General features: G+C 41.3%; 1 protein-coding gene across 1 annotated transcript; it reads right to left on the bottom strand.

Moving 5' to 3' along the window:
- Positions 1-16,505: 16,505 nt before the first annotated feature.
- Positions 16,506-43,481, bottom strand: LOC109034287 (uncharacterized). Its single transcript, XM_019047340.2, has 5 exons — positions 43,209-43,481; positions 41,641-41,943; positions 39,755-39,935; positions 32,526-32,766; positions 16,506-16,813 (listed from the first exon to the last, which is right to left on the bottom strand). The coding sequence occupies exons 1-5, from the start codon at positions 43,368-43,370 to the stop codon at positions 16,690-16,692; spliced, it is 1,011 nt and encodes a 336-aa protein (XP_018902885.1). The 5' UTR covers positions 43,371-43,481; the 3' UTR covers positions 16,506-16,689.
- Between the last annotated feature and the right edge of the window lie 28,608 nt (positions 43,482-72,089).

Raw genomic sequence — 72,089 nt, 5'->3', positions numbered from 1 at the left:
TAAAACCATCGACAAGAAAAAATACTCTTGATTCAATCAGATTTAAGCTTAAATCAAGAACCAAGCCTCTTAATTTAAACGGATTTCCTTTTGATTTAAGCTTAAATCTGATTGAATCAAGAGTCCTTTTTCTTGTCAATGTTTTCAAGAGTCTGGACTCTAGATCCAATGTGTTTTTTTTTTTTCAGTGTACGGAACCACTATTTCTGACCCATTTTAGAAACAACATACGTGTCACTGGTTTTCCTACGCAGATATGTGCTTTTATGGGAGTGCCAGAGATAGTGGCTCCCTATTGCAAAATGTAATCCATTTATCCAGGCGGGTGCGTTTCCTTGCATCGATTAATCATAAAGAAACATTTGATTTGCGATGAATGATAATTCTCCAAAGTTGACAACCCTGCGGGGTTTTTTCATGTGAATTTAATACAAATCGATATTTTTCCAGGCGAGTGCCTCTCCTTGCATCGGTTGATCATAATGAGACACTTGATTTGCCATCGATTGATTCACCTCGTCAATTTATTAATGCTGATGTTCGGTTGATATTTGGACTGACCAGGATCTAAAATGGAAAAATCAAGGAATTTCGGTGTAACATTTCAAAAACAGAGTAGTTTGATTCACTAAGAATTAGGGGTAAGAAAATGGCGTCCATCTTGTCAAGAGTTTAGGTTTGGCTTTAAGTGAAATATCGATTTTTTATGTATCGTTGCACCGAAAAAAAGGGAAGTTGATTCAACATTCTGGTTGTAAAATAAGTGTTCGGGAACTTGTAAAATGCGAATTACCTGCCACATCAGTTAGTTTTACATCTTGGCATTGCTAAACTAACTGCTGCAGCGGATAATTTAGCATTTTACAAGTTCTCGAACACTTTTTTACATCCAGAATGTTAAATCGACTTCACTTTTTTCTCTGTGTGGGAAGAGGCGAGGAGGAGAGAAAAACCGAGAGAAGCATAAGGCTCACCCCCTGAGTCGACCTGACACACTGTGCGCCGCTCGTGTTTCAAATAGGGTGGGAGCGAGGAAAATAGGAAAGGTGTAGCGTGGATGAAATATTTAAACGGTCCCCGTATAAACCCACAAAATGATTATGTTTACAAAGGTATTCCCCGAAATTAGATTTGTATTCATGGAAAGAAGTGGCTTTGAGTTTGATGCTTTCTTTTTATAATTTGCGCTCAACAGCGTGACGGAGGGGAACCGGCCGGGGGCCGGAGCGGCGGCGGGGGTGAATCCGAACACTAATGGTAACATGTACTTAGCTTTAATGCTTAAGTGAGTCAGGCAATTTATAACATCCCTTTTTCCGCCGGCAAATGTTATTGGTTTCCTCACCACGGTTACGCCCAGTCGAGAGGCCCCCATCAGCTTTAATCAAATTTGACGTCTAGCTGCTCTCCGGGATTCTGACGTCGCGAATATTCTCAACTTTTGAGATCCTCTGATAGGAATTTAGTAGATAAATATGTAGCCTTCTCCTTTTCCTTCAGCAATAAATGAGGTTATTTCGATACCCCAATATTTTCCGTAAGAGAAGTAAGGGAGCTGTAAACATGATTTGCAACCTTTGCAAATACTTATAAAACGATCCTGCAAACAACGCCTGTAAGTGTTTGAGTAGGCAACCAGCATGTCTAAAGAGTACGAATAGGTGCTCGTTTTTGTGGGTTTTTAATTTCTATACCGCTCAGGATCATAGAGTTTCTCAAATTCATTTTTCAAAGCGAGGCTACAAAGTGCTTCGGCTGAGACATGAATTTATTGGAAAATTTGCGAATATTTTACTTCCAATTTTTCATGGTTTATTCACAACTTAATCCAGTATTTTTAGAATTCTTCAGGAAAAGTATTCATTAATACGTGCATGAGTTTTATTTGAATTAAATCGTTCACATTACTTTTAGAACTTTTTTCATAGAAACTTCATTCATAAAATTAGCATTAAAATTAAACTAAAGAGGAAAGAAAATTATCGGTGATGTTAGGAGCTGCGTCACAAATAATCACAGTCAGTTTTTGAGCTGATTCGTGAAAAAACAGCCATGACGTCAAAAAATTATAACGTCTTATCCGCATCAATTTGTGACGTCCGAACTTACGTCAAAGTGCATAGACAACACAGTGAAGTTAGATTACTTCATCATTCCTTTCCAGTGGCTTTCACTCCGAATTCTCCTTATTCTGAAGTTATGCCAGTTTCGATGAACTGCTATAGAAAACTCTCATCTGCCATATTTAGAACAAGAAATCTCCTGATTATATAAAGCAACTTTCCGCCCCCTATTGACGAAAATGTTCTAGACCGCTAAACATGCATTCTTTAGAGACGATTCTCCGTCAAATTTCAGCATCCGGTTCTTTTTATTCAACTCGACAAAATTTGTCTCTTGGAATTGTTTTCTTCGTCGACTATGGGCAATTTTTCTGTAGACGGTCCTAAGTGCAGAGGAAAATTCGACTGCGCGTAAACGAGGTATACGTGTTCTTATAATTTACCGCACCAAGAGGGGTGAAGTCCTAATAGTATGCGAGAAAAAGAACGGGTTTTGGAAAAGTGTATGCGTCCATATAATACTTTGAAAATAAACCAACACTTTCCTCCGAATCCAAACGACACCTCATTTGCAGCATCAGTGGAACATTGCATGTTCACGCCTCGCGCTATCGCGCCTTCAATTATGCAGATGCCACACGGACATCCATTAAGCACGAATAGTTGTATCTCTGCGCCGTCATCAGCGCGCCTCCTTTCTATTCCTCTATATTCAAGTTGTGTTCGACTGTTTTGTCTTATTTGCAGTGGTGCTTCGAGGGCTACGTGCGCAACAGAGCCGAAGATAGAAGAGACGACAAAAGCCAAATGTTACCAATGAGGTGAAAATTTCAACAACAAAAAAAAGTTTAAAAAACACAGAAATAACATAGACATTTGTTAAAAACTATCAAAATCAACACATTTAAATATGGGTCAATTGGACCCGACTTGAGATTTTGCATATGAAAAAAGTCCTGGGCATCTAAGGGTTAAAAATGACAAACTTTTTAGTTTTTTCGCATTGCAGTTGTAACTCAGGGGAAAATCATGTCAAATGGGAGAAAAAGCAACTCGAAGTCACTCTTACCAGAAGTGATAACATTTTTTTCAAGTAAGGAAAAATGGAGGATTTTAAACACAAAAGTGAAAAGCTTGATGTTACCCGGCAGAGAAAGAGGACATTAAATACGAGGAGACATTTAGAAACACATAAACGAGATACACATGTTTCCATGAATCTCCATCTCTATCCGCCCGACGCGACGTCTGAGCGAGCAAGAGCCGTGGATTTCTGTTTACCTCCGGCAGCTCTGGCGCGATTAGAGGCAAGGACTGTTTTCTTTATGCATAAAAACATCATTCTTTCTTAATGACACGAGAATACTGCGTCCTTAATAGACGTGCCGAATGACGCGCGCAAGATGGAGCAACCCTTCAAAGTTGAACAACCCTGCGACGAGCTGGGCGCCGCATCTCCGCCACCCCTCGAAAGACAACCGTAAGTGCATCTCTCCGTGAGCCCCCGAATCCATAAAGATATCAGCCAACCGTGGCCAACGCTGTATTGTATTTACTGCTGTCTCCAGTAGCACATTGTCATAGGTAGAGCAGAGTGCTCCTTCCGCATACAGCTCGTTTCCATTGACGTCGCGTCGTCTGGCCATTGTTGCATTGCGCTTTGCAGCAAATCACGGCGCAACAAAAAGAATCAAATAAACGAACGCAAACTCAACGCTACCGTCTCGGGCGAGAGCTGTAATAAAGGACTTAATATAACTTGAAAGGAACCTATAATTTACAAGCGCGGCAGACAATTCCCACTTCCAATTGTTTCGGGGGAAAAAAGGAGGGGCCGCCGGCGGTACCGATAAGTCGACGTAAACACTATATATAAAAGGGTGACGTCGGGGGCTGCCTGAGTGCGTAGATATGAATGTTCATTACGAACCATCTGAGAGCTTCTAATGGCGCTCGCTGCATTTCGCCCACGCTCTAAGCTTTGAATTATTTTTATTTACGATTATGGTATTGTTATGATTTCGCCCTCTTGACGGTGTTCATGGGACGGAAGTAAAGTATTTCGCGGATCCGCCATAAAATGAGCGGGTCGCCGCCTTGGTTCGTCAGTCGCCGAAATGAAAAAATGAGTAAACTTGCGGGTTTCTTTATTCGTTACGATGAAAGGACTCGAAAGAAAGCGGGGGATAACGCGCAGACAGAGCTCCGAACGTGAGTCAATAAATAATTTGAGATTCTTACGAAGTGGGTGGGAACTAGTTGCTCCTCTCGCTGCATTATCGGAATGTCCAAGGAATTGGATTACACTTAACTTAAATTTCCATCGGAGGGTGTAAAATGGCAAACGAGAGCAGTGCTGACAGTTTGTGAGCGATTTTTTTCGATTTTCCGAGCTTTTCTTCATCCAAACCAGAGAACCACGTTTATTAGTTCTTATTTCACTAAATTATAACTGAATGAATGTATGCACCAAATAGGAGTGGTGCTCTACTACGTTCGCTACGTAAGCCTGCATATTTTATGAGCGTGCCAGAAAAAAATGCAAAGGCTACGATGGTACTTACAAATTAAAAATTGTCACTAATTAGTTTCAACATTGAGTTAAAACAAGGGCCAGTTATTGAAGGTCTTCACAAGTATTAACATGTATATAGCGTTACGATATGTCATTAAACCTGACCTAAAGCGACCGGATAGGTCCGACCTTAACTCATTTTTAGGTCTTTGCGTGGTGATGCTAGCCGTGGCCTAAATAAATGGATGCCAGAACAACCACATTGGATGGAAATGAACCAATCCACATCAAGCCCCCCCCCCCCCCCCAAAAAAAAAAAAGGTTTGCAGATTATTTGCAGTTTTTCATCCTCTAGACGCAACTCTACAGATACATGCTGACACCTTTTTCGACAATCAAAATATTTTCTCTGAGCTCTGAATTTTCATAGGAGAAAATAGGTCGCCAAATCGTCACCTTCCGGCCAAAGTACCACTAGCGCCATGCAACGTTTCAAAATCTCTGCCATTTCATTTTTTACAGAGAAATCGTTGGTTAAATCTGATTGAAAACACCGAATTTTATTGACAGCGCAAAGAAAATTCAATGAAATTTTCGGACAGCTTCCTCGGACAATTTCTCTGCAAAAAAATAAAATGGCGGCGGAAATTTCGGAACGTCGCGTGGCGCTTGTGATACTTTCGCTGGAAGGTGACGAAATGAAATGTAAAACTACCCCTACTAAATGTCTTTCAAACTATGACGAGGTTTCACTTTATTTAACTCAGTTCAAGGAATGATCCTGCAATCAAGTTTAAATCTGACACTCAGTCTCAACTCTGAATTTCGATAGGAAAAAATTTGTCGCCAAATGAAATAAAAACCTACCCCTACCTCAATGTCATTCAAAATATGACGAGGCTCCACACTATTTAACTCAGTTCAAGGAATGATTCTTCAATTAAGTTGAAACCTGTCATTGAATTTCAACTCTGAATTTTGACAGGAGGAAATTTCTCGCCGAATGAGTTAAAAAACTACACATCCCTACTTCAATGTCTTTCAAAATATGAAGAGGTTTCACTCTATGTGGACTACATTTTGCAATTAGGAACTATAAATTCCGGTCCGGTTTAAAAACAACGTATGTGCCATTAATTTCCCTTTGCACATAAGTGTTTTTTTCAGATGAGCCAGAATTTCTAGGTCCAAATTGCAAAATACAGTCCATTTAACTAGGTTCAAGGAATGATCCTCAATTAAGTTGAAACCTGTCACTCAATCGAGGAGCTAGCGTGCTCAACAGACGGGTTATAGGTTTTTAGTGGCCGCCAGCTCCAACAAGTTAAGATGGAGCTGCGAACGATCGGCCAGATTTTATTAAGCGGGCGAAGGACGATTTAACTAAAATGTACGGATACGATCGGTGTTAAACACTGGGAATCGATGGGTTTATCCATTTCGGTCACGTCCGACGCGACCCTCCGCGCCGCGGCAATAAAATCCCCTATATTTTCGCACGCTATTTAAATAATGTCGCGGGCGACTGAATTTTTGCGCCATAAGAGCGCGCCGCACGTAAGGCAATAATTTATCGAGATAAATTCTATCAGGGCCGGCGACGTTTCTCCTCGAACGTAAAAACCTAACTCCATCCCCGAGTGGACCATGAAAAGAATGGGTTTATACGAGTGATAGGACTCGTTTCGAAGTGCAGTTGCGGGGTTTCGGTCGGAGGAGCGGCGATTTTTCCAGCGGCGAGTGGAATTCAGCCGTGCTAAGGAAGAACGCCGTACGAGCCTTCAGGCGTTGCCAAGTTTCCTCGGATAAAAACCGAATTTACTAGGAAAATTATAAGTATTATTTTCCAAAATTTTCAGACGATTTTGTACGCAATTTCTTCTAAAATATCTGAGAATTTCAAGGAAAAATAATCATGGATGATGTCAAAAATAGATGTGCTATAAAGGGCGATTTGGCAACTCTGGAATGTTTATACGGCGTTCTTCCTGAGGACGGCAGAATTCGCCCTCGGGTCTCGCCTCGGCCCCGGCGCTTTTGTTCCGAAACCGCGAGTTCTCTAAATGAACGGAAGGAATGCTGATGCGCTGAAACCGGAGTCCAATAGCGGAGTCGACTTACTCCGCCACAAAGGACTCCGGCTGCCGCAGCGGCACTGCCACTCCGTCCCGGCTCGTGCACCGCCCTCGCCCCCGACAAAGCGTATTCAAACCGCCGAATCGATTCGGGATCAATGCCGCCACTCGCCCCGGTCCGCAGAAACCGCAAACCTCGCTTCCGTTCCATTCTCACCCGGGGAAAAATGGAGCAGGTGCCAACGATACACCACACTAGAGTCCCTTTGTACTGAGAGTCAAGACAACACCCCCCATGGAGTCACAAACGGGAATAAAGATTACACAAATTGAGCGTTTTTCGTAATCTTTGATCGGCCCATTCTCAAATTCCTTTCTCCGTTCCTTCTCTCATTCCGTTTGTTCCTTGCCGAACCCGTAATGCCCTGGTCCATTCTAGAGTCCCTTTATACTGAGAGTCAAGACAACACCCCTCATGGAGTCACAAACGGGAATAAAGATTACACAAATTGAGCGTTTTTCGACATCTTTGATCGGCCCATTCTCAAATTCCTCTCTCCGTTCCTTCTCTCATTCCGTTTGTTCCTTGCCGAACCCATAATTCCCTGGTCCATTCCAGATTATAATCTTTGCAATCGGCAAAAATGTAATCTTTATTCCCGTTTGTGACACTGTGAAGGCCTAAAATACGGGAACCAATCAGAAATGGATTCACATTGTCTTGACTCTCAGTATACAGGGAACTCTACACCACACCTTAAAACGTCCAATATTGAGTGGGAGTAATGCGCCCCTTCCCTCCGCGCGAAAATGTCGAGGAGACCTACTTGTTTTTTTGCTACCGCTTATCAGGGAAATCTTACACACAACGTCAAATTCCGGTCAAAGTATCACAAACGCCATGCGACGTTTCAAAATTTCCGCCGCTATTTTATTTTTGTACAGAGGAATTGTTCAACGAAGCTGTCTAAAAATGTGACTGAATTTTCGTTGTTCTGCCGATAATCAGTGACATTTTTAAAAAGATTCTACCAGCAATTTCTCTGTACCAAAAAAAGAAGCGGCGGGAATTTTGAAACGTCGCAAGGCGCTTGCGATACTTTGGCCGGAAGGTGACGACATATGAACAGTGTTCTACTTTTATTACTAGAGAAATAGTATTCGTGTGGGTGCAATGTTTTGTTGAGCGCGCTCGTTAACCCGTAGGTAGGTCGCGGTCGGACCAATATAAAACGCCTTCAAATGCGTATGATACTGTGCAACACACCAGAGTTGATATAGTTGTATTCTCAGGTTGGAGCCTGACTCAGGTGAATTGCTCTACCAAATCAAACATTTAACTGCCGAATTTCAAGTTATCGCGCATATTTTATGCTAATTATTGCCCGTGACAAAAATTTAAACCTCATTTGATTTAAAAAGAAATGATTATCATCAATAATATGGCCAACGAAAGAGGGAAAACCTGAGGAAACACCTAATCTTGAAACTTTCATAGGTTTTAAGCGCGTCCGTCATGCACCGGGCCTTTGGGGGGACAGTGCTGAGGTGCGGGGGAGGGGGGCTATTTTTGAGCAGGAAACTCTAATTTTCAGTCAAATTTTCTAAGTGTGAAAATCGAAGATGGCGGATGTAGGCCGATATACTATCTCGGCTGCTGTTCGATCGATTTTTGTTAAACTCGATATCAGGGGGTATTTTTTGAAGGAAAACTCGAATTTCTGCTGCATCTCTATTCTCTGCTTCAGATCACAAAGCAAAAGAACAATTTTTAAAATAATTGTTTTCGTTCCTACAGTTTTTGATGCGGTGATCAGTTTCTGAGAGAACACACATTGCACTTGAACGTTTGTCTTGATTTCGACCAGGTCTCTGCTCGTATCTTTTGGATTTGTGCTTAATGGTGTCCTTATCATATCAATTGGCCAATGCCGAGAGGAGAGGATTCCACCGATATCATTATAATGTGTAGTTGTACATCTGTGGGTGGAAACATAATCTACAAAGCTCTCTTGGCATTTTATTGCAAAAAAGTTGAAAGAGGAGAAGAAGAAGCAAAAGAAGAAGAAGAAAAGGAAGAAGAAGGGAAAAAGGAGGAAGAGGATGACGAAGAGGAAGAAAAAGAGGAAGAAATATCTAAATAATCACAAAGAAAGAAATGCTGAAAATCTAAATTCCTTCAAAAAAAAAAAAAACAAGTTAGATCAAATTTCATCCAACATTATTTCTACAGTTCTGTAGTCAGTTCAATCATGTTGTAAATCTAGATTTTTTTACGAGAAAAATTGTTGAAAATCAAATTCTATCCAACATTGTCTTACAGTTTCACTCTCGATTCGGCGAAACATAAATTTAAAAGCACCATTTTTCTGGAGCGGTTGGCCTCCGATATATTGTGCTCATTCGTCAAACCCTGAACAGAGAACAGTAACTGAACAACAAGCAGATGTAAAATTTTGAGGCAAACGGCCGAGCCGGTAACTATTTTAACTCTCCGGAGATGGTTTTGCCTATACGCCGAAATGAAGGCGATTTTTCTGCGGCACGTCAAGCAGAGTGGACCATTGAACCATGGAGACTGCCACCGCACCAGGATATTGCGTCCATCATTCACGAGCGAAGAGTTGGATCCTCGCGTTAGGATCCAACATATTGCCTCATCTCCACCCACTCATCCCGGAAATGTTCAACTGTCTCGGGTGCTTTTAAGGGAGTTTGTGGAAACTAATGAAGCAAAAGGAAATGAATCCTGACGGAATCTTCCCTAAACTCCGAACGTGCAGAAATGAATACGTTAAGTGGAATATCTCGCGTTTGTCATCACTCACATATCGTCGCTCCACTAAAGCACGGGCGTAAGTACTTTTCGAGATGAGACCTGCCGTGCATATGACTCGATGTATTCCAAGGCTCACGTGTAAATAAATTTACTTAGTTACGACAGCGCAGCGACGATATTGTGCTCGAAAGTCGACGTCGTAAGAAAGGAATTCCGAGCGAGGGAACTCTTGCGCCGAGGACAGGCACCTATTCAAAATAATACGTGGTGGAAATTGAGTGATTGGCGGTCTCTCTGCCCCGCGTGAGCGAGACAGAATTCCCCGTTGGAGCTGGTATTAGTATCATCAATTGGAAATTTTGAGCGGAGTTTTCGGCAACAGATATTATCTTCAATTGCCGATTCATTTATTCTTGTCTGCAAGTGTCACGAACACTCCCTCTTTGTTTCCTTCGCTGTCTGAGTCGGTGTTGCCGTTCGCGACGTGGTTTCGAGAAAATTCTCTCCGCTGTCTCGGCATCGCGGGATAGTGGAACCATCAGATTTCTTGTGGATTTATGACAAGAGTTGGCGGACATCGAGATATCGAACGAATTTTGCCGAAAAGTTTCACTTAAAGTTTTTAGCGATAAACGGATCCGTTACGCCTGGCAACGTTTTTCACAGCTTTATTTTTTAAAAATGGGGGAAAAATGTAAATGTGAATTAGAGCTAAAGGTAACCGTGACTGAGTTTTTTAAGATTTAGTGATCGAGACGTACGTCTGCACGAAATGGATCCAGGTATTTTTTTTTCCCTTAAGAGTAAAATTTAAAAACCAATATTTAAACAATTTGGAGGAATTTGACAGTCAATCGATCGCTTGACAAACTCTGAACTCCGAAATGAATGGATTTCCCGAATCCATCCTCGTTTATATTGCATTTATCAAAAAAAGAAGATGTTCCTATACACTTATAAATAGTGTAAAAATAACAAAAATAGTCTCTGTCGTGGGAAATTCCACAAGTAGAATTTTAGGAAATTTAAAAGCCCCTCATTTCAACTATGGATCGCCACCCTGCATAGAAAAACTTTCGAAAATTTGCCAAATCCGGCAACGCGGCAGAAGAAGACTCATCAAGCAGATACTCGGTTTGTCTGCGGTTTCACTAATATTTTATTCCCCTCCACTTCATCCGTAGTCAAGTTGCGCGGCATAACTAACCGAAGCTTTTCCGTGCTTTATTTGTTGACAAATTCGAGTTCATAAAGCCCCGTCGAGTAATTTTTAAGATGGGGACAAAGAGCGGATCGCTCCGCGTAACGAGTAACTTTCGAGACAGTTATTTATTTCCATTGACTGTCGTCTTTGCGGTTTCCGTGCTGACAGAGCAAGTTCGGCGCCTAATCTGATCCGCTCGGAGGCCCGGTGGAAAGGGTCAAGTTTTCGGCCTAGAAGCCCTAAGTAAGTCGGGTAGTCTAGGGGTGGAGTGCTGCAACCAAGAGTTTTACATCTCTCAAAAATTACTTGAAAAAAAAAAATGGATCATTCTAGCGAAGAACATTACCATTTTTGAATTGACGACAAAAGAAAATGTGTCACGTATTCTAAGCAGTGCAGAAAAGCAAGAAGAGTGGATCAGCTCTTAATAAACGTGCTTCGAAAAATCAATATGAAGGGTTGGTAAGAACTAATGTAAATGGTTGCGCGTACACCTCTCTGTAGCACAATAAAAGCACAAAATGTAAAAGAAAAAATTAAAGTGCTTTGGAAATCATTAAATTTGACACGGAACCACCAATATTTAAAAAACACGCATTATATTATTATTCTCCTTTGATAAATTGGTACATATTTTTTCCCATCAATTTAAATGAGAATAATCAATGCAGAGTGTGCGAACATTTCAAAATCATAAGTTAAAAAACGCTGACTATGCGAGTATAAATATTAAAGCCTAACAGAGCGGAGCGGCGTGCTGCCAGCGCGAGAGGCTCACTGGCGCCTACAAACCTAAGTGCATACTTCACGCATTGCACAATGCTTGAAGTATCCACTTAGGTTTGTAGGCGCCAATGCGCGCTACGCGCTGGCCGCTCTCCGCCGTGCGGCGGCGCCTGAAGCAGCAATTTCACAACAGAGGTGTTGCACAGTATTATACGAAATTGAGCGTATGAAGAATGACAGGCATCCTTTAAAAGTAATGATCTTTCCTCGCAAAATAAATCAAGATACTTATCGTACACAGGAAAAATCTAAGAGCCTAAGTTAGCTGAGGGAAATGTAGAGGTTTATCCGGTTCAAGTATAACAAGGTGGGGATCTCTTGAAAGATAATTAAGTCCTGTTACACCAAAGAGGTGTAGAGAGTTTTAGTGAATTGAGTCATGGAATTGACGCTCCCCCCATTTTTACCAAAACTCTCAACTATATATTATTCTCCGTTGGACCAAACAGACAAAACAAAAAAATTGATACCGTAATTTCATACTTCCTCGTGATGATATCAATCTGACGTCATACAGGAGAGTCAAAATGCAAGATAAGGTGATCAGGTCAGAAACTTTTCCTTTTCTATGCGATCTTCTGCCACCCTCCCCCACAACCAGCATCAAAGGAGGTTTTCAATTATGCTCATTAAGCGAATTATACTTCAAGTTCCGAACCTCTTTGGGAAGTTCTGTCCCGGTTTGTCTCATCAATCACCAACCATAGTGGACACCGTTGCCATCGGATTCGACCAATCAGGTCAGTTGGTTTTTGATGGATCGAACCTTTATTAGAACCACCTCGCGAGGTGGTACCAAAATCACTCACTAACGTTGCGATTCGTTAGTCACCGAATCGGAAGTTCCGAACTCAAATAGAGTGGCAGCTCGGAGATTCGGGCACAAAAGTAGTACCGAACCTTTAAATAAAATTCGCTTCATGGTTACTATTTGACTTCTCTCGATTCGAGTTTTTGGACGGGAAGACTCGTGCGAATCTTAGCGATTGGCGTGTGGAGCGAGATTACATTGCTTTGTGAGTGACCTACATCGGAGTCTAATTAGCTCATCGGATTCGTGCCTACTCAAAAATTGATAAGCGTCGCTCCGTCGCTCTCCGGGTTTCAGGTCCTCGTAATCGGGTCTCGATTACTCGTGTCACTCTTTGCTCCGTCTCGAGCAACTTAAACACGAGAGTCCCTGAATAAGTAAAGCGACTTGTTCCCAGAGAGTTCGCTTTTTCCTTATATTTCCCCAATTCCGCGCCATGTTGTCAGAGAGAACATGTTTTATTGTTGATTTTCATCCTGGCACTGACCTCGGTGTATATCGACGATTGCACTGCCATGCTAAGGAAAAACGCCCCACGAACATTCGAGAGTTACCAAATTTCCCTCACTGGAAAAAAAAAAACACATTGGATCTAGAGTCCAGACTCTTGAAAACATCGACAAGAAAAAATACTCTCGATTCAATCAGATTTAAGCTCAAATCAAGAACCAAGCCTCTTAATTTGAGCGGATTTCCTTTTGATTTAAGCTTAAATCTGATTGAATCAAAAGTCCTTTTTCTTGTCAATGTTTTCAAGAGTCTGGACTCTAGATCAAATGTGTTTTTTTTTCCAGTGCTCGATAAAATTTTTATTTTTAAGGAATGTCATGAATATTTTTCCTTGAAATTTTCAGGGACTTTAGCCGAAATTGCGAACAAAATTTTCTGAAATAGTAGAAGAAAAATATTCAAAAGTTAACCACAAAATTCCTGTTTTATCAAAGGAAATTTGGTAACACCTGACGGTTTATACGGCGTTCTTCCTTAGCATAACAGTACAGTGCAAAACCATGCATCTTCCTTGAAGGTCTTCGATAAGTTAAAAATGTTGCATAAGGTATTGAGGAACGCACGCAAGAGCGGTACTAACTGCGTAGACACGACTTATCGCGCCTTTACTTCTCCATGATACTCCACGCATTACTGCAAGGTTAGTTTAATTGCTTAACCCAACCGAATCCAATTGAATAGCGTTATAGAAACCGATCGTGTATACATTGGTGCTTTTTTAAAGAGCCTATCTGTTAGGCCAACTTCACGGGACGTTTCATAGGATTTGTCCCAAGTTAGAATTGTAGGAATTAAACTTCTGGGCTCTTTCCCAGTTAAAGAAAACAGCAAAAATTCTTCTTTCTCTTTCATCTTTTAGTCTTTTTTAGGATTTTACAATGGCTCTACCTGGTTACGTGGTTGGTATTGACTAACTCAATATTTTTCCCAACCTGCAAGTGAGATTTTTCCCTCGAACAAATCCCATGAAAAAACCCATGGAGAAAAGGCCTTAAGCGGAAGAGTATGGGTTGAATTAATTCGTATAGGGGCTAGCTCTAGGGTAATCTTAACCAAGAATCTATGGCCGATAGAAGATTGAAATTGAAAGATGCAACAGCGTTTTGAACAGATAATTGTAGAGCACTGTTTCTTTGTTTTGCAGCTGTGAGTGTGACGGTGTGATCAGATTGCAAAACTGAATTCGAGAGGGATCACATTTGGAAATGAGTCACATCTACAGGAAGATCTGCAGACATATGATACTTTTGGTGCCTGGAGTATTGGGTGGTTTTTGCGCGTGCTTTTTGCTTCCACGTGCGCACCAGGGATCCATTCCATTCTAATTTTGTATGCGCCCCTGTGCACCATACAGCCATGATAGCGAAGAGAGCAGTAAGTGCAGTTCTGTTTCAGCCATGATTAGCACATGCTTTTATATGTCTCGAGGTTCATCTCAGCATGCACTTACTGCTATCTTCGCTATCACGGCAGCAGTGGCGTGGCGTGCTTTGCGATGTATCGATTGATCTATCATTTAAACCTATGGAAAAGGATCGATAAACAGGGTGTTCGCAGCGAACACCTTAATAATCGATTCTTTACCATAGGTTTTTATGGCATAACTATCGATGTATCGCAAACGCACGCCAGTATCCCTCCTTCAAAACTGTCGGCGCACGTGTGATTGGTTCGCTTTTTAGACGCTTTCCAATTTTGTCTACAAAAAAATTAAATTAGATTATGAAGCAATCCAATCGAGCAGTGGCGTGACGTGGTTTGCGATGTATCGAGTGATTTGCCGTTTAAACCTACGGAAAAGGATCGATCATCAGGGTGTCCACGACGAACACCTTAATAATCGATTTTTTACCATAGCTTTAATCAGGAAGTATTGATAATCGATCATTCACGCTTCGCCACTGCAATCGAGACTCGTAGTTTCTTAATTTTAGGAATCAGGAATGCAACAAGAACAGGGAAAAAACATTTGGAACAACGTCACATTAATCTGAAGTGCATGCAACAAATCAACAGTTGGCCCATTGGTTCGCACATGAATTCCTGTTGAATCGTGCTCTTCTCCTATGTATCGTTTTTTCCAATCTTTCTTTCTCAGTTCGTTGTGTTCCCAGACCAGTGCTCCCATTTCCCGGAACTTGTACCGAATTTCGGAACTTTTGAGATTTTCCTGGATTTTTCCGGAACTTTTAAAATTCCCGGAATGTTCGGAACTTTTAAAATTCTCGAAATGTTCCGGAACTCTTAAAATTCCCGAATGTTCCGGATCTTTTATTTCAAAATTCCCGGAATGTTCCGGATCTTTTAAAATTCCCGGAATGTTCCGGATCTTTTGCACGTTCCGGAACTTTCTCGGAACTTTTGAAAAAATCTAACAAAAATCTCTAAACTTTTGACGGTCATGGAGTGGGGAGAAATTGTAACAAAAAAGTGAACTTAAGCATTGTCCCAGACTAAATCGAGGTGCTAGTGACAAGCGAATCCAAGAACTGAGGTTGCACCCTCGGGGGAGGGATAATAGGTTAATAACCTAATTGGCAACCCTGCGCTCGAGCATTTAAATATGAGACGGTGTAACGGAGATTGTGACCTTTTTGCAGTTGGCAGCTCGAGCGAAGTGTGATTACCTCATGCGGCATTCAAAAGGCTGTTGGCGGCTATGCTTTTTGCCCCTCCGCGCTGTCCTTTTTTCCTTCCTCGCATCTTATCAGCCTTTATTGTTGTCTTGTTTACCCGGATTAAGTGATCTACCAACGTGCCTCCTCGTCCCAAGGGTGTAACTTCATTCCGAGATGAACCCTGTTTTCCATAGAGCTTCATGCGTTCCAGGGGTCTTGTGACCATCGAGTTAAGTTCATTCGCCAAAGGAGCGAGGTCCTGTCCTGTGGCTCTGCTTTATCCTTCGTTACTCCGCGCCCTCTTTTGTTCAGCCTTACTTTAATGAAAAACAATACTTTCGCTACCCATAGGGAGCGGGTAAGTAAAAAATAAGAGGGCGAAAAAAAGCGGCTTTGCTTCGACTGCAACTCAGCTGCCTTATTTTGACATGTTACTAAAAGTTCAAAAATTTAGGAGATTTTCACTCACGTTCCTTTTCCTACTAACGTCATCAATGGCCTCGTCAATGCCTCCAATGTTAATATTGATAAAAATTGTTAAATTGTTAAATTTGATTTCAGCCGAAAAGGGAAGAAAGATTGTTAACTTATTATTTTTAGTTTTCTTACCACTAAAATTTTTGTGTGCGGATTATATATTAATTATAATTTTAACTATACATACTAACTTTTATTTCTCTCATCTCTTAAAAATCTCTGCTTAGGTAATGCTCTGAAGATGGGACGAGGCTCCCGAAATGCGTTAGCATCTATTTAAAAAATAAAACTGAAAAATATTCATCTTTGGATCACTGTTTTATCATTTATCACCATACATAGATGCAATATGCGGCTGAATAACTTTTCACACATAAAGTTTTTCCCAAAAGTGCCCCCAGTTGGAGCTACGGCCCCCCCCCCCAAAAAAAAAATTCGGAGAGTAAAACGTTTTTCCTGAATTTTGGGAACGGTTGTAAACCAAATCTCATAAAAATTTGTACTCTCCTGTACTTTTATGCCCTGAATTTGCAAATAATCTAAAAAAAAAAAATCAAAATCTCGATTTAAAGAGGGGGTTTAGAGGTGTTTCAGCTCCTTCAGTCTGACCGTTTAACCCTGGATCATCCTGTATAAAGGAAAAAGTAACCGTCCAAAAACCAAAATCATTTTTATAGAATTATTTATTGAACAAATAGATTTTTGTTTGTTCACAAAACAGAAACATTTTATAGTTAAACTAGGAATTATCACGAGGAACTTTGTGTTATTTTGGAAGAAACGCATAGAAACTGAGTAAAGTTATGGTGCAAATGGCAACCTTTGAATCTTCTGCATTTGATCCGTAGGAATTAGAATCGCGGCACAATTGTTTTCGTCGCTGGAGGAGGAATCTTGGCAAAGCCAGCTGCGTCGAAGACAGGGAGAGCATCTCGAATTCTTTGTCCGTTCGAAGCAACCAGATCCGATAAACGGCTGAAAACAGAATAGATAAACAAAAATATTAATCATAATTCACTTATTTCTGTTTTTAATTTGATTAAATCCTCAAACCACCCTGCCCTCGTCCAACGATGACGTATGATACGTATGAATGCAACGAGTGACACATTATGTGACAACAAACGGAACAAGTTGAAGGCGCGCCGGCTTTTTCAATGGTTAGGCGTGGATACAACTATTCGTGTTCTCCGGATGTCCGGGTTGCATACACAAAAATTGAAGGCGCTCTGGTCTTCTGCGGCACAGTGTATGGCCACGGTCGTTGTTCTCGAGGGTTTTTACGTTACATTTACAATCGTATTTATCATAAAATCCTCGGAGTTCAAATGAGCCGTGTTGCACCACAGAAGCGTTGTCAAATGGTGCAAATTTTTCACTAATAACATTTCCAGAAAGGCTTCACGGATGTCAATCCTAGAATACCAATGTACGAGAGAGTATTGCCATCTCAATCCTTCTGCTTTTGTGTGCCGCTCTCTGTTTGGTCGGCTAGTTTTAGGCTCCCATAATAGCCCCTTCGATCTCTCATGTAAATTTAATCTATTTGAAATGGGAAAACTTGGAGAAATGGAGCCTACTTTCATCGGAATTTTAGAGAAGAAAATATTTAGGATCATAAAAGAGAAAAAAGATCATAATTAACGAAGCCGCAATCTTCATTAAAAGTATTTTTGTCGAAATGGATCGGAAATCGGACGCTGAGATTTGGAAAGAACTCTTTCCACTATCCTTAGGATTAAAATTGACAGCAATTGTTGCATTATTATGGCATTAGGAGACGCAGATTTTCTTTTGAATTCGGCAATAATTGTATGCAAATTCTCTGCAAATGACAAATTAGAATTTTAACTATATATCTTTTTTTCGGTACTATGTTGTCGGAATTTTATACTTTAAACCACCATTGCTCCAGTCTGATGTGAAATTTAGGGGTATTTTTTGCAACATACTGCTTGCATTTTAGTATCAATAACTCAATTTTGCGTATTAGTGGTGTGGTGTGTGATATTCCTCATTCCAATGGACGGTCACGTCTGCTCAATATTTAGGAATGGTTTGTCTACGAGAAAACTGCAAAAATGCTTAACTCAATTTGCGACTCTCCAGACTTCCAGTCACAATTTATCTTCTAAATAGAGAAAAACTCGAGGTCATTCATGAACACTTCCCTGATTTTTACTCTCGCTATAGAGACAATTCTGCAAAAACTTCAAGCAATGAAGTTAGTACTCAATTAGGAATGAAGGAGAACTCTCCTTTGATGAAATAAAGCGAGAGCTGAGATTTGAAACAAATTTTCAAAAACGGGATACACATTTTTGTAGTATCATCGTCGATATTTTGGATATTTTGATTTTTCAAAACCGGGATACACATTTTTGCAGTATCATCGTCGATATTTTGGATATTTTGATTTTTCAAAAACGGGATACACCTTTTTGTGGTTTCATCGTCGATATTTTGGATACTTTGGAGGATAATAGGGGCCAACTAAGACCGGAGAGGAGGGAAAATCTTAATGATTCGTAAATTTTCATATTCCGGAATATACTCATTACTCAGTGGAAGTTGTTGTTGATCTGAATAATAAAAAAAAATTCTACGTGTATTTATAAAATTTCAAAACTTTAAAAGCTTTTCTAAGGTCGAGGGTCAGTATTAGACAAAATCAGTGGCACCGACGCATACCTTGTAAAACCTCATAGAGAAAAAAAAGGAAGTGTTTGCATTTTGGGCATCTTGGAATTTTTTTGATGACGTAGGTCGGTACAGCGACTTTTATCATTGATTTTCTTGGGAATGGTGTAATTTATGGAAAAAAGTCATTCCATAAAAAGTGCTTGAAATTTATCATGAGTTGATTTAAGCAAAAAAATGGGACATTATGGTCCGTTTTTCATACTTCGAATTCCGGATTTCGCTGGCCAGGTTGTACCGACCTACGTCACAGGGTAAACAAACCTTAAGATGCAAACACCTCCTTTTTTTCTCTACGGTAAAATCCTCCATAGGTTTAGTCGGTCGGATCTAAAATCTCCAAGTCCAAAATTTCACTCTAACCATCACCGATCATAGACTCTATACGCCAGAGCAAGTCTTAAACTATTCGTGATTGGAATCATCGAGAAGCTGAGTCTCAGCGCTATGATGACGTCACACTGAACGAGTCTGCGGCAACATCGGTGTGAGACGCCAAGTAATTAGCTCGGGTAATTGCGAGATAGCTCTCTCAAGCGGCGCCATTATAATCCGCTGTTCGGCTTCGCTCATCCCTGAAAATAAATACCCCTCAGCTCCGTACCCCATCCAACCCCCCTGCTTCCGTCCTAAGGAACAACCCCCTATGAACATCCAAACGTTGTTAAATTTTCCCCGGTAAAAAATGCATTTTCTCAATATTTTGTAAACATTTTTCTTCGAATTCTTCAAGGGATTTTATTGGCAATCCTGTCCGGTGTATTTGACAATTTCAAGGAAAAATATCCCGAGCTTCCGTTTGAATTTATGATCGTGTCAGAAGACATCTGGCAACGTTCGCATTTCCGTAGGACGTTTCAACCTAGCACGACAGCGTGTAACCTGCTTCATTTCGATCAAACTGCTCGCGATGTCTTCCCGAGGCAGATGTGGGTACGGAAAGAGCATTCCCAGAAGCAGCCCTCGAGGCTTCACTTCCCCACCCCTAGCCCTTGTCTCGCATCCCTTTGGGCGATAATTAATTTCGTTGACAGGGACTGAGATCCAATGAGAACCTTCGACATTTTTTGTTTACGAAGCGTTTGCAAAGTAATAGAACGCAGGCGAATCAAAACTTTTTGAAGAGAAAAGTTGCTGGGCCTGATTTCGGGGGCGACGGAGGAGGGTGTTTTTCACGCTCATGTTCCTTGAAAATTTCACTTCAGTTGTGATTTTTAGCCGTTTTTGGTCGTTTTCGATGGGGTGAATTCAGTTCTATTTCAACGGCCTGACCGGAAGGCCGACCATCCTACGGAGAGATTGAGATTGCACTCATTTCAGCATGACCCCATTCCCTATGAGTTTGGGCGCCTTGTGCTAAAAATTTAATGGAGGTGAAAAGTTCTTTGAGTTATTAGGCTATAAATGCTTGAGCCTCAAACACTCTTCCTCGTGGTACCTTGAGCTGGCTCTCGAACAGGAGGAGCTTGGACCCCCCCCCTTCCCTACCTCCCCAGAATTGGCTAAGTTGTGAGACAGTTGCGACGCGGGGTTCGTGTTCAAGGATCTCTTTGGCTTTAAGAAAATGACAAATCGACTTTTATAAATGAAAAGAACTTTGGATAAATATGTCACGAATGGATACTCTTATGAATGCCATTTTGCTCAAAATTGGGCGAATTCGGGAATACCGATTGGGAGAACGTAAAAGTTCAATGGCATGACGTGTTTTACGATGTATAGATTGATCTGTCATTTATACTTATGGGAGAGGATCTATAAACAGGTTGTTCGCAACGAACACCTTAACAATCGATTTTTTACCACCACTTCAAATGGGGAAATATCGATTATCGATCGTTCTCGCCTCTCCACCATAAAAATTGATCTAGAAAAGTTATCGAGATTTCTAAACTTATCTCTAGCAATGCTTCATAAATGGCAAGCTTTTCGTAAAATGGGCAATAATTTGATGAAATAGGCTTTGTCAGTCAAACTGCTCAAGTTTTGGTTCAGGAATATATATTTAAACCTTAGATGCAAGATAAGACAAACGGAACCAACACAGCATGGAAATAGAGCATGGGAAAGGACGCACGTTGACGAAGGCGCAGAGATACAACTATTCGTGCTTGATGGATGTCCGTGTTGCATATCTGCAAAATTGAAGGCGCGATGGTGAGAGGTGTGAACGAGCAATGCTCCGCTCAAGGCTGCTTCCGAATCCAACGGTTATTTGAAGAAGGACTCAGCCAATAAAGCAGAGATCGGGTTTTCGGCAAAATACTGTTCTTCGAGGTGTTATTTAAACGGTGCATGAATTGTCAAGAGAAATTTTGGAAATATTGAAATACCTGTTGATTATTCAAAGTACAACCAGTTGAAAATGTGTCAAGTGGAATGTCAAAGTCAAAATAATCTGTCTTCTGCTTCAGAACACCATCCCTAACTTTGATTATCAACTGTTCAGCTTTTAAGTTCAGAGGGGGTTGAGCCTTGTTTTACCTCTGTATTTTCACCACAGCATGCTTTCACCAAGTCAAGTTTTGAGCAACTCTCATTCAAACATTTTGAAGAGGAGAAAAAGGAAGAAAAATTCTTCTTCTACAAACTAAAGTAATCAGGCGTTTCAAGAAAAGTAAAAATCAAATTTTTTAAAACTTTTTATAACCTTATCAATTACTTTTAATTTAGCAACTTATCTGTGCAGAAACAAGCGTTTATGAAAGAGAGATTTTTTCTGCGTGTTTCAGTAAGCAAAATAGTCTCATAGAGAACAAAATAATAGAGGAGTAACTTTGCCGTTCGAGAAGAGGATACTTTAAAAATGTTTCCTTCCTAAAAATATGACCCATAATCCTCAAACCCCATGACAAAAATTTCACCGAGCATTCTCATATCCCGGACCCGTGACTTTTCCAGATAAAATCAAATATAATTTCAGTCGCACAATACGTCCTCTGACTCAACCTTTCGACTAATAATTCCTCCTCTCATACATTCACAACTCCTATGGACCATGAGTAATCGGTAATAATCCATTCAGGGGGAACTCATGGTCCTTAAAAAGGCGCAATGTTATCTCCAGATAAGCCTCAAAACTAAAGGAAGCTCGTGCTGTTCAGGGCTCATCCGAAAAGCCCTTTATACGACCATGAGTTAAAAATTTGAAGAGAGGCATTTACTACGGTCGAGCAAGGAAAAGGTGCTCGAGGTGTTAATGAGCTCATTTCATCGAACCCAGGGATCCGAAAGGTGACGCAGCGCACACTGGAACGATCCACTAGGAGAAACTGGACTTGGAATTCTCAACCAAAACTGCATATATTGACGTTTACTTTGTTATACCTACGTTTAATTCTGAGGGGTTCTTCTTGTATAAAATCTTATAAAAAAAACAATCAATAGCATCCATTTTTCAACTTCTATGGTTCGTACCTATTAAACAATATTTACGCTTTTAAACAGGGTGGCATGAAACGTGAGAAAAAAAATGAAAGATTGGAAATTTCAGTAAAATATTTAATATTTTTCAGAGCTAGAGTATGCAAGTTGTTAGACACACCCAAAATAGAAGAAAGTCACAATTTTTACATTTTGCGAAACATGAAAGGGAACCGATATTTTTAATATCTTTCACACGGAGAAAAAAACTTCATGCGTGGGACCCGAAGTTGAGGTCAAATGGATCTCTGAAGTTTTCTGATTACGCATCCGAAAACTCGAGGTCGAGCTGCCGAAGTTCGGGTCAGACATCGAGGCACTTCGGTATGTACCGGAGTACTTTAGATGTGTGACCCGGACCCTTCGTTATATATCGAAGTACTTCAGATGTCTGACCCGAACTTCGGCAGCTGGACCTCAAGTTTTTAGTTACGTGATCCGACAACTTCAGAGATCCATACGACCTCAACTTCGGGTCCCACGCACGAAGTTTTTTTCTCCGTGTGGCATGAAATGTAAGGAAGAAATGAAAGATTGGAAATTTCAGTGAAATATTTAATATTTTTCGGGGGCTAGAGTATGCAGTCTGCACTCAGACTCACCCATAATAGAAGAAAGTCACAATTTTTACATTTTGCGAAACAAGAAAGGGAATCGATATTTTTCATATATTTCACCAATTATTTCATGAAATTTTGCCATCCCCACTGGACAATTAATTCGCTTGGATCTAGAGTTCAGACTCTTGAAAACATTGACAAGAAAAAATACTCTTGATTCAATCGGACTTTTGCTTATATCGAGAGCCAAGCCTCTCAATTTCCGAAATTCAAGCAAAAATCCGATTGAATCAAGAGAATTGTTTCTTGTCAATGTTTTCAAGAGTTTGGAATTTAGATCCAAGCGACTTTTTTTACCAGTGCTGCTTTGCAGTTTCCAAATTTGTCTCGACTTTGACTATTGTGCGTGGCTCGGGTAAGATACAATGAAACTCTGCGAGTAATCAAGAGGACCTCGCCCCGTAGCCGTGTTCCCGTCGGAGCCGCCAGGAGAGCCGGGGCCGGGGCTCGTGGTGGAGGAGAAATTCCCGGGCTCAATTTTTAATTGCGATAAATATAAAAGTGCACAGTGTCCTGTTCATTAGAGCGCCGGGCAACTGGAGGGGGTTGAGGGGGGGGGGGGGGGGGCAAGGCGACAGACATGGACAACGCGAGGCGTCAACAATCAAATTCACCCTTCCGCGCGTTGCCGCTTTTCGCTCCGAATATCCGAAATCGAATATCTCCATTCGTACTTATTTTTCCCGAAAAAGAAACGAAGCACTGCACAGGATTGCAGAATCTTCCAAGCTTCCTTATTTTCACGCGCCCGCCCGCCGGCATACCACATTTTTCTCGTCGGTTTTTCACAAAATTTCCCACTAATTTAAGAGAATATTACCTTTTTTCTGTTTTTCGTCAATTTTCGACTACTGACCCTTTAAAATTTGAGAGAAAAAACACTAAGAAGTGGCCCAAACTGTATGTAACAAGGTGGAGAAATGGTTCTGAGTCCACACCGTTTCGCGGGGAAAACAAAGCCAAGAAGCTCCAAAAATTATAATTAGAGTCAAAAATTTGCCCTCCTTCCACATTTTGGGGGCCTTCCCACATTTTTACGCACCTGCCCGAGTGCGAATTTCTGTTGTTAAGGAGAAAAATCGATTTACACAATTAATCAATCTCAATAAAATTGATCCAATAGATCGTCTTCGGTACATTAAACACGTGAGATTGGTTCAACAGTAAGCGTAGCCTCAAAAGTCAATTTAGAAATCCGAGGAAACGGGTCTTTTGTGGTAGATTTTTCATTCTTTTGTGTACCAAACGTCAATGAAAAGTGAAATAGTCAGAATTTTCCCGTTCTCAGCTTTTCCAACTTGAATCCCAAAATTTTTGTTTGAAGTTGTGTTCTATTGCTTTGAACCAAACGATACATCGAACCACTATCAAACACGATCCATCTAATCAATTTTTTCGGTTAATAAATCGATTTTTATAAATTTCCAACACTACCTGAGATTCGCACTCAAAGGCTGAAAGAGACCGGATTGAGCTAGCAGCAAGGAGCGCGGGCGGCGCACAGTGGATCGAGTCAATCTAGGAGAGGTCGGAAACACTCCTTTTTTATCCTGATGTCCTGGTTGTGATTTTTTAGTTTTGTTACACCAAGGCCATTTCACAAAAAATGAATAACCTTAGAGCTTATGACTCCGTTTATACAAAACTTTGAGGTTCTCAAAGTGGTTCCATTGGTCAGGGTGTCTACAAGTCCGGAAATAGTACTGATTTTTTAAGGGCAATCCGGAAGTACTGAAAAAGTGCGGACATTTCGCAAAAGGTCCGATATAGTTTTCATTTTTGGGTCATTTTTGTCTCAATTTGAAAGAGAAATTCAAATTTTTGAAATTTTTCGAATTTCCGTCTGAAAAAGTACTGAATTCTACTATTGAGGAGGTACTGAATTTTTTGGGCATGTACTGAAAAAGATACTGTAAATGCACTGATTTTTGGCCCAACTGTTTTAATAGACACCCTGATTGGTTCTCTCGTGAAATTTTCTTCCATTTTCACCCCTTGCAATTTAAAATGCGACGAAGCAAACAACAAAATTTGCAGTTTTAGTCAAAAATTCCATGTCCGCCCTCTCTTATTGACTCGATCCACTGTGCGGAGGAGTGATTTGAATGAGTGACGAAGGAGCGGGACGCGGAATCATCTTCGTCGCCGGCCCCAGCCCCGTCGATCCGGGTCGAATGATCGATTTTCGATATTTCCTCATTTGAAACTATGCTAAAGAATCGAACATCAAGGTATTCGTCGCGAACACCCTGTCTATCGATCCTTTTCCATAGGATTAAATGGGAGATCAATCGATATATCGCAAAGGACGCGGAGCCACTGCGCTTCGCGCCGTGCTCGGGCTTGATTAAAAATTAATACGGATAAAAAGCGTCATTTTTTAAAAGCGTTGCGTCTCTAATTCTCGCCGGGCGCGGATTTGGACCCTGTTTTCCTTTTTGATTACACGAATTATCTCTCCATTGTCCCGGGCACTCGTCCCCGTCGCCATGATCGCGCTCGCACCGGCACCGGCGACGGCTCCGATGTAATAAGTAATATTTTTCCTCCCCCTCGGTTCTTGATTCGCTTAATCACCTTCGCTCCGTCTCCACCTGCCCGCGCCGCGCTCGCTCTCCACGGCTACGTTTTCGGATTTTTAATTGAGGACTTCGGGGTGTCTACTGTGCGGAAAAAGTACGGATTACTGAAAAAGCACGGAGGGTAGGTACGGAAGTACGGAAAAAGGGAAGGTTGACGTTCCCGCACAAAATGTCCGATTTTGTGTTGATTTTCGTTCCAAAGTGTTGATTTTGCAATATTTTTTAACATTTTTTTCTGACGTGGAAGTGCTTTGAAAATAAATTTCAAAAGTCCGGAAAATGCACCGCCTAGTGACGTTTTCTAGCGGCATTTCCCGGAGTACTGAAAAACGCAGGAAATTTCAGGAGAAACGGTTCTTTTGTACATCTCTTCAAGATTTGCTCAATTTATGAATCAAGTTTATCTTCGTATTCAGTTCACTCAGTAGATTTTACTTAAACACGGAATTCATCAAATTTCAGACCCCTGCAAAATCTCCATTGGCCTGATCCATCGTTTTCTCGATACAACAAACTGTTTTCCTCAGTACAAAGAAAAAAGCACCAAGAAATTTCTTGGTTGAAATGAATCCGATTTTACTCTCAACGCACACAGAGACATAATATTTCCGAGACCTCTAACGAGCTGTGAAGTTCATCTATGCCATCGGCGTAAAAAAGCGAGAAGAAAATTAAGTTGCCTCGGCGCATTACGGTCTTTGTTTGATGGCTGAGTCACAACCACTTCGAGATTAATTTTTCCACATCCCGGAGCTTCTCGGAACATGACGTATCATGAGGGAAGCTTTATTCGGTCGTGCGAAGGAAAAACGGCGTATGAACCTCCATGCGTTGCCAAATTTCCTTTCGATGAAGCACGAATTTCCTGCTAAACTTATGAGTACATCTCTCCTAATTTCTCAGATAATATTTCTCGCAATTTCAACTTAAGTTCCTGAAAATTTCAAGGAAAAATCTTCATAACTTTTTTCACAAATGAACATCATATTCGAGGAAATTTGGCAACTCTGGAATGTTCATACGGCGTTCTTCCTTAGCGCGGCCGTATTCAGCTCGCAAGTCTTGGAACCGCCCTCAATCTTGAATTTTCACAGCTTGGTCTGGTGCGCGCGCGACGGAACGAGGCTAAAAACGGGGGTAGATAAAATAAAATCAGGAACCGCTGAATAATAAGTAGGGGCGAAGGAGGCGAAGGGATGATAAAAATGACTGGAGAAACCGCGATGATGAAAACGCGTTGACGCTATAAATGAATAGCAGGAGCGGGGAGGGGAGGAGTAATGCCGTTGCATGGAGCTAACGAAAAAAACTCAACGGCCAAGTTTTCCGGGTTGCAGAAACGTTTTGGAAGGGGCGAGAAAGGGTGCGCGCGTCCTGGGATACGAATAATTTAATGGAAACCGGGATACGAATAGTTTTGTCTTATTTCCTAGTGTAGTGGGCAGCTTGAATATGATCAACCGGAAGAGGGCATCAATTCTCCCGTGCTCGAAAAGAACGTCCTATGGTAATTCTGATGTTGCCAAATTCCTCTCGATAAAGTATGAATTTACTCGATTTTCTTGTAATATTTTGTGAATTTTTCAGAAAATTTTACTCTCAACGAAACATTATTCACTGGAAAAAACCACATTGGATCTAGAGTCCAGACTCTTGAAAACATTGACAAGAAAAAATACTCTTGATTCAATCGGACTTTTGCTTGAATCAAAACGAAATCCGCTTAAATTAACAGGCGTGGTTCTTAATTTAAGCTAGATTCTGATTGAATCAAGAGTACTTTTTCTTTTCGATGTTTTTAAGAGTCTGGACTCTAGATCCAATGTGTTTTTTTCCCCGGTATTTCAGAAAATCTTTCCGGCTAAGTAGCCGTGGATTTCTTCAAAAATAATCATTTTATTCGGCGGAAATTTGGCAACATCCGCGTTCTCGTATGGCGTTCTTCCGCAGTACGGTAGAGTCTCCTTCGCAATCTTGCCCCGGGGCGGAGTTTTAACACCATGAATCTCCGCGGACCCTTTCTCCCTTTTTTTCTGTTTCAACGTATTTAATCTGACAACAATTTGCTTAACCCTCTTATCTTCCCCTCCCTCCGTCGCCCCCCGACCGTCCCTGCCTCCAAGTTGGCACTCTTTATTGAATTCGGCTTGATATATTTCGGAGACTCCCGCGTGTGGGTGTGTGCGTGAGTGTGCCCGTATCCATTCTGATCGAACTGTCAGCCAACAGGCAGACCTTAATAGAAGTTTGAAGCTTTCCGCATGAATTTGGGACCTAGCCGAAGATGACTTCGCAATAAAAATAGAGGGAAACCCCAATGAGCCCTCTCCTCTCTCGGCATAAAATATTGGGTTTTTTTCTCGCTCCCTTCGGCCCAGTTCTCGACCCGCGCATTTTCATCTTTCAAAAGTCCAGGAAATGTAACATCTGACTTGATGGGAAGAGTTGGATGGAAATGTTTGAAGACATTACGAGGGATTGTTTCAATACTGAGTTCAGGGGATTTGGCCCAACGCTAAAAAGTCGGAAAAAATAAGGGCATTTTGCAACGGAAACTTTTTCCTCCAGCCAAAACATTGCATCTTTTTATTTTTAAGATACTTTGCTCCCAGAACTGTTTGTGATTAGAATTTTTTCAAAAAACCTTGTGAGAGTAACACTGAAAAGCTCGGCTGAAAAGCTCGATATCTTTAGTGAGTCACTTAACTTTGATACCACAAATAAGGGCATTATGATGGTTTTACTTGACGTTAATATTTTGGTCAAGATGGTTAAATATTTCAATGAGGCTTTTCTATTGATTTAATGTGGGAATTTTTATGTTCACAATATTTGAAAACACCTAAAATATTACCGAAATGCCCGTGCTCTCCCTATATAGATACTCCAGGCCAAACATATACCAAAAGGGCTGCAATGAGAGCCTAAAACCTGCCGATCAAACAGAAAGCGACACATTTTTTCCGTAGTAAAAGGATTGAGATGGCAACACTCTCTTGTACACCTACGCATGTACTTTAGGATTGACATCCACGAGGCCTTTGTGGAAATATGTTTTCGGTGGAAAATGTGCATTATTTGGCAAAGCTGCCGTGATGCAACATGGCTCATTCATACTATAAAGGATTTTATAGGAAGCACGATTGTAAATGCAACGTGAAAAACCCTCGAGAACTAACGACCGTGGCCATACGCTGTGCCGCAGAAAACCGAAGCGCCTCCAATTTTGTGTGTATGCAACCCGAACATCCGGAGAACACGAATAGTTGCATCCACGCCTTGCTGTTGAAAAAGCCGATGCGCCTTAAACTTGTTCCGCTTCGTGTCACAAAATGTGTCACTCATTGCATTCATACGTATGATATGTCGTCGTTGGGCGAAGATAGGGCGGTTTGAGGATTTAATAAAATTGAAAAGAAGAAATAAGAAAATTAATGATAAAGATATTAACAAAAATCACGCAGGGCTACCCGCCTAACTTTATCGGCAATCGCTCACTTAAACTTCCTGTGAATCCTCTCAAATAATTTACCTGGAAATTTGTAAAAATTATTTTCTATAGAAATTAATCTTTTGTATGTGTCAGTGTTGGCAAAGAATGTAATTAGCGGGACAGCAATAGGCAACAACACACGGAATGCACAATCGTAAGCATCTCTGTTTGAAGGATGACAAGTTTGCTTTGATTAAAAAATTCCCTGACTTCTCAGATATATCTAACACAAAAGTTCCTGATTTTCTCCAAGCTCTCCAGTTTATTTTGGCATAGTTTCTGATGGAAATTCCAATAAAAAAAAATTCTAAAGAAATCATCCTTGAGCGCTCAAATCTGTTGCAAAAACTCCCCTTGCAGTTAACTCATTATCCTCCGGACGAGAAATTAACAGCAGGATCAGTTGGACCGTGTTAAGCAAAAAGGAACCAAACCACATTAGCTATTGCCAAATTTATATGAGAACTTTAATTTCTTACATGAAAACGGCTGTGCGGATTTTTGGGCAAATTCAGTAAATTTTCTGCATAGTGCGAAGCAAATTCCTTAATAATTTCATAGGAATCCGCACAAACGTTCTCTTAAAAAATTAAAGTTGCTCAGTTTTTGACAATAGCTGATGTGGCTTGGTTCCTTTCTGCTGAACGCGGTCCAGTTGAGAGTAAGGCAAACGTTTTGAGGTCGTCACACAATTTTTGGCCATTATCAGGATATTAATTCAACATCTGATTTTTTCCGTGTCGAATTTCCACCCTTAGTTCATTAATAGCAAGGAAATTCAGCAGCAAGGCAAACCTTTTGAGGTCATCTTACATACATGTCGACCATAATCAGGATGTTGATTCCACATCTAGATTCTTTTCTGTGTCAAATTTCCACCTTTAGTTCATCAATGGCAAGGCAATTCGGCATCAATGTCGAGGGGCGGAAGGAGGCTTAAGGCGGCGAAAATACTCGGCGGGGCCCGGAGGGGGAGGGCGCCTCGCCGCAGCTCGCTCTCATCTCTCGGTTGTAAGTAATTACGGGGTTCCCGAGCCCTTTTCAAAAATCACATCGACAATAAGACTTTATTGATTGATTAACAGTAGTTTTATGACGTCTTGGCGTTGCGTCGACGTCGACGTCGCCGGCTCCGACGCGGCTCGGTCGCGCTTAATTGACTCGGCTCCTCTTCATCCCAAAGATTATTCCATTTATGTTGAATAATCTCTGACGGGGCGTCCGAGAGCCCCGTTTAATTACGCCTCGGTTCTCCTTTCCGCGCTCCAGACCCTCCACCCCTCCTCGCTCCTCCTTCGACGTCGACCAACTTCGACAGCGGACGTTGCCGTCTTCGCGGACGTCAGATCAAAGATCCGGAATGAAACTTCTTGATGTTTCTGCTGAGAGAGTTTCATGCTTTTTCATCGATGTTTCAGAGCCTCGGAGTGGGATCCGCGTCAAATATTTGTAATCGAGAATAAGTCAGGGAACTCGGCACTGTTAAAAATCTCAGAGTGAAATTCATTTTTTTTTATTTAGCAAAAGTTCATTTCTTTCTGGAACCTACCCTGATAGAACTATTTGGACGTATTTGTGCCAAACGGAACTATAGACGAGTGGGAAAGATGGGATGTGCTCTAGAAAGCTGAATATGAAACAATGTAAAAGTGTTAAAAATCTCAGACTAAAATCTGGAGTTCATTTTTTCTGAAACCTACTCGAAAATTTAAAAAAATTGCGCAAAATCACCTGGTTCTGTGGTTATTTTATCACTTTGCCTTGATTAAAATGACAACTTTATGAAAAAGAATTTAATCTCCTTTAATTTTCATTCTATGTATTCACTCAATGAAATTGTCGTTGACTTTGAAAACGACCCTCTTCCGCAACTGCTATAAACGGTTCATTTTTCGTTTCTTGGTGAGTTTCCTACTTCAAATAACAGTAAATCAGTAAATCGTACGATAGGCAATGGGTGCTTTCGACTTCAAACGGATTTGTTCTTACCTTAACGCTTTCAGCTGTCACAATATTTTAATTGCCTTTTCTTGTAAATTCTAATTGTTCAGAGTGTGGTCGCTTCCCAATTCAAATGATGTATTGTTGCCTTCAAAATATAATCATTTCAAATTTTAAACCCGTCAACCGCTTGAGCTTACGGAATAATCCAAGCACAAAGGGTGGAGAGGGGCTACCGCTACCTTATCATAGCAGAACAATCACCTCGATAAGGCACTTCTGCGCAAGCTATAATTTTCGGGGAAAGTTCACCCGATGAGTATCTGAATATTCGGAGGCGTCAAGAGGTTTATTTATCGACAAAGGGGAGAACTGTCACTCTCATCTCCCCAAATTGTCGGCGCAAGGCACTTCGCATTCATTTTTTCATCTGTTTCGATAAAGCTCCTTGCGATAATGACTCTTGCTTCCCCTTCACCCTTCCCTCTGCTCTCGTCGGAGACATCCATTACTAGCTGGCTCATTACACCCTCTGACTTTATTAGTGTTGCCAGTTGGTCGCATTCTCTCATTCTCTCTCTCTATCCCTCTCTCCCTCTCTCCCCTCTCTCCCCCTTCCTCTCTCCCCCTCCCTCTCTCTCTCTGGGTGCTTTGATGGATCTCTTAGTGAGTTTCGGCTCAGGCGACGGATTGCAGCGTGTCGTGCTACGGTACAACTGAGAATTTAACTGCTGCCAAATTTTCCTCGATACAATTCTTTTGTTTTAATGATATTAAAAACAGATCTTGAGCATTGAGTTGCAGAATATGCAGCAGATCAAAGACTGCGGGTACTTTAAGCACTTGGGGGTGCGGTTGACCCAGGATGGAAAGACGGATCAAGCTATCAAGGAAAGGGACACCATAGGGAGGAAGACTATCTCTAGGAATGCGCGGTTTTGCAAAGACAAGAAGAGGAGAATTTACAACGTTGTGGTCAAAAGTATTCTCACGTGTGGATGTGAAGATTTCCAGCTAGGGAAACGGACACAGGGTATGCCAAGAGTAACAGAGATGGTTCTCTGGAAAGGGTCGACTGGAATCTCTAGAAGAGATCGGGTCTGCGATGAAAGAATGCGTCAGATTACGGGGGTCGAAGATGACATCGTATTCGACGTCCTGACCAGACAGCTTGTCTGGTATGGTCATGCTAACCGTATGACGGGAGAAAGGCTACCGAAGAAGATGTTTGATAGGGTTCCTCCTGGGAGGAGATGAAGGGGACGCTCAGTGAAAGGGTGGCGTCAGGGGGTTTTAGAGAAAATGAGGGAGTACCAAGTCCTTGAAGGACTGCCAACTCCTTGAAGGACTTTAGGAGGATAGGGGACTTTGGCGGCTGGGTGTCGCAGAGCGCCAAAGAGCGCTATGAAAGCGACTTTTATGTATGTGTAAAGCAGATTTGTGTCGGGTTGAGGTCGCAGTCGAAGCGAGTTCGAAGGTCTCTTCATTCAGGGCCAGAGATTTGCGCGAATTGACGTCTCGCGATGAGGTAGTCAAGAGAGACGTTTCGATAACTTTTCTTTATTTTTCATTTTTGTTTTGAGTGCGTGAGGGAGAACTTGCACAAACTAGAGTCCATTTATACTGAGAGTCAAGACAACACCCCCTCATGAAGTCACAAACGGGAATAAAGATTACACAAATTGAACGTTTTTCGTAATCTTTGATCGGCCCATTCTCAAATTCCTTTCTCCGTTCCTTCTCTCATTCCGTTTGTTCCTTGCCGAACCCGTAATTCCCTGGTCCACTACAGAATATTATCTTTGCAGTCGGTGAAAATGTAATCTTTATTCCCGTTTGTGACACTGTGAAGGCCTAAAAAACGGGAACCAATCAGAAATGGATTCAAATTGTCTTGACTCTCAGTGTAAAGGGACTCTAGCACAAACCTGTTGTTGACGGTGAGTTTTTTAGCGCCGGTGCGGACGAGACTTGTGGGGATGGCCGGTTCGGTGGGGAAGAAGGTGGCGCCGAAGAAGTCGAAGCCGTTCTGAAGGAGGACGTTGCACTCGTCCAGGGAGGCAAGCGTGACCCGCACGATCGGAGGGGGCGCCGAGGATCCCGCGCTAGGGTCGGGGCCCGAGGGGGCGCCCATCGCCCCGCCCGCCGACCCCTTGTCCGCGCTCCGAACTGAAATGAAAAATTATGTGAATTAAACACAGGTGCGAAGAATGGGACGTAGCCTGCGCGGATCCACCGAGAGTTCGGACCAACGATTTAAGGATTATAGAGTGGCTGTTAGCATCCTCGGCCAACGATCACCTTTACATCCGAGACGATGTATTTCAGAGATAACAGTCTATGCAATATTATTGGCTAAGAACTTTGAGGATCAACGTTGTTTTTCGTCGGATGTTGATTGGCGGAGCCCCGCTGCTCTCCAGAACGAACCTTGTTTCGATCATCGGCGCACAGTGGATCAATAAGTCAATGGGAGAGGTCGGACAAAATTTGGAAACGCTAAACGCGTATAACTCCATTCATACAAATTTTGAGGTTTCAAAAGTGGTCTCATTGGTTTTTCCGTAAAATTTGCTCCAACAGGCACCCTTAAAATTTAAAATGTGACAAAATAAACATCAAAATTTGCAGTTTTAGTCAAAAAATTCATGTCCGACCTCTCTAAATGACTCGATCCACTGTGCGGCGTTACAATTTCTTTAAAGATACCATAAATAAATTGACATTTTAGAGATACCTAGTTATACGTCCACTTTGATGAATTATGATTTGAATTGAATTGAATTTGATTTTGATTTGCGGCTATGAGCCCCATTTCTCGCTCGAGAGAGAAATATTTGCACATATATAAAACTGAGGTTTCTTTCAAGTGAGCTTACTATGATGATTTCAAAGTGAAATCCTTGATTCCAAAAACTATCTCAAGGATTCTCAGGCTTGTAAGGTAAGACAGAGAATGGTTCTATACCCACCTTCTCCCTATCTATGCTGTGTACAAACCACTACCAAAATCTGAAGCTTTGCTATCATTGGTTCGGAACTGAAATAGGAGCCGCATTTTACAAAATACCAACTGACAAATTTGGACGGCAGAAGCCGGCAGAAAGCGACCTCTCTCCTAAAAGAACTGCAGTTATGCAATGCACTCTCGTGAAGTGATATATAATGGATCGAATTCGGTACATCCAACAGGCGTCCATCGCTAAAATTGTATCGATATCGATTGGTTCAACATGTAAACGTAGCCTCAAAAGTCAATCGAGCATTGAATGGGAACGGATTTTTGTGATTGATTTTTGATTTTTATGAGCACCACATGGCAAACATAAGAGAAATTGTTGAGGATTCCCTCTTTTTTAACTTAAGCTTTTCTAACTTAAATCTTGAAATTTTTGTTCAAGGCTATGTTCTAATGTTTTGAACCAAACGATACACCGAACCACTATCGAACACGATCCATTTTAGACACCCTGCTGTCCCGTCGAAAATTAATGACGTCACCTTTTGCGGACTATCCGCTCCTCCACGACTGTGTACTATACTGCCGTGCTAAGGAAGAACGCCGTATGAACCTCCAGGCGTTGCCAAATTTCAGTTGGTAAATCAGGAATTTTCGGGAAAATTTGTGAGTATTTTTCTTCCAATTTTTCAGACAATTTTGTACGCAATTTACTCTAAGATATCTGAAAATTTCAAAGAAAAATGTGCATAAATTTCGTCAAAAACACATGTTTTATCGAAGGAAATTTGGCAACTCTCTAATGCTCATACGGCGTTCTTCCTTAGCACGGCAGTATAAGTCGAAGTCGTCACAACAACTTCTCCCTTCGACCAAGCGAGCTGATGCCTATCCCGGTAAAAACACAAAAACGTAACTCCATTTTCACACAGGTCATAAAAAGCATAAAATTACGTGAGCGACATGGCTTTTCTCGGAGTGCAGTTCCGCTGTTTCGTCGAGCGAGCCGACGAAAAGTTTCACGCCGGCGAAGTTCCAGCGCGACGGTGAGGAATCTCTCCTCCCGTCTTCAAAAATAATAAACTCAAACCGCGCGGCAAACAATGCGCTCAGCGGCGGAATCCCTTTTTCAGCGAAGTAAGATTGAGAACTGCGGCGGTACCTTTTTCTCCCTGTCCCGCTCCAGATTGGAAATCATTTAAAACTGGAAGTGAACGAGAAGGAATGAGATATTGAAATGGATTCATTTCCTAACTATTCACATCCATTTCCAGTTTGCTGAATGCCATTCAATTACTCTGGATAATTTGCTGATTCGTATAACGTCCCCTCCGCTTGCCACGTTTCGTCGAGAGCGGAACGCCGCGCGCGTGAAAAAGCGCGCAATTGAAGCTCGGAAAAAGCTTCGTTGCGCATGTAACTTCATGCTGATTGGAGTCCGTCCGCGAATGGAGATAGATGCTTTTGCGGTGGGGCGACACGGGGTCGAGGGGTGGATGTGTCCGGCCTGGCAATGCGCAGGGGAAGTGGTGAGCAGATGAGCGGTTTGGTGGCGCAGGGTTGTCATATTTTGACTCTAAATTATTTTATTTCGAGGTGAATCGGACATCATTCTGCAATAAGGAACTACAGTTTCTGTCTCATCCATAGAGGCACCTGTCTACCTACGGAAACCTATGTCACAAATGTTGTTCCTAAAATGAGCCAGAAATAATAGTTCTTTTCGAAAAATGTAGTCTATTTTAGAGTATCCATATACAGGGAGAGTAAGGTCGGCTCTTATGGGCCAAAAAAGCCAGCAAAAATATGTAATTTTGATTGTGAAGCAAGTATTTGATTTAATTTCTCTGTAAATTTACTATTTTTTGCGGAAGAACGCTCATTTTTGGAGGATACAACAACTCAGCTCACAATAGCTCAAACAACAATAGCTCTTGCAAATGGAGTCCACAAAATCATTCGCGATGAAAAATTTGTAAAATGTCAATGCTCAATGAGATGAAAATAGAAATTGAGGGGTCTAACAAATGTGAGTCAGGTGTAGTTGTTCTAATTTTTACAGAACTATTTTCATGGTTGAAAATTTAAATGCAAGTTTATGATAATATTATAACACTTGAAAACGCACCATGTTCCAGGAGCTCCAATGTTTGCTTCTTCACATAGCACACTCACTATAGTGATTATCATGAGAGATAATTTTAAACCTAATTATTATCAAAAGTATTACTTTACTGTGTAATGCCACTCATGTATCTACAAAAATAGAATGGAATGTAATACTAAAAAGCGTACCAAGCGTAAAAGCGTAAAAGCTTCCTTCAATTCGGTACTTTTTTTTCGCAGGCAGTCATTGCTTTTTTTTTAATTTTTCAAATGTTCTGGGCAAAAGCTTAGTGCCACGTTCAAAATGGAAACAAAGAACGGATTGACATAATTCGAATCAGTACATTATTTCAAGTCCTACAGAACGTAATCGGTTCTATCGATACTTATCCATCCTATTTGAGTGCCCATTTTGAACAGGGAAAGAAGATTCATATCATTCTCTGTTCTCTCGGGCTATATCGTATGTTGTATTATCATTATTTTTTTCCTTCCTTTTATATTTTTACAATAGCGCAGATTTTAAGTGAATCGATGCGCAACATTGAACCCTAGTTTGACTACAACCGAGCCCCAAGACAAATAATCTTGAATTGATTTATGCGAAGCGAGTATAGGAGCGACAACTCGGCAGCTCTGGAAAGGAGCAGGGGTTCTGTCTCAGGAAATAACTGTCGCTCCGACAGCGATGAGTTCTGTTGCGTCTCTTCTGATAACTCATTCCGTCTCCCCTCTCTTTCACTATAGTTTTTAAACACAATTTAATTTGAACGGTTTTTGATTCACTGCCGGCCGCTGGAGTACAATTGTTGGTATAAATTCTGTTTTGCTCCCGATTCTGAGCGCCGGGGATTTATCTGAAGTTTGGAGAGACTCAAAAACATTGAGATGAGGCTATTCCACGCTTTTTTCAGGAGCTTTAGAATCGCAAGGTCACGAGGATGAACAGAGCTGGTCGCATTGAAATTAAGGTCTGCATTGTCTGCGCACACATACCTCAAAAACCAACAGACTGGTAAACTTTCCGTGTACTCTGATACTCCTACAAATAAGGATTCTCGAAACGCCTTCAAATGGAATGATACTTCCCGTGACTACAGTCACGCGCGAATAGTTGCATGCTGGAGCTTGTTATAAACGCACGATACAACTAATCCACAAAGTAATGTATCAGATGCGTAACTCTGCCGTGCTAAGGAAGAACGTCGCATGAGCGCATGAGCCTTCAGACGTTGCCACATTTCCTGTCATAAAACATGAATTGTCAGGAAATTCTGTGGACATTCTTATTTGTAATTTTGAGAGAATTTTATTCGCGAACAAATCTTAATCATCTGAACATTTCAAAAGAAAATATTCACAACTCTCCTCAAAAATAAACATTTCATTGGAGGAAATTCGAATGTTCATACGGCGTTTTTCCTTGGCACGGCAGAACTCTTGTCTTGAATAGTTCGTATTTATTGTGTAAGGGTCGGTGAAAAGAAATTGTGTACTAAGAATGTACAATTTATAAGTAAACCGTTAATTGCGTTGAATCAAAATTCAGATTGGGATTACAAACATTCACGTGGAATAATTAGTAACGAATCCCTGCGAACTAGGTACGTAATGGATTTTACTTAGTTCGTGTTTCCTATCAGGGAATTTGATTTTTCCATCGTTTTGACCTGTTACCAGGAATGAGAAGACTTGCGAGTTTCCGTAGAAAAACTGTCTACGAGAAAACTGTCCTGCACTGGAAAAAAACCACATTGGATCTAGAGTCCAGACTCTTAAAAATATTGACAAGAAAAAGGACTCTTGATTCAATCAGATTTAAGCTTTACTCAAAAGGAAATCCGCTCAAATTAAGAGGCTTGTTTTTTGATTTATTAAATCTGATTGAATCAAGATTATTTATTCTTGTCGATGTTTTTAAGAGTCTGGACTCTAGATCCAATGTGTATTTTTCCCCAGTGTGTAGCCTTATCGCTCAACTTATTTCACGGATATTTCACAATTTTTGAAGTCAAGCGTCTCATGCTTAAAGCTAAAGAGCATATATTAAATGCGATATTAAATGCATATATTTACAATTACATTTTTTTATACAAGCATATGTTAAATGCGAATATCTTGATTTGTCTCGAAATGTTAGTTAAAATTATTCGGCTTGTAAATATAAAACTGTTCTTTGCAGAAATTGCAAATGCGCATGACAGTTTGTACAAAACCGAACGAAAGGCGAGTTATCGTCATGATTTCAACATTTTCTAAACAGCATAAACTTTCATTTTTGCCGAAAAATGATCGATGAGACTAGGGATCTACATAATCGTGAAAGTTTTTTCAAACTAGGTAATCGCTCAACATGCCAATCATAAGTTGGGCAAATATAGTTGTTTATCGAAAAAAGAAATTCTTACACGGAATGAAATCGTTCCTGCTCGGTTTCCGGGGTGTTTCGTCCCTTGATGAAGGACGGGAATCCTGGGACTATTTCGACTATAGATCAAATCTAAATGCTACTATTTTTAACGCATCCTGTCACGTAACTAACAATAATAAAATAATGACACATACTTTTTCTTGTAAATTGAACCAGAAACACTAGTTCTATATTACAAAACGAAGCAATGTTTCGAGACTCGACTCCAAGGTTTCTGATGATGCAGAAATTTCATTCGCTTCTACTCCTTAATGATGATTTATGAGTGATAGGTCGAATGAGCTCTCTATGCGGCGTTAAGCGTTGTTGCTGTTGACAAAACAACGTTTTTTACCGATTGTTTCTTCCTAAAATTATTCTCAAGATATTGAATGTCTAAAGTTTTTTTGTGAGGAGGGCCTCACGTAATGCCAACATGAGGCCAGATTGAACTGGCTGAGTACGGCCTGTTCACACTATCAGTATTTTCGTCAATATCTTAGGATCACGCAGTTATTATAAACCAGAAATGACGTAACAGCCCGTCTATTAACATTTAGCAGGTCGCTAAATATTGGCGGAAGCGGACTAATATGACGTCATTTCCATTTTTTGTATCATGTCGTCTCCCTAACGCAAGAACGTGACTACATTTCAATGCTGCAAAACTTTCTTTGCGGAAAAGTTGCGCTTTTTGAACGGCATATTTCTCAGTTTCTAACTTACTTTTCCGCGTTTCTAATGTAGGCATCGTGTTTTACGCCTCAATTAACTTCAGAAAAATATATTTGCAAGTCTAAATCCGTCAATGGTTTAGTGGCCCATTCCACAACCTTGGAATCTACTCACGTTCCATCGTCTAGGAGACGACAAAGTGCGGGACCTTAATAAATTGACACGAATACTGATAGTGCAACGAGAGTTCCTTCAGGGCTCTCATCCCATGTCCGTCAAAAGTTCCTGATTCGGAACTTTCTTGTTCCAATTTCTCCCACTCCATGACCGTCGAAAGTTCCGGAATTCTTTTTAGATTTTTTCGAAAGTTCCGAAAAATGCAAAAGATTCGGAACATTTATGGAATTTCAAAAGTACCGGTAAAAATTCCGGAAAATCTCGAAAGTTCCAAAATTCGGTTCTAGTTCCGGGAAATGGGAGCACTATGCGAGGATTTGTGAGTGGTGCGCTTAAGCTGAAAAACATATCGACGGTGAAACTACCAAACCACGTATCTCGGTTTGCGACGTCGCAGACTTCCTGTCATACTTTATTTTTTAAATGAAAAAGTACTTAACGTCCAGTCTTGAAAATTTCTGTGATTTTTCCTCTTCGTGCGGAAAAAATTCTGTGAAAATTTCAAGGAATGATATTGATTTGGTCTACTTCAAAAAAATAAAATGCGAGCGTAGATTTTTAAACACCGCAAACGAGATACGTGGTTTGGTAGTTTCTCCGTCGATATGGAGGAGCGTACCTGGAGCGGGAATATTGGATTTCGGAGATTTTTTTCGAAAGTTCCGGAAAATGCAAAAGATCCGGAACATTTATGAAATTTGAAAATTTCCGGGGAAAATTCCGGAAAACTCGAAAGTTCCATAATTTGGTTCTAGTTCCGGGAAATGGGAGCACTATGCGAACGTTTCTGAGTGGTGCGCTTAAGCTGGAAAACGTATGGCGGAGCGTACCTGGAGCGGGAATATTGGAGGTGGAAGCGGAGGAGCCGCCCTGGGTCGGCGAGAGACGGCTGACTTCGACAACGCTGTGGAACTTGTACAAGGAATGGCGGATATCTTCCTCGGGAATTTCCTCCGGTACCTCCAACACGAATACCACGAATGTTTTCTGAGGTCGGCACGGTATCGGTATCTGAAATGAGCAGTTCCATTTATTAATCCCTCCGCGCTCGAGACGGAGTCAACGCTACCCGAGTCCCTTGAGCTCTCGACAGCTCAACCCCCCCCCCCCCCCCACCAATCCCTCAGCCCCCCCCCCCCCCCGTCCACCGTGCTCTTACCTCACCCGGCGCCGTGTGCCAAATGCGCTTAAAAATAATCTAAACCCATGCTTTTTCCATGCTGATCATCCACTTCCCATTTTTTCAACATTCAAATGTACCGAAATTTTAGCAGAAAGGAACCGAGCCACATTAGCTGTTGCCAAATTTAACTGGGCATTTAAATTTTTTGCTAGAGAACGTTTGCGCGGATTCCTTTGAAAGTTTCGGAGAATTTGCTTCGTACTGTGCAGAAAATTTCCTGAAATTTGCACGAAAATCCGCACAACCGTTTTCATGTAAAAAATTAACTGCGCGATTAAATTTGGGTATACCTGATGTGGCTTGGTTCCTTTCTGCTTGACGCGGTCCAAACTAAGCACACTGAGAAAGGTCTGAACTTCACTCCTCGATGCATAATTCGGCGTTTCCCAGACAAAGCAGCAAAACTGAATTTTACGCAAGAGTTACACCGACAAAGCTCTTGTAATAGTCACTATATTTTTCTATCGTATGGACCACATTTTGCAATAAGGAACCACAATTTATGGCTCATTTTAGGAACAACACATATGCCATTGGTTTCCCTATGCAGAAAGGCGCTTTAATAGAAGAGCCAGAGATAGTGGTTCCTTGTTTCAAAATGTAAGTCATATATGTATAACGAACTAAGATCGTAACCAGTAAAAATTGTGGCCAAAGGTTGAATTTCAATATACATTGTTGCCTCAGATTTGTAAAAAAGAGATAAAATTTCGCGTACTCACTTGCGCCACCAAACAATTAATTGTTGTTTTAAGAATATATTGTTTGTAACAAACAAACTAATTGTTAAATAGTGCAAGTGAGTACGCGAATTTTTTTTTTTTATATTTTTTTATTTTTTTTTTTTTTTACTATATTGTCGCGTGGCTGTACCCTATAAAAGTTTCTATGCCTCCAATTTCTTTGTAAGACAGATATCTATGAAAATGTATCGTTACGTTGACAGATCCCTTCCCCGCGAACGTTGTTTAACCTCAGATATCAACTTACATCAACAACTAACGAGATCGGCAAGGAAGACACGAACCTGATGGTGAACATTTAAATTTATCAAGTTGAAATACTGCATTTGAGTCCATGTGATTTATTTCGTATAATCTGCAGTGAATTTTATTCATATTCAAAGCCTCGGAAAAGTAAACAAGGAGGGGGTCGAGTGCGGTCTCACGCCCCTCCCCCTCTCCCGCGCCCTCAATACAGAGACATTTTTAAAGGTCTATAAACGTTTTCTCCCGACGGTCCGCGGCAAACGTTTTCATGAACTGCAACCTTCGTGAATGTTTCAAAATCATAATTCCTTCCTCTCATTTTTCCCCGAGTTTTTATAAAAGTGGTGACGCGAATGTTCACCAGTGCAAACAGAGGCAAACAATGGGAACGATGGCGGAAAAAATGAAAGAGAGGCGCCGCGGTTTGTGGGGTGTAAGAGGGCGCCGTGTGGGGCGAGGGTGGGGAGGGGGGAAGGGGGGAGGGTAGTGGGCGACGAGGATGTGACAAAGGCGTTATTGACACTCGCTCATGCAACGAACTCACCTTTTTGTAGAATCGGGCTCCGGTGACTTTGTGGAAGCCTTTTTTGAAGGTAACTTGGTAGTCTTCTGGTTCGGCGAATTTGAATAAAATACCTGTAGCTGTTTTGGTTAGGGAGTAGGGGCCTTTGAAGTTCATTTTTTCGCAGATGGAGCTGGCCTTCTCCATGGTCAGGTCGTTGCTCGGCGTCAGGAGGAAGGCGCCTTTGGCCAAAAAATTCTCCGAGTCCGACAGCTCCGAGTCCGAGTCGTCATTTTCGTTCTCGCTCCGGGCCGAGGTCCCCCGCAATTCTGTTGATCCGCTTTTCTGCCGAAATAAATGTCATACCTTCAGTTGCTTAGAATACTTGAAAAACCCTATATACGCACCCAATAAAAGGCGCAATAAAAATCTTCATATTCAACATGAAGTCTACTAAACATGAAGTATAAATTGAGGGGCTTGGAAAGGGGCTTTGGGGCTTGGGCGTATAAGTGCAATTTTTGAAAAAATTAAGATATTAACTATTTCAAGTGAAACTAGTCTTAATGCATATTCTGTGAAAAAGTTACTCAAAAATTTTAAATTTTAAGCATCAAAAAGTCAGTCGCCACGCCACAGCTCGAAAAATTGAAGACCTCAAATTCACAAAATATTACGTCAGTATAAAATAAAAAATGAACAAATATAAGACCATTTGATGACCAGGTTTTGATCGGAATTTAATCGTCTATCGAAGGCTTAAAATGTCTGTTGAATGGCGCTAGTTTCTTGTTACATTTCTCTCCAAACTTTTTTCTTTCCAATTCTAGTACAGGGAAAAATGAGAAAACCGAGAAACTCCAGAATTAACCGAGGGCCTGGATTACTTTTTGTTCTATTTCCCAATTTCGCCGAACTCCGAAGCTGTTTTCCTTTCACAGAGCATGGAAGAACTTGGGTGTTCAATGTGATTTTAGGCGAATTTTCGCGACTGTTGCACCACCGTTTGAATTTGGACAGATCAGAATCGAGCATCTAATTTTCAATCAAACCCTGAAGAAAACGAACCAAATCCCAGATTAGATTGAAAAAAGCGCGCCAATTGGTCAATGCAACACGACTTAATCTACGATATAAAATATCATACAAATATTGTTGTATAGATATACAAAATGCACTTTTTACATGTTACTTTATTACCGCCACCTTACCGCGGTTTTTGTCGCTCAGATGTTGTTTTTGTCGCACAGAACACCGCCATTTTGGAAAAATTGATTGCTTTTCGCGGTTTCTGGTGAAACCGTTCACCTCTATCCTACTTTTCGACCTACCTTTGAAGGTGCAATAAGAAATTTTGGATTTGGCACAGACTTAGGTTGCTGATGAGCTCAACAGACTAGTGGATTGGGATGAAAAAAAAAAAAAATTCTTCATTAGGTTTTGGTCGGAAAAGTCGAACAAAAGCACTCGCGAGAATCTGCCTTATTTTGTTACGGAAAAGAAGAGATCGCTCTCAGTGGCGGTTGGGTGTCGCAGAGCGCACAGAAGCGCTATTGGAGCGACTTATTATTTGTGGTAGAAAAGAGGAGGGGAGGATGGATATTGCGTACCTGATCGGCCCACTGTCCCGCGTCGGGCTGACTTAACCTAGACATGGAGGAACTGCGACTGGGACTCTCTCTCGGCTGAGGGACTTGGAGCGCACTCGCACTGTCGGACGACTCGGGATCCTGGTTGGCGGCACCGTCACTATCACTCTTTTCCGTTGACATTAAACTTGATGACTGACTCGGCCGACCACTGGCCCGGAGGACCCACCACCGCCAAGCGCCGACACCAGGCCAACATTACCCGTCAATCAAGCTCAGCCGCGATCCCGCCGACGATTTATCCCGTCGTCTTATGAACATCCGGAGCCCGCTTAAACGGAGGGCGTTTTTTTCAAAACCGCCTCTTGGTTCTTTTGTTTTCGCGACGCGACGGGGCCGAGGGTCGGCCGTGTTGATGTCCTTTGCCTCCGGTGAACTTGGCGCTACGCTCGGCTGCGTTGTCGGTCAGGACCGCAACGGGCGATCAAGTGTGTCATGCTCTGGGGACACTCCAGATGGTAACGCAGTCGATGAGAGCTCCATATGGACGCATTTAGCGTGACTTCACATCCCGATATAGTTTTAATATCTCGAATCTGAGGTACTCTAGTGTCTCAGAGAAAAAAAGGACGCGACGCGGAATCTGCCACAGAGTATATAGAGTCGTAACATAATGAAGTGAGCTTGGGTCATGGTCTGGTCGACGAGTTTCGAGCCCGGTGTGCGCCGGGATTTGATCACCATTTCGATACATTTTTCCATCCAAAATGGCGATGTATAACACGTAATAAGTTAAGACCTCCTTGTTTACATCGGCGACCTATCGCCAGCCGAGCACCCGTGTATCGGAAACAATCGATTTATCTATCGAAATGGTGACACGGCACCGCTCAGTAGTTACGTATGAGATTTGGTGACTGGAAAATGCTTAAAAGTGGCGCCAGCTCCTCCATTCTTACGTATTGCGACTCCATGGCTACCGTGCTAAGGAAAAACGCCGTATGAACATTCGAGAGTTGCCGAATTTTCTGCAATTAAGTGTTTATTTTTGAGAATGTTATCAATATTTTTCCTTGAAATTTTCACAATATTTGGATCAAATTACGGACGAAATTCTCTGGAACATCGGAATACATTTTTTTTTAAAAATATTCCCGCAAATTTGTGATTTATCAAAGGAAATTTGGCAACGCCTAAAGGCTTGTACGGCGTTTTTCCTTAGCACGGCAGAATGTATTCTATGGGATTTGCCTTCGGCGTCCCGCGATCAAAAGCAGGGACCGCGGTATAGATCACTTTCCGCGGACGAAGTTGGGCCGACTTTACGGGTGCGTGATTCGATTAGCCCGGTGTTTTTACGACGGCCGGGGGGGGGGGGTTAAGGGAGGCGGGGGAGGGCCGGAGCCGCGACGCAAGTTCGGGGCCACAGAGTGCCGCCTCCGTCAGCTAACTGAATTATGATTTTCCAACTTGAGCGCGACCAACTCTCGGCCAATCAAGACAATCGCCTAACTCGATTAATGGTTTAATCGACAGTAGTCAAATCGCTCTAATGCCATTACCGGCCGGCGAGTGGCTACTCTCTTAGTCCGCCAATTGAACGTATTTCTGCCCAACGGAACTATGTGCATCAAGACATGAGCCCTGAGACCCATAAGAATATACGCATAACAGGGCTCACGTCGTAATGCACATAGTTCCGTTTGGCAGAAATACGGTCAATTTATTACTCGCCGCCTCGGCTTTGGGTTCCTTCACCCGCGTGTCACTCTCGAGCTTCTCTTCGTTCAAAATCGGGTCAAGTTCAGCTGTAGGCGTTTATGCTGAAAGCGCTAATAAAATATTCCCAGACTGCCCAGCTCAATTCCGGTCAGAGGAACATGCTGTATCTTTTAATTATTTCCTCACAGGGACTATTTTTACTTGTTTTCCTTTTAATGTAACCGGAATAACGGTTGTAACCAGGGCGGTAATCCAGGATTGCGCGAAAGGTCTAATCTGAGAAAATATATGAGGAATGCGAACAGAACCTTACATCTGCTACAAGAATGCGCGAATTTAAAATAAAGTTAATTTAAGGTAGAAGTTTGGCAAAACAACAAACAGTTGGAAAATAAACGCATTTTTATGTTAATGCTAGTTTAGCTTAGTTTTTTGACAAGTCATCGATTCCTTACCTTCTGATGATAAATGAAGTGAAAAGATTAATAATGGTCGTGGGTATAAAGAACTTTCCTAACTTTTCTCGGAAAAAATATTTAATCGGGAGAAACGAGGCAACGTTGGAATGATCATACGGCGTCGAAACACAACATAGGCCCTTTAAGCTCTAATATTCGATGCCGCGATTGATTTCGATTCGAAACGCTCCAACGTGCGGCGGCGTTGAGCGTATACTAGCGCCTGCAAGACTTGAGGAATACTTCACGCATTGCGCCAAACGGTGCGGCCGGCGTCGAGCCCATATTAGCGCCTACAAGACTGCATGAATACTTCTCGCATTGCGCCAAACGCAGTGCAGTCGGTCAGTTGGCGTGAAACGCATATTACCGCCTACAAGACTGTAGGAATGCTGTAGGACTGCCTGTCATCATTCTTGACTTTCTGCTCCAGTTTTTACCATAATTAAAGGGAAAATATGTATCCTCATTGTAACGATTCAGAAACTCGGATGATATTTAATTTTTTTTTTGGTTACATTAAAAGAAAATAGACGAACGAAAATATCGCGTCGAAATTTCAATACTTTTATTTCAGATCATTTCGGTAAATTCATTAGGTTGGCATTCTCTGACTAAAACAGGGGTTTTTACTGCACGGCACGACACGCGACGTCAGTGGCGTGGCGTGCTTTGCGATATATCGATTGATCTACCATTTAAACATATGGAAAAGGATGGATCGATTAAACAGGGTGTTCGCAACGAACACCTAATAATCGATTCTTTACCATAGCTTCAAATGGGGAGATATCGTTAATCGATCATTCACGCCACGCCACTGCGCGACGACCGTAAGATATTTTGAACAATTTTATTTTGGGCACTTTAGCCGAGGTTGTTCTTTTTTTCGTAAAAATCTTCCACTGCTCTCTCACGAGACTATACTAGACATCTCGTAATGGACAATATATCTCCTATAATAGGGATTTAAATGTGGCCAGGGACCAGTAACTACCCCTATCACCTACTCAATATATCCGCGTGGAAAACGGAGAGTGAGCTCAGTGACTCGAACATGGAACTTTAAGCCTGTAAAGAGGCAGTTAATCTCGTGGTACGTGAAAAAATATCGCTAGACCCGCTTTTGTCTAAGAAGAGGCATTGAAGTGTTTTATTCGGCCCAGTGTGGGGGGAGGGGGGTGGGCGCATGGAAACCAGTTGACAAAGAGGAGCAAGAAAATTACCGCCCATCTTAAATCGGGGGTGGAAAAAATCTCGGGCGGGAGGAAAAATTGAAAGGAACCACTTAAGAGTCTCGCCAAAGTGAGAGGAAAAGTGCATAAAGGAGCCAAAAGAGAGGTGTGAAGCGAAGCATGGATGGGAAAGAGTGATGATATGAATAAATTATGCAGCCATAAATCTCGAACGAAGCCTTTGGAGGAGCCTCGTGTTGTCAGATCTCAACACGAAAGGCAACAATCTAAAAATCCAAAAATTTTGGGCGAGAGTATTTCATGCAATATGTATCCGAACCTTAACAGGAATTGAATCAGTGAGAACGAAAACACACCAACTCGGTAACTCGAAAATGCTCAACTTCCATTAAAGACAGTTAATTTACATAGGTCGTTGAAGTTAGCGCAACTGTTCCAACTTGGACCTTTAAAGTGTCCATAAGTACTTGTCTTTCGGCAGCAAAAATCTTATCTTAAAGTACCTTTTCACCTACTGTGCAGTTTTATGTGTGTCTTGATTATTTTCATTTTTCCGTGTTGGTGTGCTTTCGTTCTCACTGATTCGATTTCTGTCGGTAGGTAGACGCATTTGCATGCCAATATTTAATATTTCGTGTTCGTATATACACCAAGAATGACAATGAATAACCTTATTAGGCGTGTATTGACAGCACGCCGCCTATTAGGCGGAGTCTCGATCCTCCACTGATACATGTAAATCAGTTGTTTTCAAAAGGGAACAAGTCGGTTTTTGCACGAGCCTTGGTTTGTATAAAAAGACATGCAACTAAGACTCATCAAGGAAAGGACCTGTTCTCTTTTGAAAACAACTGATTCGTGTATGAAGTCCGTAAAGCGATTTAAGGTATAACCGCCATAGCGCGGGGTTGCTACGAATTTTGTTGAGCTTGTCAAAAAGTTCCTAATGTTTCTATCGTTTAGGCTGATACATTTTTGCAAATCATTATAGTTTTTGCTTTGAAATAATACCAATGAACAGACTGCGTTATTTATGCGTTATTTGGCTTGATGGCTTAATTATAATTGAAATGGCTTAATATGTGCCACAAACCATGAACGACTGAAAAGCTTGATAGAGCCTCCAATTTCAAAATTTTCTCCAAATTATTTTCAGAGTCCAACCCCGGGTCAAATTTTATAATAATTTAACCATCATTGAATGATAATCGCTATGAATGAGCCTGATAACTCCAAAGTTTCGAATTATTATCGATGTAAAGTTTTTCGAAAATAGCTCTCAGAGGGCGCGAAGCACTCGTCAGGAGCTGGGCCGCGTGGCAGCCAGTGAGCGGATCGGGCACTGAAAAAAAATTCTCGGCGTTTTTACCAAGGTCCGTTGGCACCTTTACCATCTCACTTTTTTTTACCAATTATCGGTAATTTTACCAAGACAGACTGGTAAGCTTACCTAAAAACCGGTATTTTTACTGTTTTTTTTCAGGTAAGATTATTGGCAATCAATTCCCGGTAACTTTGCCATTTTATCTCTGTAATTCTACCACAGTCGATAAAAAATATTGGTGTTTTTACCAAGGTCCAGTAAAATTACCGAGAAAGTTCAATAATTTTACCGAGATTCTTGGTAAAATTACCAATTCCATAAATGGTAATTTTACCAAGAAATAACTGGGATCAAATAGAACCCTGCATTCTGGGTAATTTTACGCTTTCCTTAGTAAATACACCGAGATTTTTTTTTCAGTGGGGGACTAGCTGGCTGATTAGTAAATTCACAGTTTGGAGGATTCATTCTAAGAATTGCATTCATACAATGAACGAAACGAACTCATGAGCCGTGCACATTTCCCCCTCGAATCAGAAGTTCAGCGATTCCAGGTCAGGTTAAAGAACATAAAGGCAGAGAAAGTTCGAGCAGATCGCAGGATGCGCCATTAAACGAACGAGCGTAATCAACCCCCACCCCCTCCCCTTTCTCCAACAATCCTCCTCTTTCTCTAACAATGGGCGCAGCGAGAAAAGTGAGACGGACGGAGGGGAGGGGGTGGGAGCATGTCATAAAAAGGTGAAATGAAATAGATTCACCTCAGGAACGCGTGGTGGGATCAGTGGCGTGGCGTGCTTTGCGATATATCGATTGTCATGCCATTTAAACCTATGGAAAAGGATCGATAAACAGGGTGTTCACAGCGAACACCTTAATAATCGATTCTTTACCATAGGTTTAAATGGCATAACAATCGATACATCGCAATTCACGCCGCGCCACTGCGTGGTGGGATAGGCCCGACACGGAGTAATTAGGTGCGAAGGGCCTTTAAGGGCGTTAAAACGGCCATCACGGACTCGGATTTCAAACATTTGTTCGAGAGCGCGCAGTTTCGAAAGTGCACTTCGCTTAATTCCGGTCCTCGCGTCGGGCGGCAATTTTAATGCGCAGAATTTACAAATTAAGATGAAATTAAACCGTGCAGTTTTATCTCGCGCGCCCGTGATTGCGCTATTCTCCGCCGCCGCCGCGGAAGAACGGCGTATGAACAACCGCACGGTGCCAAATTTCTTCCGATTTCTTCGTGCGAATTTCTTGGGAAAGTTAGGAGGTTTTTTCATTCTTATACATTTATTCGTAATTGAATCTAATCGAATTCTCCCAAAAATGAGTTCAAAATATATTTCAAGTAAATCAATGTTTACGATAGTTCCTCAAACCTAAAATTCGAGGCGTTATGAAGGTTTTTAGCGTCATGGTGTTGTAGTGGATAAAATCAAGGATTCTGCCGTGGGGCTAGTGAGGGTTAAAGAAAAAATTGAGGACTTGAAAAATTTCTTAAAAATAGAAATTTCCTCCTTCTGTTTCCTTATATTTTTGTGTCTATACATACAGAGACAAATGGATTCCATTTCACCACTGGAAACCACATTGCAATGTTTTTAAGATCGTGCAATTTTCCGTTTACGATATAAATAAACTGAGAGCGGATCACTAAATGGAATCCATGGTGTATTCCTCTAATTTTAGAACATTTTTCCGGTGCGCCAATAGAAATTGTTCAAACTTTTAGTTGTGTGTTGCGATAAGATAAGACAAGTTGCACACTCATAGCAGCATCGCAATGCGTTTAGTTCATTACTCCAAAACACAGTCCAAACGCAATAGAATTTTTGCAACAAGAATCCACCGTTTTTGGTTATACCTTTAGAGGAAGGAAAATATTTACGTCATAATTCCCCGAAGCTGATAGGTTAATTCTTTCTGAGGGTGAATCAGAAAAAAAGGTGCTCTATGGAAAATGAAGTCCTAATCCAGAACGGCCTCTAGGCGAGGCCGTTCAAAGTTTTCATCACTGATCTAATCACATTATATGAAATGATCTAAAAATTGATCATCCCGAACCTTTGTACCTGAGATGAGAACACCAAGTAATATGAACATAACAAACTCTGAAATACGTACGTACGTTTTTCTTGAATGCATGAATGTGCAAAGATTAGTTTTTTGTTTCGTTTAGGACTCCAGTAAACTCAGAAACTTTTTAAAGAGCCCTGAACCCCGAAACAAAATCGTTACCTACGAAAAATTTGGCAACAATGGAAGGTTTGTGAAGCGCCTCGCCTGCAGGACAGTGTTTCGTTCCCTCGCGCCTCGTTTCCCTAGTTTTTCGTTACGGCTGATTCGGTTCCATTGCGCTGCGTGCTGCCTAATTTCAAGGCACCGCTTCATCAGTAGGCGCCGCGGTTACGCTGATAGGAGTTCCTGCCTTGTGTACAATTAGCTCTGTAAATAAGTCTAATTGCACATTGTCTCGGAGCCTTAGGACGACTCAATACACTGCTTGCTCGGAATGACCCTCCTGCCCTCCTGCGGGTTGATTGTTGAAAGTGATCGACAAAGCTTTAGACAAAGAAGACAAAAGAGATATGGAGGAATCTTTCGGTGAAAGCGGGTAGTTACGATGGACAAAGGAGGTATGTAATAGCTACTATAACTAACGACAACTCACGAGAGACCCTATTGTTATTCCATAATTTACCCCTCAGTCTATGAGAACCACCCATTCCAATCAATAGGATCGCTCCATACACCCTAAGTCTTCTTTGTCTATAGCCTTGTCTATCAATTTCAACAAGCAGCCCGCTGGTAGCTGTCTTTCTCCATGCAGGCAATTGTGCTGAAATTCCTAGGGAAGGGTCCCTATGAATGTTAGTGGGATTAGGATTAGATAGGAATTCTTATTTGAATATGAAATGCAACGAAGATTCAATGAATACTCCGTGTTATTCTGCTAAAAACGCGTTGATGCTTAGTTAAATGGAAAATCCACGTTTCAAGAAGAATAATTGCACAGTATTCATTAAGAACTGTATTTCGCGCGTCAATTTAAGATCATATCTCCTATTTATCTCATGCAACAGAAGTGTCAAAACAGCAGAATAACGCATTAGATTAACCCTTAGATGCCCAAGCCGGTTCAGATTGACCCAAGGTTTTCTAAAAACAAGTGGTCCGTGGGTTGCATGGGAGCTTCAGATACGAGTCTGCACATACATCTTAAAAAAATAATCAGACATGAATTTTAAAAAAATAAATAAATCGAGTGTCAACACAACCGTAGATAGGAGAGTCGTAATGTGGCCCCGTTATTTAACTCTCCTCCCGAGTCTAAATAATACCTCTTTGGCAGTATAAAGCGGATCATTGCGAGTCCTTCACGCCTAGCGCCTTCAATTTTATAGATGCAATACGGACATCCGTCAAGCACGAAAAGTTGTATCTCTGCCCCGTCATCAACGCGCGTTCTCTCTTTGAAGGAAGCGGAAGGAGCGACGACATGTTCGAGTCCGATTATTTTATGAAAAATCAATTCAATGAACGATTTAACTACAATAGACCTTCTGTGAATTCTCTTTTCTTTTTTTGAGGGTGGGGGGACAGGAAACTAGAATTGATACAAACTCTAATTTCTAAGAAAAGAGGGTGATCCATCCATCAATGAATAACCACTCGGAATTTAAAAGAAAAATCAAAAATCATTTTTTTTCAACCATTGGCGATCGCATGCAAGAAAATTATGCCATGCTAAGTGAAAAGGCCGTTAAAGCATTTGAATGTTTCCAAATTCCCTCTCTGAAAATATTCATTTGTGAAGAGTGTTATGAATACTTTTTTTAAAAAAATTCTCAGTTAACCTAATAATAACTAGGCAATTAATCAGTTTCCAACTATTTATCAAAAACATAGTTTAAAGAAAATGTTTTTTTAGATAAATTCTGCTCAATGACGAAGCTAAATAGCTGCAGAATTGTTAGACCGAATTGAGGACAAAATCCTCTGAAAAAATTGGAAATGAAAGAAACCAAATTTTCCCGAAAATTCATGATCTGCACTGAAAAAAAATCTCGGTATATTTACTAAGAAAAGGGCAAAATTACCAAGAATTCAGGGTTCTATTTGATCCCAGTTTTTTCTTGGTAAAATTACCATTTATGGAATTGGTAATTTTACCGAAATATCACGGTAAAATTATTGAACTTTCTCGGTAATTTTACTGGACCTTGGTAAAAACCCCAATATTTTTTATCGACTGTGGAAGAATTACCGGGATAAAATGGCAAAGTTACCGGGAATTGATTACCAATAAAAGTGGTATTCTTACCTGAAAAAACAGTAAAAATACCGGTTTTTAGGTACGCTTACCAGTCTGTCTTAGTAAAATTACCAATAATTGGTAAAAAAAGTGAGATGGTAAAGGTACCAACGGACCTTGGTAAATACGCCGAGAAATTTTTTTCAGTGTGTCGGAGGAAATTTGGCAACGCCTGATGGCTTATACGGCGTTCTTACGTAGCACGGCAGAATTCTTCGACCTAAAAAAGTTGATGTAAGGGTGGAAGCGGGAGGGAAACTAGTCTCTCACGAAATAAAAGCGGGCGGCTCCTCCTCTGCGGAAGGTGCGAAGTATAAACACGGTGTCTGGGCTCAGGGGATGGCGAGTGAACGTACAGCTTTTTCGTTATGGAGTAGTTTATGTTTGACTTGAGACCTTTAATTTGATTAAACTTGACTGGTAAATCTGGCTCATAAATTTCCAACTATCCCGCCCCTCAATTGCCGAGAAGTTCGGTGTTACAAGTTCGAGCCGTGTTCGCAGCCAGTTTACGCATCGCAATATCTTACACTTCCCACTGCCAAAGAAAACACTCTTGGTCCCGGAAAAAAACGGGAGCTGAAAAGTTTATTCATTAGGGGGCGCTTTCGGGTGATCTGACGTGTGAATTTTTCCAAGGGTCGCGATTTTTCATCGTTTGCGCGGTGCGCAGATATCTGTCATGTCACTCAGGAGAGCAATGAGTACGAGCATGGAATTTAGAGAAAATGGGCGTCTGAGTGTTCGGGTAGAAAATGTTAATCGACCAATCAACTTTGTTTCGCAATGATTATCTATGAGACGTTTGGGTGATTCATAATTAACGAATTTTATCTTTAACTCTGGCAGTATTATGCTGCCGTGCTGAGTAAAAACGACGTATGAGCCTTCAGGCGTTGCCAAATGTCCTCTAACAAATCATGAATATCCAGGAAAATTTTTGAATATTTTTCCTCCATTTTTTCAGAGAATTTTGTTCGTAATTTGATCTTAAGTGTCTGAAAATGTCAATGAAAAATGTTCATAATTTTTCTCAAAAATGAACATTCTATCGGAGGATATTTAGCAACTTTTGAATCTTCATATGGCGTTTTTCCCTCACACGGCAGTATGTAGCACCTCTTTTTGGGTTGGATATCAAAATAATAATGGACGAAGGTGGTACGGTAGAACAATGCGTTGAGTAACCAGTGAAAAAGTGTGTCTCCCCGAAAAATAAAAGTGAGGTGGAAGAAACCAGGGGTGTAACTACCGCGGTGGATGATGTCATTAAACGAGTTTTTCAAAGCGCGATATTTCGGTTAATATTGAACGTAGAGAGTTGCTGTTTGGACAGATCTTAATATTTTTAGCTTATCCACAGGAATCAAACATCAAAACACGGTTTTGTGATCAGCAAAACTGATTCATTCCCCCAATTAAAGTTTTACAGAAATGAGAGACACTCCACGATCAACGGGAATGAAGTTAACATAGGGAAAAGACTAGTAACATTCGCACTCAAGATTTTCATCTCTTTGGGTGAGCAAATTTTTATTGTTTTCCCGTCTCGGCTTACTCATAATTATTAATGACTTAATTTACCTAAAAAAGCACAAAATCTACGAGCGTCTAGAACTCGCCTCAAAGCTCTCAAAGTTCATGAGTTGACTTTCAAAGACGCCCACCGTCGAAAGCTCCGCCAAAACAATCTCTGAAACAACAAACCCGGTAACTTCCGAGTAGAGCGTTAAATCGCAAGGGAATTTTAGCCTTAAATTTTATCAGCAACTTCCTTTTAAAGGTCACATCACTATTGCCTAATCGTGGTGAATATGAAAAAAAATGAAAGAAAAATAACGAATTTTCATGATCCGAAGCTAACGTGTTGACAGTTTATTCCATCATTTTACGTCACGCCCTTATTACAATAACAATGTAACGCGGGTAAGATATGTATGACCATATTGGTTTGAAGTTAATTTCCAGAATTCCAGCCGTGTAATTCGTTTCTTTCGTAAGATCCTGAAGCGAAAACTTGTATTTTAATGCTTTAATTCATACCTTGTCCAGAGTCTTATTAGTAGAAATCAGCGTCTGATCTGAGTTAAGCACTAAGACTCAGCATCTTAGGCGGATCCAGACGCCACGAAAGGAAAGAGCGAAAGGAAGGTCTGGGGGGGGGGGCTCCCCCTAGAAAATTTGCGAAATTTTAAATATCTAATACGCAGTTTGAATCAATTTCGTCATGAATAATTACCGAGTCTAGGCGTCCTTCCTTCTTATTTTCTCCGGTCCTTCCTTCTTTCTTTTTTCCACTTTTTTTCCTCCTTTTTTTGGTCAAACGGGAGGGGTGTACATCCCCTACGCCCCCCCCCCCTCCCCGGATTAGCCTAAAGGAAGTATCGAACTCGCATCTTCAAGCTAAAAGTTTAGTGTCCAGCCACACGCTCCGGCCAACTTTAGTGTCACGAGATAGGAAATTGGACGTGTCTTCAGGTGACTGCCCTTCAGACATAGAATTCGGGAGATCTCCGACTCGGAGTCTGAAAACGAGGCACGCCAGAGCGACTTAAGGTGAGGCTCGCGTCCGAAATCACGGTTGAAGATCTCTCAATCGGAAAGTGACTTGAAAATTGTGTTCAGTCATAAGGACAGTTGGAAAATGAGAGAATACAACTACCTGAAACCATGAAGCGTCTCGTAGTCCCTCCTCGCTCGGATTTTCGGGAAGAGTAACCTGCGATGTCTTTTTACGCGACTGTGTGAGTGTGTGAGTAGTACACTGGTGTGCTAAGGAAAAACGCCATATGAACATTCGAGAGTTGCCAAATTTCCTCGAATAATACATGTATTTTTGAGGAAAGTTATGCATATTTTTCTATAAAATTTTCAGATATTTTAAACCAAATTGCGAAGAATATTCCTGGAAAATTTGAAGAAAAATTTACACAATTTTCACCGTAAATTTGTTTTATATTAAAGGAGATATGACAACGCCTGAAGACTCATACGGTATTTTTACTTAGCATGGGTGCTCCATAGAGGAGTCGTGTGAGGAAGAAGCAGCTCATACAGTGGCGTGGCGTGCTTTGCGATATATCGATTGATTCGCCATTCAAACCTATGAAAAAAGATCGATTATCAGGGCGTTCGCAGCGAACACTTTAATAATCGATTCTTTACCATAGGTTTAAGTGGCATAACAATCGATATATCGCAATTCACGCCACGCCACTGGAAGAAGCAGCTCATAGTTTGAGGATCGGAGGGCCCGGGCGAGTGGATAAGCACTTGTGGGTTACATTAAACGCTGGTCTGAGCACGAAGGTACTCGCGCTACAAACCGCCCTGAATAAAAACCGATTAACTCGGGGTGGAAACTCCGAGGAGATACGAGGTTTTTGCATGAGGCGTTTCAATTTTCGAGCGGAGCCGCGATGCGACTCGAGACGCGCCGTGGCCCCGAAGGACCCCGCCCAATATCCATTAGTTACACTCAGACGAATAAATCTGAGGTCATAGTTATGTAATGGAGAAAATAATGAAAACAAGTTTGAGATACTGTTATATGAACCACTGGCCCGGACTAATACCCCAGCCTCGTGTGCAAGATTGGTTTAACTGTACTTATTACACCTATAAATCTGAGGGATCCACCGCGCGGCCAGCGCGCCAATTTATTAAGTCGCCAAAACTAATTTTTCAGAGCAATAAAGCCATAATTTCGAGATTCGATGCGGTAATTTAAAAAATTGCTCCGAAAGTTCATGAAACCGCTCGCGGTTCGCGGGGACTCCTTCGTCGAGTGCGAAGGAATTTATGACAATTTTTCGCTCCCTCGCCTTTGTCTTATTCGTTATTAAGTGTGGGTATTAATTTATTTTATTATTTCCTCGTATTGGTATGTGCGCGCAGTCTCGCCCGATGCATGGAGGAGTAATTTATGTAAGTATAATGCGTATTCTTTATTATCACCGCGCTCAACTTTTCGAATAAAAGTTCAACTTTTATTGTTCCACTTTTCTGCGTATTCCCTCGCAGTTTCTGCGATCGCCGGGGTGGGGGAGAATAGACGTCTTCGATTTATTTAAACATGATTTGCGTTAAAGTCGCGTTAATAAAATATCCAGACACGGTTACGGATCTTCGCCCCGCTCGGGTTTGTGTACTGTTCGTCGGGTCATTTGCTCGGGACTTGAGTGCAAATTACTCGCTCGGAAATTGCTTTGTCCGCCGTAATATTTGAAATTTTATACTCCCTGCATGATCAAATTTTCGTTCGAAAAGCATGGAAGTCAATTTGCAAAATCTTCGTTACAGTGAGAGACCGTAAAATTTTGCTCTGTTTATTTGTTATCAAGAAAATTGAATGTGATAGAAAGATTGCTTTTTGTTTTGAATTTACCACGCCCCGGGACGTTAACTGCCTCTCAGCACTAGATTTTGCCAATCTTAGTGCATCTAAAACAACCAATCAATGGTTATATAGACAAGCTGTCTAGAGTGTATCATCTATGATGAGTTTAAAAAGAAAAAAAAAACACTGCCGCGAACTTTCGATAATCGCCACTGGTTTTATAACTTTTTTGGACGTATTCATGCTAAAAGGAACTGTGTTGCGTGCAAGTCCTATGTACCTAGTTTCTTTCAGCATAAATACGTCCTTATGGTTTAATAAGTGTTTTGCGTATGCAGGAAACTCAAACTTCAAGCATCGAACGAGCACCGAAAAAAAAATGAAGTTGATCAACATTCTGTATGTGAAAAAAGTGCGAGAACTTATAAAATTCTGAATTACCCACTACAGCAGTTACTTGCCAAAGCAATGCAGCAATGCCAAGATGTTAAAATAACTGCTGCGTTGGGTAATTTCTATAAGTTCTCGCACACTTTTTTTTACATCTAGGATGTTAAATCAACCTCACTTTTTTTTCGGTGAGTGCATATGTTACATGCAAAAAGTAAAATCAGGCATTCTGTCAAATGCCTAGGCAAATAGTCAAATATTCTAACTTAGATTGAAATTCTGATTCTTTTCCTAATTTCAGACAAAATAATTCATTGCTTCTGCAAAACAAAATTCTCAGTAAAAATTTGCACACACAATAGTATTTTAAACAATTTTTAGCTCCTGAAGAGACACTTATCTTGAAATTTTCAGCATGTCGTAAAATACAGAATTTTTGCAATTTCAACATTTAAAAATATGAAAAGCAATTGGAGAGGAAGCGACAGAAAGAGTTCGTAGGTTTGATGGGTTATTTTTCCAAAAATAGAGAAAAATCGTGAGCTCTTCGCCATAAATTCACAAAATTTTGTAGGCCGTCAAAATTTGACTATCAGCCTAGGCATTTGACAAAATGCCTGATTTCACTATTTGCCTGCGACACACATATCTTTTAATGACTCAATCAAAGCATGCATGCGAAGTTATCATAAGTATAGATAACTGGTCATGCTCTTGTGTACGTTAGTTGCCTATGCGAGGAAATTGAAGGCGAAATTGAATAGATTTTAAAATTAACTCCAAGGCTTCCGGTAACGTGGGCGCTGAAGCTGAAACTGAAGTAAGACATTACAAGGGATCTCAAACTCAAGTGCCACCGCAGGAACGTAGGAAAGATGTTTGTGACTGAGCGTGCATGGCTTCAAGTCGGGGAAAAAAGTTGCCTTTTGTACACATTTATTGTATTCCTCAGTGTGGGTTGATGTCTGTGCCTCATATTTCACACGAGCATTAGCGATACGATCCCAACCTCGCGACTTGTTGGAGTACGTCATTTCTGAGTCCCCCCCCCCCCCTGCCCCCCTCCTTCCGTCGGTACGCAGTCCCATCCGGGCGCTGTTTAGTAATTGCATTGCACCAGCGCTTAGTGTGCAAACCGTCTGGCAGTTCGATTTTAAACTCCACGTCCCCCTGCGTCGCGTCGCGACGTGTCTCTGTCCATGGTTGCCGCGCATTTCTGACGTGTACGTCGTGTCCGAATTAGAGTGCCTCGTCACCTTCCGGCCGAAGTATCACAAGCGCCATGCAACGTTTCAAAATTTCCGCCGCCATTTTACTTTTTTACAGAGAAATGGAGATGTTGCATGTGTGAGGAATTTGCAGTTTGACCGTTGATTCTCATGTAAAAGTTCGCGAGAAACACGATGGTGCCACTGGTTTTCTCTGAAATCAACTCCCAAGCTCAAAAAAAGCTCTCAAGTTGAGGCCAAAATGGAGGGGATATCCCACGCTATCCTGAGAGTCCACCTCTACATCAAGACAAACTCTCCATGCGAAGATCGGTAGCAAAGTACATTGCCAGGGCTTCACCGTGATTTCAGGTGGAGTCCCAAACTGAAATCACGGCAACCCTGTCAATGTACTTGCTACCGATTTTCGCATGGAGAGTTTGTCTTGATGTAGAGGTGGACTCTCAGGATAGCGTGGGATATACCCTCCATTTTGGCCTCAACCTGAGAGCTTTTTTTGAGCTTGGGAGTTGATTTCAGAGGAAACCAGTGGCACCATCGTGTTTCTCGCGAACTTTTACATAAGAATCAATTGTATCAAATCGCAAATCCCTGACACACGCAACATCTCCATTAGAGTGCCTCGTCACCTTCCGGCCAAAGTATCACAAGCGCCATGCAACGTTTCAAATTTCCGCCGCCATTTTATTTTTTTACAGGGAAATTGTCGGTTGAATCTATTAATAAAATTCACCGAATTGAGTGGCGGTCAGGTGGATGGTAGACGTCAGGAAAGCAAAAAAATCCTCAACGCTGATTGGCTGGAATGGCCAATATGTTTGACTTCGGCCAGCAAGTAACAAAAATATGTTACCAATTATTCTTACATGTCATACATCGGATTTTCTTGCCAGAACTCAGCCAAAGTTTCAACCAAAGTTAACAATTTCAATCAAAGAGAAGATAATTCGTTGCTCCTATTGCTTCTTCAGATGGAACCCCATGTCCATATAACCTAACGCCTCCTGAGGCTCATGTGAAAATGAAATTACGGCCTCATTTCAGCGAAGCGATGAATTAACTGTTTGCGCTGGCATTTAACGAAATGCTCGATTTGAGACGGGATGCATACAATAGTTTTTCCGCGTCCAAAAATGCCTCCGAAACATATTGTTTTATCCACCATTGGATTCCAAAGAATGACCACCGCTGTGATTTCAACTAATTCCTCCCTCCCTCCACTCCGCGGAACAACGATTCGGTGAACAAGTCAATTTAATTCACAACAAACAATGCCTCATTTATTCCAATTATTGGCAGTGGTGACATGAAGCATGTCATGAAATGCTGCCGAAATGAGTCGATAAAATGCACTATTTTTTTAACGTTTCTGTGCACGAACTATCTTCCAAAGTCTGGCAACAGTGATGCAACGCGATACAAACTTAATTTACAGTCCGTTGCCAAATGAAACAACGAGATTCGCATTCGCGCCTAGAGATATTTTCCCGGGCTATCACGCAGGAGCACTTGTAAAAGAGAGTGTCAGTTTTCACAGATTTCACGTAAAAATCATTATCATTATTTCTACCCAGGGAAAAAAATATGCTCTCGATATATAGATATGGATCGTGAATAATTAAAACAAATCGAAATAAAACTTGTTCATATAAATGAGTTTTCCTCCAAATTTCAATTCATAAAACTTCCTCTTTATGATACACGTTTCAATATTAAACTCTCGCGTGAGTAGAAATTCGTTCTTTGGAATAACTAGCATTAGAAAATTTTAAGAATTTAAAAAGAATAAATTTGTTTGCTTCCCTCCAATGAAAAATTTGAATGGCAATGAAACATGTCTTGCTTTAAGGTTTACACCGAACTCCCGAACTTGTAGGTGGAAAGCGCAGGAGAAATTAGAGCAAACTATTTAAAGGAAATCTAAGTGTTGTAAGGAAAAAGTGTTTTCTGTAAATGAGAGACCATACATGCTGGTAGCCGAGGTCTTGCGTTTCTTTCGACTTTTTTTAATTTTTAATTTTTTTTTCCAACCGAATAAGACTCAGTTTGGCTCGAAACGTCTCGGGTTTTTTTTTAGTGTTGTATTTTAGCCTTCTTTCCCGTCTTCCCCTTGTTTTTCTCCTGTTGCCATTGTCTCGGGCTGACTCGTAAAAGATATCGACCGCGATCATACATAACATACCTAGTAATCGAAAAATCACTCTTTTCATGAATCTGACAACATCAAGCGGCGAGGCATTTAAAAAAACAAAGCAGCCCGATTTATTAGATCTCTTTTTTTGTCGCCTCTTTACTTTTGAGGAAAAACAATAGAATTCATTTATGGGGCGATTTGAATAATTGGAGTCAATGTTTTACTTCCGGCGGACACGTTTACGGTCGCGGCATCGGAAGGCTCGGTAGACGCCCAACGGCATGATTTTGACCTTCCTCGACTCCCGTTGGGCGAGGTCAGAGGTCATGCGCCCAATTACGAAATAAATCCAAGCGCAAAGCCCTCCGAGGCAATCGAAACTTATCCGTTTTGCATGCCCACGCGGATGGAGATCTTATCCTCCAGAAACATATTTCCGCCCTGATAAATCAGTGGAACAGTTATTCAGTTACGAGTCCTCCACACTGTGGTATTATTTGACCCCCGAACCCGGCCAAAACTGGAGCACGGTTCAATTTGCTTGGTGACATTCAAACTGAACACCGAAAAGTCAGTGAAGTTGATTTTACATTCCGGATGTATAAAAAGAGTACGAGAACTCACAAAATGCTGAACCAACCGCTACAGCCGTTACTTTAGCAATGTTAAGATGTAAAAGTAACTGCTATGGTGGGTAATTCAGCATTTTGTGAGTTCTCGCACACTGTTTTTACATCCGGAATGTTAAATTAACTTCACTTTTTTTTCGGTGTATCATGACAAAATAAAATTCCGTCCGTGGAAAGTGCCGTCAGAATATTAAATTCGTCTTGATGTTAGCGCCATACTCAGGGTGGCAAAATTCCATGAAAAATGAAATCTTGAAATTTCACGTGAAATATGTCATGAAGTTTATGGAAGATATTGAAAAGTACTCACTGACTCCTTTTCATGTTTCGCAAAACGTAAAAATTTTGACTTTCTTCTATTTTTGTGTGTTTGAGTGCGGGTTGCATACTCTAGCTCCTGAAAAATATGAAATATTTCACTGCCTCATGATTTCATAAAATATTTCACTGAAATTTCCAATCTTTCGTTTCTCTCTTAATTTTCATGCCACCCATGTCATATTCCGTATCTATAAATTCATTATCATGCTTTATTTAAATTCGAAACGTCGGAGTCGTTCTTCCCCGCACCCATCGACCCATCGTGCAAAAAAAAGATTTGAAAAAAAAAGTTATTCGTAAAAAATTAGAGGGACCAACCTTTGCTACATTTGGGGGAAGCGGACTGTATAAGCATTTAAATGTTACCAAAAAACTACATCAAATGATGTATTTTTAAGAAAGGCTATGAATATCTTATCTTGATAATATTAAATGTAAAATTGTAATTAAAATTTTAAGGGGAAAAAATCTGAAGTTTAATAGAGGAATTAAGTAAAGTTTCGGATGTTAACACGTCGTTCTTCTCAAGCCCATCTAATGAAAGGAAACGTTCTGCGAATGTTGGCGACGGCAACACTAAAATTAAAATCCTTATCTTTCGTAGCGAGCCTCTGCAGCTTGCCCCAGTTTGAAGCCTATTATTCTAACGTTCTAAACAATTGCCAACGAGAGAAATCCCTGCACAATTTAAGACACCTGCAGTGATACCCGTGCTCCTATTCACATTTTTCCTTCCTTTCTTTCAAATATTTACGGCGGAGCTAAAGACGCCGTTCCTGGAGAACTCATCGCGGCGGACAATGTGCTCGCTCGTGTCGAAGAATTTGACAGTTGAATCGGGCGATTTTAGAACGTAAAAACTCCAGTTTTCCGAGCTCTAAAACGTGAGCATTCTTATCAGTGGCGTGGCGTGCTTTGCGATATATCGATTAACCTGCCATTTAAATCAATGGAAAATGATCGATTATCAAGGTGTTCGCAACGAACATCTTAATAATCGATTCTTTGCTACAGCTTCAAATGGAGAAATATCGATAATCGATCCTTCACGACCACTGACTCCTATGAACTCGGAAGGCAAAAAAAAATAAACTTTGTCAGTTTTAACATCTACCGATTCAGTTTTTTTATCCTCTTGTCAAAGTTCCAGATTTGTAAAAACGTCGGTGCGATTGTCTCCAGTCGATAATAGCGTCACAACCATAATGATTATATATGAGGAGCTTGGAGAACAAGGCGCTTAAGGGCAGTTTTTGAAAAAATTGAGATATTAATGTATTCAAGTATAGTTAGTCCTAATGCATTGTCTGCGAAAAATTCGCTCCCAAAATTCAATTTTTAAGCATCAAAAAGTCAGTTTAAACTTTTTTCCCATCTTGAGGATCTATATCATTTCGAAATTTTTAGCACGAATTCTCGAAATAGCAAGAACTGCACTTACGCGGCATGTCCTCCAAGCCCCCTATACTATCGATCAGGTGAAGTAGCCCATCTCGATTGTTTTATATGCTATTAAATGGTTGCAATCCAGTATCACTGACTTTTATCATCAGTATTTAAGGGAACAATAAAGACAGCAGATTTTTTATCTGTATCTAGTCTGCCAGCAATTGCAAGGTCTATCGAAAGCCATTGTACCCATGTAAGTGAAGGAATTAAGGGGAGACAATTTTATTAGGTTTCTGTAGTCCACTTTGAGATTTTTTGTTTCCATGTAATCATGGTCGATTACATGGAAACAAAAAAATCTGTATCGACCATGTAATCGACCATGAAATCGGTTTCGATCGATTTGTCTCAGCACGGCGCTGGTGCGTGTCGTCGCGAAAGAAAACTAAAGCGCCTTCAAATGATCGCATATGCAACACGGACATCCGCTAAGCACGAATAGTTGCTACGAAGCTATGTTGTGAGTGTCACGGTTAACTGTTTTCAGAAGAAATGAGACTTCATTTTTCCTCTCTCACTCTTTTCTTCATTCAAATACTCTTATGCGTCATTTTTAGAAAATATATCCACTGAAAGAAAAGGGAACAAGATATTTTTGTTTATTATTTTTTTTATAATGCGCCCGCAGCACTGTTCGAAAATTTCACCGAAACGTATTAGAACTCTTTATCGAATCGCCAATTCTTACAACGAAAAAAAATTGAAGTTGATTTCAGGGCCGGATTTACCTACTTGCCGCCCATAGGCCGCTAGTATTTTGCCGCCTCCTTCTCATTCGTTTTGAAACATCAATGAAAACCATCATATGAACGTGCCAGCGGGAAAGGGGTGCATAAGACGCGTTTACTGGTGTTGAACACATTTTTTGGGAAAGCCCTATCAACACTACTAGCAAAAGTTCACGGAACTTTGCGCGAAAGTTAAGTTTCGTAAACATATCTCTGGGTGGACAAGGCCTTCCATTCATAAGAAATGAACAAAAAAATTATGAAAGAACAAACATAAATGTGGATTAATGATTTTAAATTCCGCCGCCGCGCCTCGCAGACCGCACGGTGTTTGACGCAATGCGTGAAGTATTCACGCAGTCTTGTAGGCGCTATGCGTCTCACGCTGATCGCAACTGTGTTTGTCGCAACGCGTGAGGTATTCATGCACTCTTGTAGGCGCTATCCGTGTCACGCTTTCCGCAATGACCGCACTGTGTTTGATGCAATGCGTGAAGTATTCGTGCAGTCTTGTAGGCGCTAATATGTGTTACATGCCGAACGCCGCGCCGAGGGCTTCTCCTTTTCATCTCAAGTCCTCGTCATCATGTCTCTCTAGGTAATTCCAGGCCAAGTTCCAGGCCAAATTGCGTGTTTGGTTTCTCTCTTAACTCGACTAATTATAGGTGCTGCCTCTTGTATCATTGAAAGACGACAAAAGTAGAAATTACTATACTCTCAGAAACTTAGAGATTTTGTCGCCTTTTCTCGTTTTTAATTTTTCTTTTCTAAATCCAAATTTGTTTTATACCTACATTTAAAAACATTGCAAAATTTGCCGCCCCCTAGATTTTCCGCCATGGGCCGCGGCCCATGTGACCACCCCCTTAATCCGACCCTGGTTGATTTATCTTTCTTGATGTAAAAAAAGTGTGCGAGAACTTAAGAAATGCTGAATTACCCGCCACAGCAGTTAGTTTCACATCTTGGCATTGCCAAAGTAACTGTAGCGGGTAATTCAGAGTTTATAAGTTCCCGCACACGTTTTTTACACCCAGAAGGTTAAATCAACTTCACTTTTTTGTCGGCGTTGGTTCATTTCGGCTTCGTAGTTTCCTTAGAACAATGTAAACTAGCAGCACTATTCCACCATGCTTTAATTTACAGTATTTGAGGCGTAATTTTAAGGGGCCGAATTTAATTTTAATTTTAACCTCCCGGCCGAACAGTGTCTTGACTTTGTATCTGTTAATCTATATCCGAGGCTTCGCTGGAGAAAAAAACACATTGGATCTAGAATCCAGACTATTGAAAACATTGACGAGAAAAATACTCTTGATTCAATCGGATTTTTGCTTGAATCATTACGAAATCCGCTTAAATTAAGAGTCCTGGTTCTTGATTTAAACTAGATTCTGATTGAATGAAGAGTACTTTTTCTTGTTGACGTTTTTAAGAGTCTGGACTCCAGATCCAATGTGTTTTTTCTTCCAGTATTTAAGGGGAAGAAGAATGAAAATTTTGTCTGAGCATGATAACAGTGACATGATCCGATCCGCCGGCGAACACTAACGTCTCTAGGAGCGAGTCAACCACCCGACTCACGCTCGATGGAGATGATAGGCGAGCTCTTAAAATGATCGGCATAAACCCAAATTAACTATCCAATAAAAAACCCTGAAACCGGGCTCGGAGTAAAACTCGGGCATTAAAAGCGCGCATAAAAGAATTTAGGCAGGTGAGACCGGAACGCCGGAGCGCTGCCGGAAAAGCATGGCGTCTCCCGAAGGGAAGCGATATTTCGCCCGATAATAAAAAGACTCTTTTCCGAAAACAGTTAAAAGCTTAATAAATCCGAATATAATCGGCCTCCTTGATCTAATTAAAAGTTACATAAAATAAAAAATCGAAATGAGTCTCGCTCCTAGCCCGGCTGGGACGTTGTCAGATTTAGCCGGGAACGACTAGTTTCTGCAACAGGGTTGCAAGTTTATCGCAGCTTGTGCCTAAAAATTCCATGAATTTTCCTAAAACTTCCTCTCTACATCGCCAAAATTCTCTGACTTGACCCCAGCTTTATCAATTGTATCTGAAAAATTTAAGTAAGATTACCAGGATACCTTTACAGGGAGATTATTGACATGAAAAGATGCATGCCTGTTTGATTACACCACCATAGGCTTTTTGGGGCTGAACATAATCTGGAAAATGGCGCCTATTTACAGAAAATGACAATAATGATGGAACAACAGGTTCTATTTGCTTGTAGCATAGTGAACTCAACTTATCTGTAGTTACATAGGCATACGTGTCTGCACTTCGGGGTGATTGTTGACTCTGGTAAACAAAGCGATAGACAAAGAAGGCAAAAAGGATATGCAGGGATCCTATTGGTAGAAGCGGGTAGTTGTAATTGACAAAATAGGAAGGTAATACACCAACTAACGGCATTCTACGAGAAACCCTACGGATAGTCCATCATTTACTTCCCATACTTTTCTACAACAACTACCCATTTCAACAGATTGGATCGGTCCACGCTCCTTATATCATCTTTGTCTATTGCTTCGTCGATCAATTTCAACAATCATCCCGATGTTTGGTTGAAAAACCATATTCGTTGTACAGGGTGTTTCAGACCACCCGTACCAGGCCTTTTTCTCGGTTGGTTTAGGCCGCACGAAGTCGGAGACCGCGGGGTTGAATAGGGAATTGACCCCAAGGAATCCGAATTTCGTGGTCCCGAAACCCTCCCACCCCCCTTGGGGGGTAAAGGGGGGGTCACGATGCTAAAAGGCACGGTTCCCGACCAAATTGCGGATAGATCGCATCAGAATTGAAAAGCACGGAAAATTTCACGTGGAATTGACCCCTAAAAATCCAAAATCGGACCATCCAAGGCCCAAAAATGACCCTTTAAAGAGGGGGACAGTACCCTCCTCCATACTTTCTCTTTGGTCTCAAAATTGACATAAATTCTCCAGAAAAAGACAGTTTCCGAGGTAATCGACCTTGAGAAATCCAAATTTCATGGTCCCGAAGCTCCTTTAGCCCCCCTTGGGGAGTAAACGGGGGGCCCAATTTTGAAAATCGGGGCTCCTTTCCGAATCGCAAATTGATTGCATCCAAATTGAGGAGCAGAACACATTTACATCTTAAGTGACTCCTAAGAGTTCTAATAGACCCCCTGTATGGCAGAAAGTAACTCCCTGAGGAGGGGGGCTTCGCCCCCGCCAAAAATTTCACAAGACTCCTCTGTGGTCGCAAAATTGACGTCGATTCTGCAGAAAAAGACGGTCTCCCATGTAATCGACCCCGAGGAGCTCAGGGAACATGAAATTTAGAGTCCTCGGGGTCGATTACATGAGAAACCATCTTTTTCTGGAGAATCGACGTCAATTTTGCGACCAAAGAGGAATCCTGAGAAATTTTTGGCGGGGGCGAGGCCCCCCTCCTCAGGGGGTTACTTTCTGCCGTTCAGGGGGGTCAATTAGAACTCTTAGGAGTCACTTAAGATGTAAATGTGTTCTGCTCCTCAATTTGGATGCAATCAATTTGCGATTCGGAAAGGAGTCCCGATTTTCAAAATTGGGCCCCCCCGTTTACCTCCCAAGGGGAGCTGGAGGAGCTTCGGGACCATGAAATTTGGATTTCTCAAGGTCGATTACCTCGGAAACTGTCTTTTTCTGGAGAATTTACGTCAATTTTGAGACCAAAGAGAAAGTATGGAGGGGGTACTGTCCCCCTCTTTAAAGGGTCATTTTTGGGCCTTGGATGGTCCGATTTTGGATTTTTAGGGGTCAATTCCACGTGAAATTTTCCGTGCTTTTCAATTCTGATGCGATCTATCCGCAATTTGGTCGGGAACCGTGACTTTTAGCATCGTGACCCCCCCTTTACCCCCCAAGGGGGGATGGGAGGGTTTCGGGACCACGAAATTCGGATTCCTTGGGGTCAATTCCCTATTCAACCCCGCGGTCTCCGACTTCGTGCGACCTATACCAACCGAGAAAAAGGCCTGGTACGGGTGGTCTGAAACACCCTGTATTGCGCGATCGATTGAGTAAGTGCAGAGTGGGAAGTGAGGGGTTATGCAGTGGAAGGGGTAGCGGACACGTCTATCGTTACGTTAACGTTAGGTTAGGTGCCGTTAGCGTTATGCCAAACTCTTATGCGATTATAAACGCTATTTGTGCCACGTCACAGAGAAGCGATATATATCGATTTTATAGCATTATTAGCACTAAAAGAGGTTATGCTAATGTTATTGTTTGGATCCAATATGATAAAACGCAGAATTCCTATGATGACGTCGCCACTTCACTGGAAAAAAAAAAAAAAAAAAAAAAAAAAAAAAAAAAAAAGAAAGAAGACACATTGGATCTAGAGTCCAGACTCTTGAAAACAATGACAAGAAAAAGGACTCTTGATTCAATCAGATTTAAGCTTAAATCAAAAGGAAATCCGGTTGGTTCTTGATTTAAGCTTAAATCTGATTGAATCAAGAGTATTTTTTCTTGTCGATGTTTTTAAAAGTCTGGACGATCCAATGTGTTTTTCCCCAGTGTAATAATGTATAATAATATATCATAGAGTTTGAGTTGTTTTCTCCATGGCATGAGTAGATCCGTGCCACAGAAACATATGTAACCAAGGCCCTGGATAAAAGCTCGAAGTTCACCACTCGTTTGCGAAACCATATTGTCTAAGGCTTTCAATTCCACGTCGAAAACGTGCTCTCCGCGTCGCGTCCTTTTGAATACCTTCAAACAAGCAGAGCCGAAACCGAAAACTCGGCGTTTCGCCTCGTTTAAAAGCTGAACGTCGCCGTTGACAGGAGTGCAAAAGCAATGCGGTTTTAAATTCCACCTCCCGCAGCGCCTCCTCCTCTTTTCGGTCCACTTTGCGGTATCAATGGACCGACTCCAAAGTTCTTTACCGGTTAGCAAAGCCTCGGCGCACAGTGGGACGAATGGAGATTTGCATGGAAATTTTTTATTGCTTTATCTGAAAGTGCATGAAGAGCTAATTTCACGGTATTTTTTATAATTTTTTGCTGATATGGGAAGTACTATAAAAATAGATTTAAAAGTGCACCGTCTAGTGATGTCGTTTGGCGACATTTCCCATTCAAACACACGTATTTTAGCAGATTAGATCATTTTGTCATCTTCTCCAATACTTGTTCAATTCATGAGCCAAGGGTATCCTCGTGTTCAGTTCATTCAGCAGTTTGCACTTAACCACGAAATTCATCAAATTTCAGACACCTGCAAATTTTCTATTGATAGGAGAGGTCAGGCACGAAATTTTAGCCAAAAATTTCAAATTTTGATGTTTATTTCGTTATAAATTCAATTTCAAGGGGTGTTTCTAAAAGAAAATTTCACATAAAAACCAATGGAACTACTCTGAAACTTCTTTGTTTAATATTTTCTTGTCAACTTTCAAAGTTACCAGATTTTGTCCGACCTCTCCTCTTGATTCGGTCAAATGTGCGGCGATAGAAAGAGAAGCGAGTTGTACAATTTTTAAGCGCTCAACCGATAGAGAGCGCTTTTTGATTTCGTCCTGCCTACAGAATTCCAGTGAAACCTTTCCTTTTTCAAAAAAGCGTTCCTTTTTCAAAAATGCGTTGAAGCTTGAAGGTTACGATGGCACGGAAAAAAGAGGTAGGAGTTGTTGAATGATATGGGCTTTTCAAATTAATGGTGGTAGTATACTCAATTGAATTGGGTTACTAAACCAAATGTTGCGGTACTATCCCACTTGAGTTGCGCCACTACCTTAATAAATCGGAAATGCCAGAATAATCCGGCAGAATAAGATTGGGGTAGTGCCCAAATTTAAGGGGATAGCTACAACACTTTTTTTTTTCCGTGAGTGGTGTTTCAATGAGTATAATACGAGAATTCATTCTCATATTCCTCACGTTGAGAAAGGCTTTTACAGTAAGCACTCACGTAGCTTCGCCAGGATTTTGGGCTGCAAGTTATTCTTTTTGCACTCATTATCTCCACATAGAGTTCCAATCAGGATAATTTAAAAGGAGAGACTAGCGTGCGCAAAATAAGAATCTTATGACCCGTGCATTTTTTAAACATCGTGGAAAAGCAATACTGCATTATTTAAAACAGCACAGCTCGATTAAAAAGAATTACAGCAGGAGCTCTTGCTATCGAGTGTCACTAGATTCAATGTGATCTAATTTTTATTGTTACACCGAAAGAAAAAGAGAGGGAAAGACTCCGAGGGAATCAAAGGGTTTTCAAACATGTTGTCAGTTATTTTCCCTTATTTTCCTCTCTTTGAAATTGGTTTGCACCTCAGCTCTCCGAGTTCTAGTTAGTTCTTTGTATTTTTAATTAAAACTTGTCAACTAAAACATTCAACAATGTTGTGATGGTTGAATTTTTGACCTTAATGGAATCTCGCTCACGAAGGCCGTGCTCTTGATCAAAGCGGAATGTCCGCGCCAGCCATTCTATTCATGTCTCAGGCTCTATTTTTTTCCAGCGTTAACTTATTTCGAGTCAAAAACAGGTGTTGAACATTGATCATTTCCGTAAATCGGGGAGATTAACGATTCTCAATCGATTTTATGTTCTCGATTTATGGTCATAATCGACCAAGTCTTTTCATGAATCCATAAATACGAAGATACTTACTTTCCTTACTGTGCATTGGAAGACTTGAAAATCATGAACGTGTATTTCTGCCCGATAAGTTACAGATTTCCTGTGGCACATTTTTTCGAAAGACAATGAATCATCGTATTCGCTGAAATTCAGTTGGATTTATATATAAGGGTGAATTTTTTAAACGCACTTAAACCTCAAAACAAGTGTTCCAAAAAAATGAACAAATCACAAATTAAGGACGACCGCTTGTTGAGGAGGTTAAAGAGAGCTCCAAAAATCATGTTCAGATACCTAAATATTTTGCAATTACTAGGACCAATAGCGCGTTGTAATACATTTAAACAATCAATGCATTTTTCGGAAAATTAACAATGTTGCGATTAAAGTTAGTTATAATTTACCTCACATAGGCAATGCTGGAATTGAAACAAGCAATGTGCGCTCGAGTTTTTATCGCATGCTATGGACACTGAACGGAATTCATTTTAACGCCTAAATGCAACTATTCGGGCTCCACGAATGTCCGTGTTGCATACGCACGGACTTGAAGGCGTTTTGAAGCGCCAGGCACGTACCGCTTCACCCGTGTCCCGGCGCGACGGTAGGGACTGCTGTGAGGGTCCAGAAAGTCGGAGCGTTTTCAATGGACTTGTTGTAAACTTCAGCTAGACTAGAAAGAAGAGTTATTTCGTACGGATTAAAATGGTTCAAAAATCACGATGCGAGACGAGGAAAAGTCTAAAATACACTCCTAATTTCTCAATCTGCGTAAGAAAGCGCATGTCCTCATTAGCGCCCATTCAATTTGTGCCATGATCATTTGTGCTTTACCGAGAGAAAAAGTGTCATGCATTCAAAGTCCAGACCCTTAAAACATTTAACAAGAAAAAATACTCTTGACTCAATCAGAATTTTCCTTGAATCATAAGAAAACCCGCTGAAACTAAGAGACTTAGCTCTCGATCCAATCAAACATCCAATTGAATCAATAGTATTATCTCTTGTCAAATTTTTTATGAGTCTGATCTTTGGATCCAAGATACTTTTTCCAGTGTAGTCGGATTTAACCGAGGAGAGGAAACACTCGGTTAGCACATGGATTTCCTGACACGTCCCAGATTCTTTCGGATATTTTTCGCTCCCGAATGAACGCCGTACAGACTTTGGATCTTTCCTGGTTCCGTTCACCTTTGAATTCAAGAGACCTTTTTTTTTCAGTGTGATAGAATTTTACAGAGGAGAGGAAACACTCGGTTCTCACATAGATTTCCCGATACATCCTAGATTCTTCCTTATATTTTTCGTTCCCGGATGGACACCGTGCTGACTCCGGATCTTTCCTAGTCCCTTCCACCTTTGGATCCAAAAGAATTTTTTCAGTGGGATAGAATTTAATCGAGGAGAGGAAAAACTCGGTCATTACATAGATTTCCTGACACATCCCAAATTCTTCCGGATATTTTTCGTTCCCGGATGAACACCGTGCAAACTCCGGATCTTTCCTGGCCCCGTTCACATTTGGATCCAAGAGAATTTTTTTCAGTGTATTTGATTTTACCGAGGAGAGGAGCCCCTCAGTTTTCACATAGATTTCCTGACACATTCCAGATTCTTCCTGATATGTTTCATTCCCGGATGAACTCCGGATCTTTCCTGGTCTTGTTCACCTTTGACCAAACTTCCGGCGAAATCTTCGAGTCCTCGTTCCGGGCGTCGAGGATCCGGGACCCGATCCGGCGATGGGAGTCTCGGGCGCCGGGCGCGTGGAAACAATGCAATAAGCCGGTAATGGGGGCGACTGAACGTGGAGCCACGGTTATTTGCGCTTTTGAATAATACTCGCGGGAATAAATCATCGCTGATGCATGCGTGTATCGTCCTCGCGGGGCATGAGGCTGGCGGGGGGGGGGGGGGGGGGCAGGAGGGACCCGGGCCCGGTTAACCATCACAGATGCATTAAATTTTCAAAGTGCCAGCTTCACATCGCATTCGAGCAGACGAAACAGCGCGAGTTGTCGGGTTTCGCGCGAAATGCTCCGATA

The sequence above is a fragment of the Bemisia tabaci genome, chromosome 4, assembly GCF_918797505.1.
Source record: "Bemisia tabaci chromosome 4, PGI_BMITA_v3".
NCBI lineage: Eukaryota > Metazoa > Arthropoda > Insecta > Hemiptera > Aleyrodidae > Bemisia > Bemisia tabaci.
This window is presented reverse-complemented; position numbering and strand designations above follow the sequence as displayed.

Coding starts and splice junctions, on each gene's coding strand:
- LOC109034287 (XM_019047340.2), bottom strand. CDS start 43,370: ATGTCAACGGAAAAGAGTGATAGTGACGGTGCCGCCAACCAGGATCCC. Junction 41,944..43,208: donor CGGGACAGTGGGCCGATCAG/GTACGCAATATC, acceptor TTATTTCGGCAG/AAAAGCGGATCAACAGAATT. Junction 16,814..32,525: donor AAACTCACCGTCAACAACAG/GTTTGTGCTAGA, acceptor TTCTGTTTTCAG/CCGTTTATCGGATCTGGTTG.